Source organism: Papio anubis, chromosome 16 (genome assembly GCF_008728515.1).
Source record: "Papio anubis isolate 15944 chromosome 16, Panubis1.0, whole genome shotgun sequence".
NCBI classification, from domain to species: Eukaryota; Metazoa; Chordata; class Mammalia; order Primates; family Cercopithecidae; genus Papio; species Papio anubis.
Window position 1 is genome coordinate 84,967,863 of NC_044991.1, and position 71,446 is coordinate 85,039,308.

The 71,446-nt window shown below is 49.7% G+C and overlaps 1 long non-coding RNA gene across 3 annotated transcripts; it reads left to right on the plus strand.

Moving 5' to 3' along the window:
- The first annotated feature begins 17,394 nt into the window (after nt 1-17,394).
- LOC110740483 lies at nt 17,395-54,488 on the plus strand. 3 transcript variants are annotated; one of them, XR_004179126.1, is made up of 3 exons: nt 17,395-18,427; nt 49,187-49,261; nt 54,295-54,488. It is a non-coding gene; the product is annotated as an uncharacterized LOC110740483 (long non-coding RNA). The 3 variants fall into 3 exon arrangements; XR_002515070.2 differs by lacking the exons at nt 49,187-49,261; nt 54,295-54,488 and adding an exon at nt 18,680-20,667 and having other exon boundaries at nt 17,438-18,057; nt 18,220-18,427; XR_002515069.2 differs by lacking the exons at nt 49,187-49,261; nt 54,295-54,488 and adding an exon at nt 34,596-35,985 and having other exon boundaries at nt 17,413-18,427.
- The last annotated feature ends 16,958 nt before the right edge of the window (nt 54,489-71,446 follow it).

Here is a 71,446-nt window from a genome sequence, read left to right on the forward strand (position 1 = left end):
CATACGTACTTACACTAGGAAAGTTTTCATTGTTGAGCACAGCATGGTGGCTCACTCGTTGAATCCCATTACTTTGGGAGACTAAGGTTGGAGAATCACTTGAGCCCAGGAGTTCAAGACCAGCCTAGCAATATAGCAAAAGCCCCCATCTCTAAAAAAATCTAAAGAATTGTTTGGGCAGGGTGGCACGTGCCTGTAGTCTTAGCTACTCAGGAGGCTGAGGTGAGGATCGCATGAGCCCAGGAGTTCAGGCTGCAGTAACCCGTGATCACGCCACTGCACTCCAGCCTTGGCAACAAAGCAAGACCCTGTCTCAAAAATACTACTACTACTGGGCTGGGCGTGGTGGCTCACACCTGTAAGCCCAGTACTTTGGGAAGCCGAGGCTGGTGGATCTCCTGAGGTCAGGTGTGGTGGCATGCACCTGTAGTCCCAGCTACTCAGGAAGCTGAGGCACGAGAATTGCTTGAGCCCAGGAGGTGGAGGCTGCAATGAGCCAAGATTGCACCACTGCACTCCAGCCTGGGTCATAAGAGTGAGACCCTGCCTCAAAAAAACAAAACAAAACACTACTACTTCTGTAATAATAACTCATTGTTTATCTGAAATTCAAATTTAACGGCATCTTGTTTTCTATTCGGTAACCCTATGAGCAGGGTCTTGCAGAGCAGGGCAAGGAACTTGTTTTCAAACCAGGAACAACAGTGGGCTGCAGGGCTACGCTGGGAGCGGCAGTATCCAGGCAGCATTTTAAGGTCAGCTGCGTGCTGGGGAGAATGGGTGGGAGTGCGTGAGGGGCATTGAAGGCCTGGTGGAGGCTGCTGCCGTGCCCAGGAAAGCCCCTGGCGTCGGAGGCTTGGGGAGGCCCCAGGTGCGGCTGGGCAGAGAAATACACTGAGTGGAATCCTGCCTGTGTCTGCTGCTGGAAGGGAAGCTGTCCTTTGTTACAGGGCGATTACTCACTGGGTGCCAGAGGATGTGGTACTGATGAAGCAGCCAGGCTGGGATCCTTGCTTGATGTCACTTGATGGCTCCTTGATGTCACTAAGAGCCATCATCCTGCTCACAGCCCCTCCCCACCCTGAAATGAGAACTGCTCAGCCCAGACAGACATCTTACCCTCTGCTTGTTTTTGTGATTCAAAATGAGTCATCCATCCCAGGCAAGAGCAGACTGAGGACATTTTCCTTGGCTGGGAGTTTGGGGGGTTGGGTGGCTCTTCCTGAGGCTACAGAGTTCAGTCAGCCTCCTGTCTGCAAGATTAGTTCCTTCCGGTGCAAGAAACTTAAAGGGGCCAGATGCGGTGACTCACACTTATAATCCCAGCACTTTGGGAGGCCAAGCTGGGAGGATCACATGAGCCTAAGAGTGCAATATCAGCCTGGGCAGCACAGCAAGACCCCATCTCCTCAAAAAAATAAGCAAAATTAGCTTAGCTGAGCAAGGTGGCATGCACCTGTAGTCCCAGCTATTCAGGAAGCTGAGACAGGAAGATCGCTTGAGCTCAGGAGTTTCAGGCTGCAGTGAGCTGTGCTTGTGCCACTGCACATCAGCCTGGGAGACAGTTCTGTAAAACGAGAACAAGAATAGTGCCTGATTCCTGGGGCTGTTCCAGGATTAAATGAGATAGAGCTTATGAAAAGTCTTGGGATATAGTAGATGCTCAGTTAATATTATTTGCCTTCTTCCCTCCCTTTCATGTCGACAGAGAAGCTGGCAAGGTGAGAGTCAAGAGCAGAAGGTCAGCAAACATATTCCTGTAAAAGCCCAGATGGAAAATACTCTAGGCTTTGTGGGCCAGACAGAAGCCGCCACAGGCAACACGCAAATAATGAAGGTGGGCCGTGTTCCCATAAAACTTCATTTATTGAACCTGCCGTTTGAGTTTCAAATAATTTTCATGTAATTTTCAAATGTCACATGACATTAGATTTTCCCCCAGCCGTTTAGATATGTAAACACTAGTTTTAGCTCCTGGAGTGCACAGAAACAGGGTGTGGGCTGCACGTGGCCCTCAGGCTGCAGTTTGCACCCCCTGCCGAGAGTGAGGTTACTGTCTGGCCTGGCTGGGGCCAGGACTTGCTGATCTGTGAGTTTTCTGACTCTATGAGGGAAGCGGTGAGGTTGTCAGAGTCTTGAACTAGACAGAACCAAACTCAAAATTTTATCTTTTCCTACGTTTCCAGAACCAAAAATATTCCTTGTGAGGCAACCTGAACTGCAAAGATACTGCTATATTTTCTAGAATTCTTTACTGGAAGCTCCCCACTGTTCCTCACATTGTACCTGAATCAAATCAGTGAGTCCTGCTGGAGTCCCTGGAGCTCCTGGAGTTGGGGCTTAAAAGGATGAGAAGGGCCTGGGGCAGACCTAGTTTTTACTATTGAAAGTCCCACAACTGTGGGACCCCCTCAATCCAAGGCAAACTGGGCCGGTTGGTCACGGGATAAGTGGATTAATTTGTCCTCTCAATGGGAGGGGAATTTGAGGCCACTGGATGCGTTCCTTCCCCATCATCTCAGGGATGTAGCCCTCTGGGGACCCTGGAGGCTTTCCTTCCCCATCATCTTGGGGGGAGCACCCTCTGAGTGCTCAGGTTCCCAGTGCCCCGTCCACCGTGGATAGGGGGCCCTATCGCTTCTCGGCCTTTTGGCTAAGATCAAGTGTGGAAAGGGGGCCCTGTGTGAGGCTCATTTTCCAGCAGCCACAGTCTCCAGGGCGGTGTGGGACCTGCATCTGGCCCCGCAGGAAGCACAGCTCATTGCAGTGGGGGTCAGGGGTGACGGGATGGCCTGAAGGGCAGTTGTGGTGTGTGGGATGGCGGACCTAGAAGGTTCCTTGTCCCTTAGCCTTGACCTGTTGGCTGGGAGATGGAGAGAGGGCAGGAGGCTTGAGCTTGGCTTTCGAGAGGCCACCAGGGTGACGGACTCATCCCAGTTTCATCCCAGTTGGGATTGACTGTCCCACTTTCAACAGTGAATGTCCTGCATCCTGGGAGCTTCCTCAATCCCCAGCAAACTGGAAGAGTTGGTCACCTTAGAGGTCACCTTAACCTCTGGCAGGAGACAGTGAAGCCTGTTCCCAGTGCCCTGGCTGCTCCAGATGTCTTGGGGACCATTGGCCTTGTAGGTGCTGACTGTGAAGGCCCAGAAGGCAGGCCTACCAGGGTCCAGCCTCTCTTCTTCATAGCTGCATGACCTGGGACAGTTCCTCTACCCACTGAGCCTCAGTTTTTTAATCATTAAGGATGATATCGTCACTCAAGAACCTCTGAGCCTGTGGTGTGGAAGTTTTAGAGTACAGAGTGGGTGCTTTGTAGAAGAAGCTCTGATGAGGATGAAGTAGAAGATGGTGCAACAAGCTGGGATGCACCATGACTCAGTTCTTGCTTGCTGGAGAGGAAAAGAAAAGACATGTCAAAGGAAAAGCAAGGGATCTCAGTCCTGGGCCTGGTGATGCGTCCTGAGACGGGTGTCTGGATGGTCAGGCTGGGAGATGAGGATTCTGGTCTGAGGAGGGGCTCAGGAGCTGCTGCACTCCAAGCCCTGCTGGCCCAAGTGATTTCATGCATGACCTAGGCAATCCAGGGCCTGGGTTGGGACAGAGGGGTGATGCTTTAAGACTTGCTGCCAGCAGGTGGGTGGGCTGTGCCAGGGCAGGAAGAAGACAGCATGCCTGCTTCCTCCCCCATAGCTGATTGGGAAGAATGAGGCCCCGGGCCCCGCTCACCAAAGGCGAGACCTTCCTCAGCAAAGCCTGCCCCTGAGCCAGACAAGTGGTAGCTTCCAGACCAGCCCTGAACAGGAAGAATGATAATCGCTAATCCCAGATTTTACTCTCTTCTGTATATTTATTCCATTTAGTTCATGCTCCTAACTGGCACCTTCCAGCAATATTCAATGCTTGATGTGACTCTTTTTCTTGTTAGGTGTTCCTGCAAAAGACATATTGTTGTTTTGTGTGTGCATGTATTTTACTTTATGGGACTGACAGATGTGACATAGATCTCATTGTGTCTTCTCTTCTCTCAGTCAACATCACATCTTAAAGCACATCCATGTTGTTGTGTGTACATTGGGTCCATTGCATCTCAGCAGTCTAGAGGGTTCATCTCCCATTGATGGCTGGCCAGGGGGTCTCCAGGACCCACACCACAGGCAGGTGTGTGATGCACATTCTCAGATACATCTACCTCTGGAAGTGAGTATGGTTTATTGGGCATAGAGACCCAGAAGTCAGAGTTGCTAGAATGCCAGAAAATTTACTAGATCCTACAACTCCCTGGGCAGAGCCCAAGAACTCCTACATCTGTACACGCCCTTCCAATGCCTGGCAATAACTGCCTTTTAAATTCTTGTCAGTTATTGTTTCATTTGCATATCTCTGATTACTAATGAATTTAACAGCTCTTTATATGTTTATCAGCTTTTTAGGTTTCCTTGTCTGTAAATTTGCCTGTTCATATCTTTCATCCATTTTCCCATTGGGGTTCCTCTCTTTTTTTGTTTATGTGCCGGGGTTCTTCATGTAATCCACATATTACTCCCCTGCTGGTTTTAGATATTATAAATATCTTTTCCCAGGTTATCATTGTTCTGTTAATTTTGTCCATGGTATCTTTTGTCAGCCGATGAAGCAGAAATTCTCAATTTTGATGTAATTAAATGAATCAGGTTTTGGCTTTATGGTTTGCGCTCTTGAAATTTTGTTTCATAAACCATTCCCAATGTCTAGGTCACAAAGCTATTATCCCCATTTTCTTGCATGCTAACATTTAGTTTTTCCTCTTAAGTAAGGTCTTTGAATTATATGGAGTCCACCTTATGTGTTATACTAGGCAGGTACACGCCTATTTTTCTTTAGCTCTCAAGCCCGTTATTCCAACATCTACAAAATGACCCTTATTTCCCCCATAGATTTCTGGCCCCTGCATCACCACATCTTCAGTCCCTATCGGTACATGGGCCTTTCTCTGCCATGCAACTTTGGTCTATGTGTCTGCCCTTGTATTAGCACTGCATGGTTTTTATGACTGTGTCTTTGTAGTGGGTGTTATGAGGCAAGAGGCACTTGGGGTACCCTAGTCCTGACCCTGAGGAAGACTCCTTTTTACTCTCCTTTTGCAAAGTAGGTTTAGCTCTTCTTCATGGTTTATTATTCTTCCATCTAAATGAATGCTAGTTTCATCTAAATCAAACTTGATACGTTTGATTAAAGTTGCTTTGAATTTATAGGTTCAACATGTGAATCAGAGCAAGATACATCTATTTATTCAAGTCATCTTTTATTCAAATTAAATCTTTTTCTACATAGAGCTCTTTTGTGCTCTTGACGAAATAAACTCTTAGAAATGTTCTAGTTTTGATTACTCTTGCAAAAGTTATCTTTCTTTTAAAAATGTTTCTAAAATGTATTTTTAATTAAATAATAATTGTGTCTATTTATGGGGTACAACGTGATGTTTTGGTCTATGTATACACTGTAGAAAGACTCAGATAAGCTAATTAATATATTCATCATCTCACCAACTTATCTTTTTTGTAGCGAGAACATTTAAAAATCTATCCTTTCACCAATTTTGAAATATACAACACATAGGTGTTAACTCTGACCACCATCCAGTGCAATAGATCGCTAAAACTTACTCCCCTAGTCTAACTGAAACTTTGGGCTCTTTAATCAACATCTTTCCATTTCTCCCGGTGAATCCCAATCTTTCTACTCTGTTTCTTTGAGATCCACTTTTTCAGTTTTCACATATAAGTGAAATCATTACAGTATTCATCTTTTTGCGCCTGGCTTATTTCACTTAGCATATTCCTCCAGTTCCATCCATGTTGTTGCAAATGACAAAATTGCCTTTTTTTTTTTTTTTTGAGACCGGGTCTTGCTCCATTGCCCAGCAGGCTGGAGGGCAGTGGCACGATCTTGGCTCACTGCTACCTCTGCCTCCCAGGTTCAAGTGATCCTCCTGCCTTAGCTCCCCTAGTAGCTGGGATTACAGGCATGTGCTACCATGGCCGGTTAATTTCTGTATTTTTAGTAGAGACGGGGATTCATCATGTTGGCCAGGCTGGTCTCGAACTCCTGACCTCAGGTGATCCACCTGCGTCAGCCTCCCAAAGTGCTGGGATTACAGGCGTGAGTCACTGCGCCTGGCCAATTTCCTTCTTTTTAAAGGCTGATGAGTATTCCACTGCATACATATACCACATTTTCTTTATCCACTCATCCATTGATGGACACTTAGATTGCTTCTGTATCTTAGCTATTGCTAATAATGCTGAAATGAACATGAGAGTGTAGATTTCTCTTCAATGTATATATTGATTTCAATTCTTCTGGATATATACACAGAGGTGGGATTGCTGGATCATGTAGTAATTCTATTTTTAGCTTTTTGAGGAACCTCCATGCTACTTTACAAAATGTCTGTACAAATTTACATTCCCACCAACAGTGTACAAGTGTTCTCTTTTCTCTGCATCCTCACCAGCACTTGTTCCCATTTGTCTTTTTGATACTAGCCATTCTAACAGGTATGAGGTGATATCTCATTGTGGTTTTTAATTTGCATTTCTCTGATGATATGACATGTTGAGCATTTTTTCCTGTATCTGTTGGCCATTCTGTCTCTTCTTTGGGAACTACCTATTCAGGTCCTCTGCTCATTTTTAAATGAAGTTATTTGAGGCCAGGCACAGTGGCTTACACCTGTAATCCCAGCACTTTGGGAGGCTGAGGCAGCGGGATCACTTGAGGTCGGTAGTTCAAGACCAGCCTGGCCAACATGGTGAAACCCCGTCTTTACTAAAAATACAAAAATGATCTGGGTGTGGTGGTGCATGCCTGTAATCCCAGCTACTCGGGGGGAATGAGGCAGAAGAATTGCTTGAACCCAGGAAGCAAAGACTGCGGTGAGCCAAGATCATGCCATTGTACTCCAGCCTGGGCAATACAGTGAGACTCCATTTAAAAAAAAATCAAATTATTTGTTTTCTTGCTATTGAATTGTTTGAGTTCCTTAGATATTTAAACCCTCTTCAGATGTATGACTTGGACATTTTTCTTTCAATCTGTGCATTATCTCTTTACTCTGTTGTGTCCTTTGCATTGCAGAAATGTTTTAGTTTGTTGTAATCCCATTTGTCTATTTCTGGTTTTGTTGCCTGTGCTTTTGAAGTCCTGTTCAAGAAATTATTGCCCAGACCAATGTTATGAAGCTTTCCTCTATGTTTTCTTCTAGTAGCTTTATGGTTTCAGGTCTTATATTTAGATATTTTAGCCATTTTGAGTTGATTTTTGTCTATGTTGTGAGATAAGGGTCCAATTTCATAGAAAGATATCTTTCCTAAAATTTCATTTTCTAGTTCAATACTGGAAAGTGTAGAACACTGCTTTGAGTATAAGTCGATCTTGCTTCTGGCATTTCTGCTGCTTTCTGTTATCAGTTGGATATTGGGATGCTGTTCTGTGCCTGACACTATGCTGGCCCCTTTCAGATTGCCTCCCCACTCTGAGCCCAATAGATCGGAGTATGTTTGGGGGAGATGTCCACACCAGCAAGAACACCTCCAGATAAAGGAGAACAGAATTTGTTATTGAGTGCACTCAAACTGGAGTGTCTTTGTGCAAAAAAACCCACATAGATCTGATTGTCGTTTAGAGAAATGAGGAGGTGGGGGTGTCTGCTCAGCTAGAAAGGGCTGGAGGCAACTTGGATAAACTCTCACTTGAGTTTAACTTGCTTAATAAATGGCACCTACCCTCAAATCGCAAAGAGATCATCCTACATGTGCTCCCATGCTAACATGTAGATTTCCTTAAACATTTAGGTCCTCAGTTCACCTGGAGTCCACCTGTGTGCAGTTTAAACAGGTACACCATTGTATTCTTCTTTATATAGGGAGATGGTTTTCCCAACATCATGTACAAAACTTGGGGTTCCTGTTTGTTTTCCCCACCCTACCTCAGGTGAGGGTTTGAGACTGAGATTTTTCACCTGTGCAGGTAGCATTTCCCCAGACTGTCAGCTCCAGGGCAGGAATCACTTCTTGTTTATTTACCTTTGGAGACTGGAAGCTCCAGGGGGCAGGGCTTTTGTCTGTTCTGCGTACCACATCCCACTGCATTCCTCAGCACCTCCCAGGCAGCCCTGGCAGGTGATTGGTGCTTTATGAATGCTTGGTAAATAGATGAGTGAATGAATAGGTGAGGGAACAAAGGGATGAGTGGAGAGTCCCTGTGCCTGGCACACAGCGAGTGCCTTGTAAATGCTTATCGCTCGCCCATTTAAGCTCCAGTCTCCCCATGTGTGATTTGTAAGAAGAGCTCTGTCTCTCTCCTCCCTCCGTGGGTCACAGTGAGGACCAGCTGATGTTATGGTGGCAAAGGGTCTTTGGAACATGCAAAGTGCAAACTCATGACCATGTTCTTGAGTTCTGGTCCATTCTTGAAGCCACGTATGGCCTCTCCCCTGGGGGTGCCTGCAGAGCTCACCTGCAGATTCATTACTCATAAGTGCCATACACCAAGAGGGACAACAGCAGCCCCATCTTTCCAGTACTTTTCAGCTGATGTAAGCACAAGAAATTCAAGTGAAGAAAATGACAAAGCACTCAAGATCAGCCACAAAACCCAGGTCAGGGCTTTATTTGATCTGTAATGGGAAGGAAAAAAAAATCCCCAAACTTTTGTGGTGATAGGAAGACCAAATAGAAATAAAACCAGCACTTTGGCATAACTCAGTTGAAAATGTCGCTTGAACCCACGCTCTCATGAAGAGACCTTCACATTCCAAAGGCAAGAGACTGATTCCTGCCCACGCCAAGACCACTTCCTCTAGAAATTTTGCCTGTAGGATGGAAAAATCATCTCCTGGTTTCTGGCCTGACAGCAGTGAGAACATACAACCCTACGACTGCCCACAGTTGCCGAGAAGTGCCGGATAATGCCCCTTCCTCTTCTTTCCAGCCAGACGGCCCAGCTGAGACCTTCACAGCCCAGTCTGGGACTCAGGTCCAGGCAGGAGAAAGGTTCACAAAGAAGCAGCTGTTCATTTGGCAGAAAAGGGTCCTGGAGAAAACACTGACGTTAAATTGCAACAGGGAAATGATGCAGGGAATAGGTATGTTCTGGCAAGACAAGGGCTGCAAGGAAGGACTGTGCCTCTGAGGGTGCAGGAGCACAGCCAGCTGCACAGGGGCCCAGGAGACAACTGTTCCTGCTGCACAGGGGCCCAGGAGACGACTGCTCCTGCGACTGTCCTGGGCTCTGAGAATGCCTGTCCCCAGCAACAGAAACCAAATCAGGACACTTGCAGCTAGTCTCCACCCATCTGTTCATCCCTGTATCCACCTGTTCACCCATCTACCCATCTATCCACCCACCCATCCACCTATCATCTGTCTATCCATCCTGCCATCCATCCACCCATCCATCCATCTACCCACCCATCCATCTATCCATCAATCTATTCATCCACCCACCCGCCCACTTATCTATCTATCCATCCATCCATCCATCCATCCATCCATCCTTCCATCCACCTATTTATCCATACATCCAGCTATCGATCCATTCATCCACCTATCCATCCATCCATCCATCCATCCATCCATCCATCCATCCATCCACCCACCTATTTATCCATCCATCCAGCTATCGATCCATTCATCCATCCATCCATCCATCCATCCATCCATTTATCTACCCATCCATTTATCCATCCATCCATTTGCCCAGTCACCTGCCTATCCGTTCATCTCTCTATCCACATGCCCATCCATTCTTTCATCTATCTTTTTACCCATCCTTTCACTTATCCAACTGTCTGTTGATCCATACATTCATCAGTTTGTCTGTTTGTCCATCCATTCATCCATCCATCCACCTAACTACTGATTTATCCACTCATCTACTCATCTGTTTGGTTTGAACTTCCCTAGAAAATATGATGATGGTGAAGATGGTGATGGTGATAATGACGGCGATGGTATGGATGTCATATTATATGTGATATGTGATAGTGATGATATGGATGGAGGGAAGGTTCTAGGATGAGGCTGTACAGGTTGATTCTGACTGTCTTGTACCAATGAGGTGACTTTGGGCAGTCACTTTTTTTTCCTGGGCCTTGGTTTCCCCAACTGTGAATTGCAGCTAATCTTTGTAACTGACTCCCAGGGTTGTTTGTGAGGAAATGATGAGCTAGCTCATGTGAAGTATGGTGTATGCATTCAATAAATGTGTTTGGATAAATAAATGAGTGCCCCCCAGCCCCTGAGTGAAGTTAAAGGATCAATCAGTAATTGTGGTCACTTTTGGAGTAGGGAATGAAAGAGGAGCTTAGCAACTCACTCATCCATTTACGCATTTATTTACACATTCATTCAACAAGTGGTGAGACTGACTGTTGCTGGGCCCTGTCTTAGATATTGAGGGACACAGATGAGAAAGGGCTGTACCCTCATGGAGCTTTCTGTCTGGTAGGGCAGGCAGGTGAGGTGGTGAGCAGCTGGTGGTCATCCAGATAATAACGGCATTGGCAAATGGAAGAGAGAAGCAATGCCTGGAGCAGCCTGGGGTGTGGGAGAAAGCAAGGGGGGCTTCACAAAGGAGGTGGCATCTGAGTGTATGTGAAGGTTACCTGAGAGGTGACCAGGCTGTGTGTTGGAAGGGGTGCTCCAAGCAGAGAAAACCATGCAGTCAAGGAAACACTGGCAATGAGAGACACCTGAGTGACTTCGGGCATGTGGCATTACCCAGCTCAGTGAAGTTAATAAGCCCCTTTCTTCGGGGTTCTCAGAAGTAAATATAAAATGTTTAGAGCAGAAAAATCTTCCATCCATGATAGCTAAAGTCATTTGAAAAAATAAGCAGAAAGAAGTTCATTGGAGAACCTTCTGGGTGTGGAGAGAAAACTAACAACAGCCCTGAGGTGACATAAAACCCACAGGCTTATTTACCAGCTCAAACCAACTTGAACTTTCCCAGGTTCCAACAGAGAGGCTTGGAAGACACTCCCTGGAGCCTCCTTTCCCACCCCCAGCTGGCCTGCTGGGCGCATCCTGCCCAGTGCTCCTCACACCTTCCTTCCTGAGCTCCACCCTGGCCCAGCCTCCATGCTTTTTCCTTAGCTAAAATGCACACTCCCTTCTCCACTCCCCAAAGCTGCCTTGCCCAGGAAGTCCTCTGGATTAATCAAGACAATTTGTCTGCACACAGCAGAAACCCAATTGCTCAATTGCCACCACGTGTAGCCAGCAGGTCCCTGGGCTCACGTGAAGGACTGAAGGGCACCTGTGGTGACCAGGCCCTCAGGGACTGGAGTCAGGGCGGTGTGGCAAACTTGCTCTCACTCTCGCTGTCTTTTCTGAGGGCCATGTTCTGTCCTGTTGCCGAAGGACTTGCCCACCGTGCAGGGAACCCAGCAGCCACTGCTCCGTCAGCCCCAGTGACTCTGGGGAGGATGAGGATGGACCCCACTAAGTCCCCACGTCCAGTCGTGGACCAATCGCTGCTGCCAGGGAGCTGGGGCCTCTGGCTGAGCTGACTTGGGTCCTCACCTCAAGGACTGTCTTGGGTTGGGTTTCCTCAGGAGCGGGTTCTAGGAGGAGAAATTGAGTGGAAGGAAGATATGGGAAGGTGAACCCCGGAAGCACAGCTGGGATCGGAGGAAGTGAGGCAGGAAGGGAAAGTAGGATGGGGCATGCCCTCAGCCAGTCCCTCGGTGGCCAGCTGGGTGGGCTCCCTCCTTCCAGGGAGCACTGGAGACTGTGGGGGAACACAGCACACACAGAGTGACCCAGCGAGGGGCGAGGGAGCCAGGGTGCTCACCCCCACCCCACGTCACTGCATAAGGGCAGATGAAGGGTGCCAGCCAGAGGGCAGAGAGGGCCCTGGTGGTCAGGGGATGGCGTCTCTCAAGGAGGGGGTCCTGGCAGCTGGACAGAAAGCCAGAGGGTGCAGAAAGGGCCATGGCCAGGGGCTGAGGGTGAGTCCCCGAGAACCTGGGCTGTCCTGGGTTCTTTTCAGGAGTAGGGCAGGTGACCCCAGGTGACAGGCTCCTGGCTATTGAAAAGTACCCCCCTCAGTCCTCTGAGTTCCTCTGCAGGGCTGAGCTCCAGTTGCCCATGGGCATAGCGCCCAGGGATAAGGTACCTTGACTGGCCTCCTTTCCTTCCCTGTCATCTCCCCACCTCCCTACTGCTGCTCCCTGGTGTTGATTCTCAAACACACCACTGTACTTGCACTTGAGTTTTGTCTCAGGATCTGTTTCTGGGGCACCTCAACCAAGAGCGTGCTCCCTAAATTCCCTCTGGGGTCGGGATAGTACCCCAGTGGGCCTATCCGAGTGGGCCCCAAGATCTTGTTTTGAAGAGCTTGGGAACAATTCCTTTGTAGGAAAGAAAGGAACTAACATTTGCCCACCATGGATAGGAGAGCCAGCAGGCCCGTCACCTTTGCTCCTTATGCAATTACCCTGGGAAGTCAGTGCCAATATGAGCCCCTTTTTACAGATGAGAAAACAGAGGCTCAGAGAGAGTGAGACCTTGCTCAGCTCACACAGCTACCAGGTGACTAGGGGAGGCAGGACTTCAGCCTGGGCTCAATGACTCTCCAGCATTGGGATAATGATGTTTTCCTCATCTCCAGGACTCATCTCTAGGACTTATCACTGGGGTAAACCAATTCCCTTTGATGACACGCTGGGCTGAGCTTTGCAGCTCTTGCTTTTGGGGGCAGGAGGGAGCGAGGATGTTTGCCGCAGAAACAGAAATCTGGGGACTTGGTCCAGTCACTGGCTCAAAGCAAGTGAGCCCAGGGGGAAACTGAGGTCTGGAGAAAGTGCCACATTCTTTCCTTGCTTCCTCTTCCCCTTTCTTAAATATGGAGCCCATTCATTCATTCATTCATGGGGCACCTGCCAGCCCCCAGGCACTGTGCTGGGGTGTGGTGTGAGTCTGACATCCCACCCTGATCTCATGGGCTTATGTCATAGTGGGTAAAACAAACAGGCTAAACTAATTACAGGTTGAGGCAAGTGCTTTGCAGGAAACAAACAAGCAAATGTGTGTTTGTTGCGGGGAGGGAGCCGTCTTTAGAGAGCAGAGCATGGGAAGGAGATGAGGATCAAGCAGTTCTGAAGACATCTGGGGAAAGACTGCTCATTCAGGGGCAGCAGCACATGCAAAGGTCCTGAGGTCGTAAGCTTCCCAGCACCTACAAGGAGCCAAGAGAAGTCTGGCTGGCAGTGAGTGCACAGTCAAGGTCAGGGCATGTAGAACAGGTCATCTTGGTACCCACAATGGCCCCACAGAGCCTCTGTCTCCATCTCCCCAGTGCAGGGAGCCATTTTCTCCTTGGGAACCTGGTTCAAAAATTTCCCAAAATATTGTTCACATTCAACAAAAGGAAGCCATCAGGCTGCCAAGCAAGAAGATGGGGACAGCCTGCCAGTTATCAACCGCAGATAATTAAATCATGGCTTTGCACTGGGCCCCTGGGGACCAGGCACGCTTTCTGCTCCCCATTGAAGGTTTGCTGCCAGCAAAGTAGAGAGCGCAGGGGGTTTGCACCCTGGAGAGAGAAGGGAAAGCTGAATACTCCTCATCAGAGAAAAGCAAAAGAATCGGGAGCAAGGAGCTTGTCCACAGGCCTTGAGCGGATTTCCCGATGTGCGGGAAGGTGTTGTCAGCCACCAAGGATGGGACGTGCTCTCGGGGCTGGACTTGATGCTGAGAGGCCTTGCCCTGACCACTGCTGGCCTCCCAGAACAGTTGGCTCCGAAGGTCTGGGAGGCCCTTGGCAGTTGCCACAGCCACCATCTTCTTGAATGACATGGTGGACATGAGCTAAGGGCCTTGTGCATTGGTCTCATCTAATACCACAAAGACGCCACAGGGGAAATGTTAGGCCATTTTACAGATGAGGAAACAGGTTCAGAAAAGTCACAGAGTAAATGCTAAAGCCAAGGTGCAAGGCCTGATTTTGCAGCAGCAGACCTAGGGTCTGGCCTTCTCTGTGATTTTCTCCTGTGTTTTCAAAATAAAGACAGGAGGCTGTGCAGCGGCTCCTGCCTCTCATCCCAGCACTTTAGGAGCCTGAGGCAGGAGGATTGCTTGAGAGCAGGAGTTCGAGACCAGCCTGGGTAACATAGCGAGACCCCATCTCTACAAAAAATACAAAAAATTAGCCAGGTAGGGTGGCACGTGCCTGTAGTTCCAGTAATGGGAAGCCTGAGGAAGGAGCATCACTTGAACCCTGGAGATCAAGGCTGCAGTGAGCTATGATCATGCCACTGTGCTCCAGCCTGGGTGACAGAGTCAGACCCCGTTTCAGAGGAAAAAAAAAATGACAGGAGCCCTGGGCTCTGGGTAGGGCTTGATGCTGAGCCTAGCTGAGCCCAGTGAGTGCCAGCCCCATTATGGTTTATTACTCATCCCTGCCAACTGCCTCTGTGAGTCGCTGGGAGCAATTCTGCTGAAAAATAAGATTGGGGTGTCTCCCAAGCACAATCTGTGTGTGTGTGGGGGGAGTTCAGGAATGGCTTGATCAAACCTCCAGGGACTGCGGCCCCACTCTCCTTGGGCTCCCTTTCTGGTTCTATCCTTGGTATCCTAAAGGGACACTCCTCAGAGTCTGCTTTTTGATGTTCAGGGTCACATCACATGCAGTGACAGTGTGATGGAATACAGGCATGGCTTGGAGTCCCGCTACCTCGGAACCACACCTGGCTTCAAATCCCATCTGCTACTTCCTGGCTTTATGACTTTGGGGCAGTGACTTTACCTCTCCTAGCCTTGGTTTGCACATCTGTAAAGTGGGGCAAACATCAGTCCCAGGGATGTCATGAGAACGCTGTGCATGATCTTGTAGACTTGTCTGCTCAGGGTCTGGAAGGTGGTGAGACCCAATAAAAGGAAGCTGTCATGACTGTGCCCGACCCCGGCCCCACCACAAGCACCGGCTGCGGTTGCTGTGGCCGATCCCGACACAGACAGGCGTGGGGGACTTTCCTACTGAGGCCAAGGCCTACGCCAGGGTGGCTTCCCGGGTTTGTGAGCAGAAAATGTAACTGTGGGAACCTATTATAAAAAACTATGAGGACTTTCAAAACAGTGACAGCCAAGCATTAAGCCAAAGGCAGGACCCTTCTGAGCTCAAGGCCCTTCCGGGCTGTCCCCCACGACGCCGGCTCTACCACACCCAGCTAGGAACCGGAACGGTTACGACCGTGCATCTTCTTTGGTGACGTGCATGTTCCAATATTTTGCCCAGTTTTCGCAAACTGGTTGTCTGTCTTTTTCTCAGTGATTTGTTGGAATTCTTTCGTGTATTCTGAATGAGTCCTTTGACAGCAGTTTTTGTTGTTGTTGCTTTTGAAATACAGACTCAAAAAGGATGAGCAAAAGGAAAGGAAAGTAGGAAATTATGACAACAAGATTTTAGGACTTTTCAAGCAGAAAATGTGGCTGCTCAGTGAGGTGGAGAGAAGAAGGTGCTCCCGTGCCTCCTCGCTCTGGGGCGGGGGATGAGGCGTTGGAGGCTTAGGAAGGGGGTTCAGGTTCAAGTCTCCACACCTCTTCCTGGCCCAGAGCCTCAGCCTGGACTTCACCCACCTCAGGCTGCCTTTCCTGGCTGTGGAGTCAGCATCGCGCCTCCTCAGGAGGATGAAGGAACTCAGCTGAGGATTTGCCTGTACCCTTTTGTCCCCAGTGGGCAGCCTCAGTAGCAGAATTCCAGGGGTGTGTTTGGAGGGGACCAGCGGGGGTGGAAGGAGCGCTGACCTGGGAGTCTGTACCCAGGTTTCCTGTAGGCTGGGTGGGCTCCGTGAGCCAAGGCAAGCAGCTCCTCCGGGCCTGTTTCCTGGGAGTTCAGGGCAGGGTCGCTCCAGCCTTCCTCCTCCGCCAGGGAAGAGTGATGGGCAGATTCAGGAGGAATCCAGGGCTGCACCCACCCCCTCAAGAGATGACCCTGGAAGGCTGTTCTGTAGGCTCCTACCCCAGCCCCCCAGGTGAGAGAAGGTGGTGGGGCCTGCAGGGTTTGAAAGGACCCAGGTCTTTAAATGGGCCCACTTCCCAGAGAACCCTGGCCTCCCCCTCACCCGTGGGAGGTACAGGAGGAAAGAAAAAGCTAAAATCATGGGCCTGGAGGAGTGAATGGAGAACCAGACAAAATGAACCCATTGGCCCTGGAGGGCAGGACGGCTGTGGCTTTGGGGCTTGAGTCTGCAAACATCTGTTCCTCCCCAGACACCCAGGCTGGGGTGAAATGGGCCTGATTGGGAGGGTGTTTCACCCACCCTGTGAAATCATCAAGAGTGAGAACAGTCACCAGCCACATGCTTCCCAGCAACCATCGCCCGGATGCCCCTCAAGCCTGCTGGCATCTGAGGGGAGGGGACTCCAAGACCCAGCAGCAGGGGTGGGTGAAGGAGGGGGATGGAGGGTGGGGTAGGTGGGGTGGAGGGCAGGGGTGTGGGTGAAGAGGAGGGGATGGAGGGTGGAGGGTGTGGTGGGGAGGGATGGGGGATGGAGAGAGGAGGGGATGGAGGGTGGGGTGGGTAGGTGGAGAGGAGGGGATGGAGGGTGGAGGGTGGGGTGGGGAGGGATGGGGGATGGAGAGAGGAGGGGATGGAGGGTAGGGTGGGTAGGTGGAGAGGAGGGGATGGAGGGTGGGTGGGAAGGCTAGAGAGGGATGGGGTGGGTGGACGCAGGAGTGGAGCGGGGAGTGGAGGTGGGGAGGTGGGGTAGGGTGGAACAAGGTGTGGGTGGATGGAGAATATGTGGGGTAGGGCAGGCTAAGGGGCAGTGGCACAGCATGCACCACCCTTTCCTCCAGCTAGGTCTGCCCCTGCTCCCGCCCTTGCTCCCTGAGCAGACCCCACCCTCCTCAGGCATGTACACTAAGGCCTGTGGACCCCTTCAGCTACCTCCCGGTGCCCAGCTCTCCTGCCTCTGTCCTGCTGCCCTCCAGCCACGCTGGCCTCTTTCTGTTCCTTGAAGGCCCCAGGCTGTATCCCAGCCCTGGCCTTTGCCCCGGTGGCTCCCTCTGCCTGGAAGGCCTTCAGTGCCCTGTCGCATGGCCACTACCTAGTGCATGGCAGAGCCAGGCTGTGGCCCAGGTCTTCGGTCTGAGGAGGCCATGGGCTTCAGTATTTCACCATGTTGTTACCACCGTGTGCTCACCAACTTGGACAACTTAGTGGCTGCCCGGGGCCACCACAGCTCCAAGAGGGAGGGGCTCAGCAGAGTTCTGCCTCTCCTGGTCACAGGCTGTGGTCAGGAAGTGACTTACCAGGGTCCTACAGTTAGTTCCGGAATCTATGACTCTTGTCCCCGTCCTGGAGGTGGGGTCCGCCCTCTGTGACTTCACTCGGCTCCCTCTCCTGTTCTCACCAACTCTGACCCTGGAAGGAAGGACAGAAGGGAGGGAGGGAGGGAAGGAGGGATGACTGTCCCATCCACAGGCAATCATGATGCCCACAGGCATAGAATTCAGTGGACCCACAGAAGGAGGAAGATAGGGAGAAAGTGGAGGAAGAAGTTGGTTGGGGAGGGCAGGAGGGACCCGAGAGGCCCATTTTCTGACCTTGGGGCCACTGGTTGGCTCACACCTGGGCTTTGGAAGATTTGAGGAAGGTACCTGGGGTGACTTTAAGCAGATAGCCTGTGGGGTCTCTGTTTCCTCATCTATAAATTGGGGTCACGACTGCTCCCACCTCGCCCCCAGGGCCAGGACACTTGGGATGAGCACTCATGATCTTTAATGAGCCAGGGACTGAGACTCTCACTCGGGGAGCAGAAGCAAAGCCCCGTGGGGAGGGAGGGCTCACGAGGGTGGTATCTGGACGTTCCCACCCTGGGCTAGTGTTCCGTTGTATGACCATCCTGACAGGGTGATGGTTTCATCTTTGAACTTGTGTTTTGTAAGTAAGACCAGGGACAGTGACACATGTGTGTTAGCAGTATGTGTGTGACCCCATTCCCTGTTGCCCCATCTGCATGGAGCGTTCATGATGCCCATGTACACAGAATTCTGTGGATTCACAAGGTGAGTGAGACCCAGGCTTGTGTGAGATGAGCGGTTTGCACCTATGACTGCCCGAGAGGCCATGCTTTGCTTTGGACACAGAGACAAAGCAGGGGCACCCTGCACCGTGAGCAACAGAGGGACCCCCATCATTCCCTTTCTGACATCACTTCCCCATGTCAGCTGACCACTCACGTTGAAACAACGATGCATCATAGCCCCCCACTTTATTAGGCCATGTTGGCAAAGAGGGTGCAGGGAAGATGTGTAACTTACACCGTGAACTGGAGAGACAACTGTAAGAAGTTCAACCTACAATTGTGAGGGTATTATCCCCATGACTGGAGCAGCAGGTGTCGGCCACGTGGGGAGGGACACAGCACAGCCAAAGGTAGGCGGTGTTGGTAGAATGTGCACGTATCGAGAAGCTAAATAAATGTGAGTGATGGGAAATGTTTCTACTGTTAGTTACGGGCGAGAACACCCCTATGCACGCACAGGCCACGAAACACAAATTGTGTAATTTTGAGAATTTTGCACACGGGTTAAATGCCCTTACTTTTGTATTTAAAACTGACCTTGCATAATATAAAGATGGATGACCAAATTCATGCTAGTAATTTACATATTTTAATTTACTTAGGATGATTTTGAATAGCAAATAAAAAACACCCCGGCAAGTCAAGAGAGAGACCGCAGAGAAAAGGAAAAAGCTTTATCGCTAAGGAGGTTGAATGGCACTTTTTTCCTACCTTTTGAACAAGGGACCTGACGTTTTTATTTGCACTGACCCCCACAAATGATGCAGCTGTCCTGCTTTCATCAACGAGCCAGGCCGTGGTTCTCTAGTCTGTTTGTGCCCAGGATTCTGACATGTTTGCTGCTGGGAACTGGACACGGGGCATAGACAGTGCAGGATGTAACACGGAACCAGTGCTTGCTAAATGCCCCAGTGCCCTGCGGCGGGCTTTGCATCCATTACTTCACTTAATCCTCCCAAGGGCCCTCAGAGGTGGGTCCTGCTATTATCCCCAACTTACAAAGGAAGAAACTGAGGCTTAAGAGGTGAAATGACTTGTGACCAGCGGACATCAAGCTCCAGCTCCTTCTGTCTCTAAACCGCATGCCTTCCGCAGCCCCCATCAGGCCATCTTGCAGCTGTGCGAAGTCATCTCCAGTGGGTTCTTTGATTTGCAAGATCTGCTTCCCTTCAACCTTTGAATCTAGAAGTCCCTGCCATCCTCTTATTAACTATGTCCTTCCTTTCTCAAAGAAGTTTCCACATAAAAGTTCAGAGGGAGACAGGATGGGGAGGCGAAACTGAAAAAAGGCAGCAGATTCTTTATGTTTTATTAATTGTCAGATGTTTCTTGTTTCTTTGGTTCAACCTGGTTTGAATCCTGTTAGCCTCAGCTACGCAGACCAGAGCATAAAGAGCCACCACCCAGGTTTGCGGCGTCAGTTTAAGTGTTAATCATGTTTTCATATCTGCCTATAAACTCCTGTTTGGGAGAACCTGGGTGTTCTTAAAATAAATGGCAATATAAAATTGAAAACAGCTAGCATTCCTGAATCAATTTTCACATCTTATAACTTTGAAGCATAATTCGTTTCTTCCTCTCGAGCTCCTGTGGCGACGGGGACAGCCTCACGCCTGCCGTGTAATTTCATGAGGAGCAAATCAGTTAGTAATCTGCAGCATCTTCGTGCCTCCCTACCCTTGGAGCCCTTAAATAAATGCAAGAAATGACAAGTCCCCCCACTTTATTAGACCATGTTGGCAAAGAGGGTGCAGGGAAGATGTGTAATTTATGCTGTGAAGTGGAGTGACAACTGTAGGGAGTTCAACCCATAGTTGTGAGGGTATTATCCCCATGACTGGAGCAGCAGGTGTCGGCCACATGGGGAGGGACACGGCACTGAGCTTGCACGTGTCAGAAGTGTGACACCAAGGCGATCCGTGGTTGCCTTAGTTGCCATGTTCCTTGAATAGGCTTTTCTTTAAATATACATCTATTTAAATTGAGGTATACCATACATAGAGCACACAAGTCTTACAAAACGTGCCACTTAGTGCATTTTTGCACATACGCCTGCCTGTCTAACCCCCACTGTGATCAAGCTATAGAGTTCCCCTCTCCCCCTTCCCAGGCTGACCGTCCTGCTGGGGGAACCCATATTCTGCTTCTGTCACCGTAAATTAGCTCTTCTTGTTCTTGTACGTTGTATACATGGAACCATACAATATGTGACCTCGGGCACTGTCTTTTCTTTCTCTTACTCCTCATGATGCCTCTGCAGTTCATCCCTGTTTTGTGCACAGTGGAGTCTGCTCTTTTTCACTGCTGTGTGGTATTCCATTGCATGACTCTGCCATTATCGATTCATCCGTTGTACTGTGGATGGGTATTTGAGTTGTTTGCAGTGTCTGAGCTGTTATGAATTGTGTTGCTATCAGCATTAGAAGAGATTTAGCTTCCTTATATTAAAAACTGGATACCCTCCTCCCTGCCACCCTGTGCACACAGTCACACACACAGACACACACACACACAACACACGTGCATGAGCACTCATGTGCACTGGAGTTTTTACCCACGCATTCTCACTGCTCTTCTTCTCTGTTTTGACTGACTTAGGAGTCACAGGAGCAAATGCCCTGTCCTCAGCGCCTGGCTGGGAGGCTCTGGTCTCTTTCAGGAAGCAAAGTCATCATTTCTAAGCCACAAGCTTCTGATTCCGCAGTTCCTCTGAAGTCTGCGAGTTCCCAGGAGACGGCGTTTCCCTTCCTGTTCCTGGCCGTGCGTTGCCTTTATTCCGAGTTAACTACTAGACCTAATTAAACAGCACCATCTCCTCAGAGTGGCTGATTTTCTTCCTGTCTGAATACAAATTAAACTCCCATGCCGTTAACATTCAGGTCAGTTGATCAGAATCAACCTCTTTTAAAACTCAAAGGCCAAAGTGATTTCAAAGTCAGTCACACACCTCGCGTCTGCTGGGAAGGGCCTGGTATGGTTATCTTTAAGCAGACCCGGCTTGGGAGCGGCCTGAGGACAGAAAGTTTCTTCACAACTGAGTCAGGATGACACAGTACACGGGCTGCCCGGCGGGGTTTGCTTGGGAGGTCCAGGGTGATCAGAGACTGTGAGCCTAATTTGTTTGCTATTTCACTCCCTGCATCATGGAGATTCAAAATCCTTTTTTTTCATTTACCCAGTCTCTTCACTGAGCAAATACGGGTTCAGTGCCAGGTACTGTGCTGGCCCTGGAGCTGCTGAGCACACAGCGTGATGTTGCATCGGGCCGCGCGGATTGCACACGTGTGGGCGAGATGCGAGACAGCCAGCGTCAAGAATGTCTCAGGCTGTAACCCTGATGGTGCACAGGGAAATGCCATGTAACGCAGTCACGCCCTTCCTCTGCAGTGCACACCTGGTTCTGCGGTTCTTCAAGCGGAGAGCAGCTAAGTTCTCTGCTGGTGGGTTCCCACTGAGAGCCTGAGCTGATGGTCCAGTCTGTCCCACCCAGGTCATTCTAGGTAGATGCAGACCCGGGATCGAGAAGGGAGCTCTCCAGGGTGTCCCTACTGTGATGATACTGCCAGATGGGGAGGACATGGTGCCCGCCACCCCTCAGCAAGGCGGGAAGGCGCCAGGGCCCTGACCATCTCCTACAGTGTTTCTGCGGATGTGAAAACATTCCTCACCCTCAGAAGTGGGTGTGTGAAGTGCAACTGTTGACCAGGGCCATACTTGTGAACGCTTAGGGAACAGGGATTGTTTCCTTCCCTGGCTGTCTGGTTCCAAGTCAGGGACGCAATGGATATACAATTTGGGGTGACCACAGGCTGGGCCCTGCCGACGGCCTTGCATAGTTGGCTTGTTTAGAGTAGAGCAGGTGTCAGGGAGTCTGATTGAGAGTGGATTAATGAGGGCACAAGGGCTGAAGGTCCACCGTGCTCGGTGTGGGGGTCGGGTGGGGCTGTGTGTGTGCAGGCTGCAAAGCCGGCCCAAGACTGACTCACCTGTCATGGGAGCCCTGGAGGGGCCTTCAGGGCTGTGATCATTTGGAATCGGAAACAAGACATCTTGGCTGAGCTGTGCCAGTCAGGGTTCAAGTTCCCTGTACTCAGTTGGCCTCCTTGGCCTCGGTTTCCCCACCTATAAATGGAAGGGTATAGCAGCCATGGTCGTCTGCTTCCCAGCAGCCATGCTGCCGTTCTCTCTCCTACAGTGTCCTGACTTTGTTCAGGGATCTACTGTCATCCAGGTGGCCTGAGCCCTGGCTGTAGCCTAGTCAATCAAGGCAATCCTGTTTTTCCAGGGGTTAATGTGTGCCCAGTTGTGACCAGTGAGAACTGAAGAGGGGCGGTTCGGGGACATTTTCTTTGTTCTGAAAAGAAGATGCACCTGTAACCATGTCCCCGTCCTGTTGTGTGTAGTCCTGTCTGCATGTGATTCCTGGGGCCACGGCAGCCATCTTGGAACCATGGCGGACCCATCACAGCCAAGCCAACGTGTCAAGGTGGTGAAACAGCAGGGGGTTTGGGAAGAACCTGATTCCTTCGTAACCATGCCACGACTGACCAACTCTAAAGCTCCCTCACCTCTGGGTTTCTTGGCAGGCCAGAAATTCAGGTCCTCTTCATGTATGCCACTTTGAGCTGGGTTCCCTGCTGCTGGCAGCTGAAATCCTACAAGGTAGGGGAGGAGAGAATGAGGAGGGCGGGGATGGTCACTCAGGCAGGACGCTCTGCCCTGATGCCCTGTCATTCTTCACAGCGTTGGAGAGCTCAGTTCCAAATACAGCAATGATATCGGGGGATTTATCACCGGTGAGCAGAACAGGGGGCTAGTTAGTGGATGGAAAATTAGTGGGAGGTGACATCTCTCGTAGGAGATTTCTTGCTGAACTGACTTAACGGGATCCCTGCTGAAGGCAGGCCAGGGTGATCAGATGGAACGTGTGGGGGATGAGGAGCTGGATCCGGTGCCAAGGGAGGGGGAATGACTTCTCAGCGTTCTCCATTAAAGCTGGCCTGAGCAGGCGACGGCAGGGCCCAAACTTGAGGCCTGGCCGAAAAGAGGCCTCAGAGGATCCTGCCTGAAGTGTGGTCAAGGACAGAGTCGTCATCGGTCCTCAGCAGTCAGCACCTTTCGAGGGTGGCTTTGGCTGAAGGAAAGTGCCTCACTAAGCTCACGCCTCCTTTCAGGATGGCCCATGCCCAGTGACTGATCAGTGCACGGATGTTAAGGCCTGGACCTTTGCCCCAACTCAGAACAGGTCTAAGGGGCCACTCCAGCTCCAGAGCTGCCCGTGGAGTTGGCTGAGGCCCGTGTTGAGGCCACGCTGCATCTCCCCATCCTGCCTTTGTCCCCTCCCAAGGGCGTCCAGCTCAAGGGTGCTCCCTAATAAAGTCGTGCCTGGGGAAAGTCGTGCCAGATGAGCCTACAGACCCACGGTGCTGCTAGAACAGTGTGGTTAGCAACTCCCCAGTGTTTGTTTTGCTAAATTGCTCTGGAAAATAGAGGGGCTTTGGGAGGGGAGAGTGGGCGTGAAAGAGAGCAGGATGTGAGGGGGAGGAGAGAGACTGCGGTGACCGGATGCAGCTGTCCGCAGTGGTGTGTGAACAGGTGTCATCCTGTTCTTCAGCTCCTCGGGAACCTCCAGTAAAATCTGTTTTACTCAGAGTGTTTACTCACCGTGGCTTCTGAGGTTGGAATTTTTGTGGGGGAAATGGAGGGACAAGATCTGAGATTTGCAGCACAGGGAGTATGGGGGAAAGCTAGAAGCCACCCACGGAGACCAGGTTCCATCAGGCCTCATTACTGGACAACCATTGTGTGTGCCCTCCAAAGTGGATGGGTCTTATCACCTCTGTCTTACAGAGGAGAAGACTTGGGCCAGAGTGCCTGGATAACATGGCAGGGAGGTGCTTGGGTTTTTGAGTGAGATGGGCCTGGGTTCGAATCTTTGCCCCGTGACTCACCAGCTATGTGACCTTGGGCAAGCTCTTTAAGCCTCCACATCCATTTCCCTCCTCCATGAAAATGTGGCATTGTGGATCGGTGATGGGCAGCAGGGGTAGGGGCCAACGGCCAGGAGCCAAGTCCTGTCATCACTGTTCACAGGCTTTGTGACTCTGGGCAGGTTCCTTAAGCTTTCTGTGTCCAACTTTCTCATCTATACATTAAGAATAATGATAGCTGTTCAGATGAGAAAAGTTATTATATTGGAAAACACTAGCATAGTGCTTAGCACATATTAAGTGTCACATTCATGTTAGCGCTTAGTATTTTCATCAGTATGCTAATATTATTTGTTTGTGGTGGGGGTTAGATAAGTAGCTATACTTCTCTCTCTAACTCCGTCTAAAAGGTGTACAGGAAAAGGGTCACCAAGTTTCAGGGTCCAGGGGAAACTGCACTTCACTTTGACCTAGAAAAACGGTTTTTCTATTTTTTCAAGTACCCAACCATTGTGATTGGTTTCTGGAACACCGCTGTCATGGTTTTGGACTTGACCTTACTGTTTAGAGGAGAGCTTTTCCTATGTCTGTTGCAGGCCTGTGACCACCCAGGCTGGGTCTCTTCTCTGCTGTGTCCGCTATGAAATGGTCTGGTGTTGTCCCTGGGTGTGTGGGCCTTCGGCTACTTACTCAGGGAGGAAGGTCCTGTTCCAATCCAGCCAATAAACCAACAGACCTGAAACAGAGTTGAGGGAGTCAAGAAATAAATCAGTGTATGTATGAGTGCATGTGTGTGGGTGAGTGTGTGAGCGTGTGAGGGAGTGAGAGTGTGTATGAGTGTGTGACTGTGTGAACATGTGAGTCTATGAGAGCATTTGTGTGTATGTATTTGTGTGTGTGTATGTATGAGAGAGCACTTGTGTGTGTGAGAGCATTTGTGAGTGTACATGTGTGCGAGGACACTGGTGTATGCATGTGTGCGAGTGTGGGAGAGTATCTGTGAGCTTGTGCCAGTGTGTGGGGGACAGGCACACTAAAGCAGGGAAATGGGGAAGAAAGAAACACAAGTACAGTTATTATTATTATTATTATTTTGAGACACAATTTTGCTCTTGTTGCCCAGGCTGGAGTACAGTGGTGGCATCTCAGTTCACTGCAACCTCCACCTCCTGGGTTCAGGTGATTCTCCTGCCTCAGCCTCCCGAGTAGCTGGGATTACAGGCATGCGCCACCATGCCTGGCCAATTTTTGTATTTTTAGTAGACACGGGGTTTCACCATGTTGGCCAGGCTGGTCTCGAACTCCTGACCCCAGGTGATCCGCCCACCTTGGCATCCCAAAGTGCTGGGATTACAGGCTTGAGCCACTGCATCCGGCCAAGTGCAGATATTTTTATCACTTTATTTCAGAATGGAAACCTGATTTTAGATATGAAAATAATGTATGCCCATTGTAAAATAAAATCAGATAATTTAAAAAGTCATAAGGAAGGAAATAAAAATTAGTAGGAATCTCATTAACTGGAAACAGCCTCTAGTATAATTTTTGTTTATGTCTTTCCTGAATTATTTTATGATAGAAAAAGTTTTGCATAGGTAATATATTCACATGGCTCAAAAGCCAGGAATACACAAGGTACCCAGTAAAGCCCGTTTGCATCCCTGTGCCCCTTGACCCTGCCCCTCGCACCCCACAGATGACATCCTTCACTAGTTCTTAGTGACAAGGATCTCCCTCCCCCTCTCTCTCTCTCTCTTTCTCTCAATATATGTATTATATTTATCCTGTGTTTTATACTCAAAAGATATATCATATATATTTTTCTACATCTTGCTGTTTGCAACAATACATATTAGAGATTTTTCCACAACAACACTTAAGAGTTCCCTGTTTAAAAAAATAGCTGGGCTGGGCACAGGTCCCAGCTCTTTGGGAAGCCAAGGCAGGAATATCATTTGAGGCAGGAACTTGAGACCAGCCTGAGCAACATAGTGAAACCCCGTCTCTAAAAATAAAAATGAAAATAAAAAATTAGCTCAGTGTGGTGGTGCTCACCTGTAGTCCCAGCTACTTGGGAGGCTGAGGCGGGAGGATGGCTTGAGTCCAGGAGTTTGATGCTGCAGTAAGCTATGATGACACCACTGCATTCCAGCCTGGGCAAAGAGTGAGATCTTGTCTCTTTTACATATATATAAAATATATATATTATATTATGTATTATATATTATATACATACACACACATACATATATATATAGATGTATGGTATTCCATCTTATGGCTGTACTGTGACTTATTTAACTAATCTCCCAAGACTTTTTTATGCATGCAAAAATATACCAACACACACAGTTTTAAACAATACTAAGGTTGTCTTACACATACAATTTTATTCACTGCTTCTTTGTGTGTTAACCATCTACAGTGAACATTTCTTGTCACTCAATATTTGTTGACATCATCATTTTTAATGATTTCACATTATTCCATTGTTTGAATGAATCTTCATTTACTTTACCATTTCCCTACTATGGGCATTTAGATAATTTCTGCTTTTTGCTCTTACAAGTGGGACCAGGAACAAATGTCCTTTTTCATTTTGATGCGCTTGTCTCAATTTTTCCTTAAGATGGATTTCTGGAGACCGAATTCATCACATCACAGGGCACGCATGACTCTGGTGCTTTTGTGACATGTTGCTAATTGCCCTCTGGAAAAGTTGTGCCAGGCAACCACCCGCCAAGAGCAGATGCAGGGGCCCCTCTTTGCTGGGCATCAACCTTGTATGCAAATCTTCCCCATCTTTGCTGATTAAACGGGTGAACAACAGTTTAATTATTTTAGTGAGCATGACCTTACATTTGTCTTCTGAAATAGAAACCAAGATCCTAGGAGGCACTGAAAAAGAAACGGGTGGGTTCCAGGGGGGCCTGGCCCTGCTGTGGGACCCCTGCAGCCTGTTTCCCAGAGGACTGAATTTGGGTCAATGCTCTGGTCCGGGAGAGACGAGGGCAAACATTGAATATCCTGAAAGATGATTCTCTGTGCTTTCTGAATTTATTCTGATTGGGATCTTCTGGTTAGAGCTGGGGGTATTCAGTTCACTGTCTTCTAATAATGCCAACATTGAGCACTTATGGGGTACTTCCTGGGGACCAAGCACTAGAACTGAGATTCCCACATGGATTGTCTCATGGAATACTTCCAAGAACTTTAGGAAGATTTTTTTTTTTTTTTTTTAAATCATCATCCCAATTTGATGAATGAGGAAGGAGGATCAGAGCCTTAAGGTGATTTTCTCAAGGTGACCCTATGGTAAGGGATGGAGCTGGGTTTTTACTCCAACTTCTTAATATGAAAATTATTAAATACACAGAACAGTTGGAGGGACAGCACTATGAATGCCTGTGTGCTCACCACCTACATTTGACAGCCGTATTTGAGGAGGGGTGGGTGTGTGTGTGTGTGCACTCTTTGAATGTATGTTGCAGGCATCATGACAGTTATGCATCCTAAGGAAAAGGTCCTTTATGTCCTCATCACCATCTTCTCACCTAAGGAAACTAACAAGAACTCTCTAATATAATCTATTATTTAGTCTGCAATCAAATTTCCACATTTGTTCCATTGCTCCAAAATCCTTTGAGCTGTTTTGCTCTTGAACCAGGATCTAACAACTTTCTCACATTTCATTTAGTTTTTACATCTCTTGAGTCTTTTGCAATCTAGAATGTTCTCTCCTTACTTTTTCTCCCCAGAACACTGACTTTTTGGAGTGAATAAACTGGCTGTGTTGCAGAGGACCCTCAGTGATGCCAAGTGTGGTTGCTTGGAAAAGATGATGGCCACTACCCATTCTGTGGCGAAAGCTGCCGTTTTCTCTTGGAAATTATTCTGTAGGAGGGTATTTTGGCCCCTTGCGAAGAATTTATCCCCCCAATACTCTCTCACCTAATGGCTTTCGGATCCATTGATGGTTCTTTTCTGGATCGATTATTTCACTGGGAGTTGCAAATGGTGAATTTGCTAAGGCGCTCTTCCTCTTGCATTGATAAGCAGGCATTCTGCTCCAGAGAAGAGCGTCCTCTCAACCAGTGCCTCAGCCAGTCGCTTCTAAGATGCCTGTGTCAATGGGACCAGTGTGTGCACAAAAGTCCCTCCATGCAGATCCACAGCAGACATAATCACCCTCTTCTGCACCCTCCTCTCTCTCACAGCACACTTCAAACTTTCATCTCCAGGCTCTGAACGAGCTTCCAAAATCATGCCCTTGCACTCCTCCTTGGACCAGGAGGCAACCACTTTAAAGGTTTTTGGAAATTTTGCCCACCACCTCTCAAACAAGCAAACTGCTGGAAGTGTTTGTTCTGGGGCTGGTCTTAGGAGGTGTGTGCCTTGGCTTGGGAGCAGCTCAGGTCTGGGCAGCCTCAGGTCTTTGCGGGGCAGGTTGAGTGAGAGACAGCATCACCCTAGGAATAGGCATAGCCTGGATTTTGGGGACTGAGGGAGTGAAGTTTCAATCCCTGCCCCACTAGCTATGTGGCTTTGGGTGAGTGACAACCTCTCCGAGTCTCAGCTTCTCTGCCCTCATCGTGGGCACTGATGGTAAGGCTTATCCCAGAGGCTGCCCGTGCTGTTCCCATGAAATAATGTAGGGGAAAGGGCCTGCCACTGTGTGCCAGTCATTTTCCTATTATCTGCTTTTTTTTTTCCTTCACAACAACCGTGCCAGGATGATTCTGTGGCTCTTTGTAGTAATAGGACTCTTTGGTCGTAAGCAACAAAAGCCCATCTCAAACTAGCTTAGGCGAGAATGGGTATTTCCTCAGGTACAGTGGCTCATGTAACTGGTTAAGCCTCAGATACGGCTGATCAAGGGCCTCGAGCACTGGGACTCAGTACCTCTCACTGTCCTTGCTTCTGGACACTGTTTTTCTCTGTGTTGGCCTCAGCCTTAGTCCACCTCTCCCATCTTGGTGCCTAGACCGCCTCTAGATGCTTCCGGATTTTCTCTCACTTGCATTATTGGTTTAGGTGAAGAGAATGTCTCTGTCCCTCTGGCTCCAACAGAAATTCCACGGAAGTCTGACTGGCCTGTTTTGAGTGATGGGCACATACGTGAACCAACCTCTGTGGCTGGAGGGATCCAGTTTCTGATTGGCCATATCAGAGTCAGACACCGCCCTTAGAGTTGGAAGTGGGGTCAGCTCTATTCCTCAAAAGAAAACTGGGGTGCTGTTCCCAGAGGAGATGGGACAGATGCTAGCTAGACAAAAATAACACGTCCCTTGCACTTTGGGTCTGTGGATCGGCGGGGGGGAGTGCTTGTTGGGTGGGGGAGCCCCCACATGCCTGGCCAGCAAGAAGCAGAGGAGCAGAATCGTCAGTGGTGCTTGGGAGGAGGACCACCGACTCACACTGAACTCCCAGCCTAAACCGCGATTTATATTTAGCACGAGGAAAGCTGTCAAGCTCTTAAATATGTATGGGATTGGAAGAGCCAGGAGGGAGAGAAAGTGCAGATTCTGCATGTGCCAGCGAGGAATTAATTAGAAATAAACCATATACGAGAAGCTGTCTAAATTCTGTTCTGCTTTTGATCTGGCTGCCAACCGATGACTTTGGGAATTCTCCACCAAGCCGTGACCACCTGGGCCTCGCAGGCAGCCCCTGCAGAACACCATACACCCGTTCCGTGTCCCTGATAGGTGGGGAAGACTGGGGCCTGCCTTCCTCTGCCTGGCCCTGTTGTCACAGCTCAGCCTGGGAGTGACTCACTCCCATGGGGGGTGCAAATCTAGATGCCGTCATTGTGCCTGTCCCTTGGGAGGTGGGACTGTTTACAGAGCAGGGGGCGGGCAGGACCTGGGTGTTGGTGGAGACCATCTGCAGCCCTTTCTTTCTTTTTCTCTTTTTTTTTGAGACGAAGTTTGACTCTTGTCGCCCAGGCTGGAGTGCAGTGTCACAATCTCGGCTCACTACAATCTCTGCCTCTGGGTTCAAGCGATTCTCCTGCCTCAGCCTCCTTAGTAGCCGGGATCACAGTCATGTGCCACCACACCCAGCTAATTTTTTGTATTTTCAGTAGAGACAGGGTTTCTCCATGTTGGGCAGGCTGGTCTCGAACTCCTGACCTCAGGTGATCCACCTGCCTTGGCCTCCCAAAGTGCTGGGATTACAGACATGAGCCACTGTGCCCGGCCCATCTGCAGCCCTTTCTAGTGCCACCCAGGTGGCCTAGAGTGCAGACCCTCTGCCAGAGACCTCTGCACTCTCAGCTCTCACTCCACTTGCTGGCATTGACCATGATCAATGTCCATTATCACCAGCCAGGTGTCAGACAGGGCACAGGCTGGGCCTCTGCTGAGTCTGGTAATGCCTGGTCCTGAGCTGGATGCACAGTAGGTACTTTTCAAGTGCCAGTTAGAGTCACAGCCTCTGAGCTGGAAGTGACCTGGAGCCAGAATGATTTTTTTTTGAGACAGGATCTCACTCTGTCACCCAGGCTGGGCTCAGTTGATCCTCCCACCTTAACTTCCAGAGCTCCTAGCTAGGACTACAGGTACACACCACAACACCCAGCTAATTTTTGTATTTTTTGAAGAGATGGGAGTTTTGCCATGTTGCCCAAGCTGGTCTTGAACTCCTGGGCTCAAGCGATCTGCCCCCCTTGGCCTCCCAAAGTGCTGGGATTACAGGCGTCAGCCACCACGCCCCGCCCAGAACGATCTTTTAAAAGCATAACTCGTCATGTCGCACCTCTGCTTAAGATGCTTTGGGGACTTCTCCTGGGCCTCAGGATAAAACCCCTGGTTCTCACTGTGCTGTGCAGGCCCTGCCACCTCTGCCCTCGCCAAAGCCTCCACCACCTCTTCCCTCCTGCCCCTTTTGGACCAGTGTCATTCCCACTGGAGTGTTTCTGATCCTCAGAAGGGCTGAGCTTACTCCCCGCCCAGACTGTGCCCTGTAGTTCCCTCTTTTGGAACTCTCCAGCCCCAGATCCCCATGGATTGGGTTCTACTTGTGAACTGGACCTCATGTCATTTGTCAACCTTCAAAGTATCCCTGTGTTTTATGTTTTTAAAGCATTTATCATCATGTGACAGCATCCTCTGTAATCAGGTGATTACCTAGCTGTAGTTTGTTTCTTCTGCAAGATTTAAGTAACGAGAGGAGAGAGAGAGAGAAAGAGAGAGAGAGAGATCAGCACTGGCTGGCTGTCTTGGTCCCCAGAGCAGTGCCTGGCACAGAACAGTGCTTAATGCATGTAGTTTGAATAAGATAAGTTTATTTGATTGCATTTTTAGAATAAATTAATGAACATGTAAAGAGCATTCAGAAGTCTTCATACTGCCTTTTAAATATTTCTATTTTTTATTGCGGTAACTGTAAATTCAAATGCCATTGTAAGAAATAATGCAGAGAGATCGTTCGTACATTTACCTGTTTCCCCCAGTGGTAACATTCTGTACAGCCACGGTGCAGTATCACAGCCAAGCTGCTGACAGTGACAGAAGCCATTACCGTCCCTCTGACGTCCCCAGTGGTCCTTGCTGTCATCTGTGTATGTGGATTAATGTTCTTTTATTGCCTGTGTAGGTTTGTGTCTCCACCACCACAGTCAAGATGCTGGGCAGTGCCAACACCACCAGGAGCTCTGAGCTGTCCTTCCTATAACCACAGCCACCTCCCTCCCATATACTATTTTGAAAAGCCATACAGTTTTTGTTGCAATTAATTCCATGCAGAACTCCGTTAGGAAGTGCCAGGTGGATACTGGTGCTGGCTGGTTCTGCAACGGCCGCACGCCTCGCTCTGCGTGCCCGTCAGACACCACCCTGGGAGCCCTGGCCCAGACTTGGGATCAGGAACAGCCAGGATCTCAGAATCCACTATGGAGGTGGCTAGGAAGCTCCAAGGAGCTCAGTGTCCAGCCCTGGAGGCCCTGGTCCACTGCTTGCTTTCCTGGGTGTCAGTCAGAGGTCCTGGGACCTGAGCTAGAGGCAGGACATGAGCTGAGGCGGGGGGGCAGCCCAGCACTGATAGCCCCGGGGGTGTCTCAGGCTTTGTGCCTCAGCTACGGGATCCTGGGCTGTGGGATTAAACGCACAGTCCTGATGGCCCAGGGTGTGAGCAAAGGTCCCTGCCCAGCACTGGCAGTCACGCTGGGTCCCCACATGGTCGGATCATGCTTGTCTCACTCCCTTTAGGAGCCCAAGTCTCCTGCCCGCTGGGCAGTTCTGTGAGTAGCCAGGTTTCCTGTCAATAAACTCCTTGGCTGAGATCAGAGTCAGTATTTGTCTTACAGCTCAGAGTTCCCACCCCCGGCAGGCAGCGCCTCACCACCACCTCTGCAGAGTGACCTCCCTGCCAGTATCCAGCCAGTGCCAGTATGGTACTCCGTTCAGAGGGCCCTCCCAGGAGGCAGCAGGGCCCAGGGGTGCTTTTAAGCATGAGCTCACCATCAGGCCTCTTTCCCCTGAGCCACCAGGGCCTACTGTGCCACAGGGACTTGCTCGAAGTCTTTTGCCCATGATCTTGAATTCCAGTTAAGGAAATCGAGGCACAGGAAAGCAGCCCACATACTGCAGGGTGGGGATTAAACCCACACAGGCCACTCCTGCAGCTCAGTTCCCCCGACGCCCCATTGACTTCTGGGGTCCTCTGGGACAGAAGCTGGGCAGGTTCCTTCTCAGAACAGTCTCTGCCAGCAGCTTCATTTATGCCCTCCGCCAGGACCAGCCCATCTTTTCCCAGTTCGGGCCCCCTAATCCCTATGACCCAGCTCCGTCCACGTTCGCCACCAGTCACCATTTCATTTACACCCAATCATGGGGGCCCATCCTTGCTCTGGTTTTGAGAAAACTACTCAAGATTCTGACTTCATCCATTTTACATTTTTTCCTTGTGAAGACTGGAATTCAGGGATATTTATCTTGCTGGGCCTGCAAAAGCTTAAATAAAATAAGCTTTATCTGTTGGAAGCTGTCAGCTGATAAAAAAGAAAAGAATTAAGCATATTCCTATTTGATGAACTATGCAGATGGGGGCAGGCTTCTGTCTTTTGGCTTCATTGTTCTCTGCAGAAACAGCCACATGTCCACTCTGAGAACTGCCGCGGGACTCCAGTCTCTGACCCCCAAAGCCTGTCTGGACATTCACACGTCTTGCTAACAGATGGACTGCTCGGGTTGGGGGGGAAACGTTTGGCACTTTAGGGACAGCCATGGAGGGTGCTTCTCAGTAAAAAAGCACATCCATGTCCCTCCTTTCCTGTAAACCTTTCTCTGGGTCAGGATTTCCCAAGCGGGGAGCCTCATTCCTCCTTCCGGGGGAGCCCCCTATGGCTGGATCATCTGCACTTGCATTCTGAAGGTGCTGAGTCTGACAGGCTGGACCTTGGAGACTGATGTCTAGAGGGGACTGACACCCTGCTGGGAAGTGCAGGTTCCCCAAGATGCGCCCCACCCAAAGTCCCTCTCCACAGGGGCAGAAAGCCCCTTTCAAAACCTGTGTGGGTTATACCACTCCTGCCCACTTCCACAGTCACCACCCAGGGCCAGGCCACCAGCCTCTCCTGCCTCTCTTCCCTGGTCTCCCTGCTCTGTCCTCACCCTACTGTGCTCCAAGTAACAGGTTACAGCAGATCACTCCTCTGTTCAAAACCTGCCATGTTCCCATTTCACGCGCCCCCAAACCTGCTCCCTGCCCCACTTTTCCTCCTCCTACCCCACCCTCTGTACTGTATGCGGTACTGCAGGCCTCCTGGCAGTGCCTCGAATACGCCAGGCACATTGTGGCCTCAGGGCCTTTGCACTGGCTATTCCCTCTGCCTGGAACGCTCTTCCCCCCAGACACTGGCACAGCTCACATCATCCCTCCTTCATCTTCCATCAAATGCCACCTTCTCAATGAATCCTTCCCTGGCCACCCTATCTTGCATTCTTCCCTGGCCACTCTATCTGGCAGTGCAACTTGTTCCCACCCACCCCCCATCCTTAGTATCTTGTCCATCTTGCTCTTTCTTTCCATAGTGCTCATGGTCTTTACAAATAGTAGTTTCTTTATTTATTATGCTTTTGTTCATTGTCTGTCTCCTTTTGCACAAGGGCAAAACTCTGGCTACTTTTTTCTCTGTTGCATCCACAGAGCCTGGACTAGTCGGTGTTTGATAAAATGCTTGTTAATGAATGAACAGATACAGTGGCTCACTGTGGAATGCAGGGGATTCTGGAGAGAGCTGGGTTCGTACGCAGGGACGACTGGATGCATGTTCATCGAATAAACAAGTTCATTTTGTGAGGATTTTACTTACAGATAATCTTCATGTTGGCAAATGACCAAGGTCATTTCCAATAAGAACTGACAAACTCAACACCGATTCCTAAAGCTTTGCAGAAAATCTCAAACATTCTTTTTTGCTGAGAACACCTGACTCATACCGGCTTAAGCAAAAAGGAAATTTATTAGATCATGTGATCCCAAACCATCAGGGAGTAGTTCTGGCTTCAGGAAGGGGTGGATTCAACACTGGGTTTCTCACTCTGTTGCTTGGTCTTGTTCTTCTCCATATTTTCTTCATTCCCAGGATCCAGTGGTGGCAATGTGCCTGCCAACAGCCCCAAACCTCTATCTTCCAATTCAGAAGAAGGAAGAACTCTCTACCTGTTGACTCCAGTACAAGTCCTAGGATTCACTTGGCTTGAACCAGGAGGACGTGTTCAGGCAGGGTCACCTGTCCCACCTAGGAGTGAGGCAAGGGCAGTTCGCAAGGCATATCCAGGGTCCCTTTGCCAGAGCAAGGTGTGGTGGATGCTGGGTGGCAACAGCAACTTACGTCAACCTCTGGAATATCATCTGGAAAAGTCCCTCCAGGGAGCTGGCTAAAACCTGCTGGCGGAACGTGTCCCAGTGGCTTTTGTGGAGCAGCGTACATCAGGTCATCATTTCATGTCCAGATGCCACTGCAAACATTGCTCCATGCTACAGGCTGCCTGGGAACCCAGAGTCATCTTTCTAAAACTTGTTCCTTTCTGGCCTCAAATACCTAAAGCCTGGGCTCTGCCTTGGCTCCCAAGAGCCAACTCCAGTCAGCCTCCCAACTGCATCCCCCAATATGACGACGCGTGGCCCAGCCCTGGGTGCCTGCCCTGAGCCCACCAGCCCCACCATCACTGCCGTCACTGCCCCTTTGCCACAGGAGTCCTGGAATGACCGGTCAGTCCACCTCTCCATTTCTGCAACATGACTGATTCTTCCAGATCCTCTCCCCAGCCTCCAGGGCAGTCAGCCCCAGCAGCCAAGCCACTGCAAGGCCTCCTGGTGCTATCGGTCTGTTGCCACCCCTCCTTTACTTGCAAGGACTCACAGAGTATCTTTGGTGTGTGTGGACATCTTTCTCTCCTTCCCTCCCCTCTGCTGTGGTCCCTCCCCTTATCTGTATGCCTGTCATCTAGTGACATGATGATCATGGCAAGGACAATAATAGCAGCTGTAGCAGACACTGGCAGACGCCCATCCTGTCCCCACTGCACCCAACCTACAGGGTGCCAATGGCTTCCTTCATCTCCCACCTCAGGGTTTCTCCTGGCACAGGAGGAATATTCTGGACCCACATGTAGAAGTGGAGAGCACAACTGTTGGGGTGTCAAAGCCTCCCCGTTCCCCTCCCCAGGAGCAGCCCTCAGCCAATGGCAGCCGAGAGTTGGGTGAAGATCCCTCGGCCCTTGCTGCATCCATGCTGAGGCATGTCCCATGCACTTTCTAAGCAGGTCCCTGACCACAGGGTGACCCCTCAAGAGCACAGCTTGTGTTGATTTGCCCTCCCTAGCGCCTCACTTCCCCACTCTCGCCCTGCCTGGATCACCTCCTGAAAACTGCCTGCACCAAAATCCTTGTCTCAAGCTCTGCATGTGGGGAACCCCAAACTAAGAAAACAGCAAACCAAATAAATGCTGGCCCAGTGCTAAGTGCCATGATGGTGTTTCTTCTGGAACATTTATTTAAGCATCTTATGGACCCATGCGGAAGTTATCATCTCATTTATAGTAGAGCAGGACAGAGGCTTGGGGAGGGTGAGTGATTCCGCAGCCAAGGTCACACTGCTGACAGGAGCTGGCTCAGGACTCAGTGCAGTCCGCCTGTCCCTAGTGTCTCGGCTCCCTCGTGACCACTCTGTGATGCTGAGTTCTGAACGCATGCACAAAAGACTGGCATGTGGGCCTACTCCAAGACTAAAGGGGAAATGGACCCAGATGGGGGAGTGAGTATGGTCACAGTCGCAGGCACATCAGAGCACAGCTAGGAGGAGAGGATTCTCTGCTCAGTAGCCAGCCCACTCCTTCCCGAGCAGTCATGCCAGACCTGTGCCTTTGGGAATAACTGAGAGCTCCCTTCACTCACCGTGTTGTGCATGTGTGTGAGCATGTGTGAGTGTGCATGTGTGGGTGAGTGCCTGCCCTACTAAGGAGACACAGTGTGTACACCATGCCCCATACCACCGTGGGGTTTATGCTGTGGGGAGATAGATAAGGGTGCAGGCAGCAACATGGGGTAAGTGATGCCTGCCTGAAAGGTCAGGAAAGGTCCAGAAGTAGCTGAGCCAACTCCCACAAGGCGAGCTGTCAGGGTGAGGTGTTGCGGGCACCAGCCGGGCAGGCCCGAGCTGGCTGGGGCTGAGAGGAGGTGAGGATTTGCTTTTCTCAGCTGTGCTCTGGTTGCTTTGGGGCTCTAGCTGCATCCTTTCCCTCTCTCAGCCTCAGTGTCCCCACTAGTAAAGTTCCAGGAGGACCAGCGGTGCCTTCCGACATCTGAGTGGCCCTGGCAGTGGAGTCAGCTTCTGGAATGGGAATAGCCATTGGCTATCTTCCCACTGGCCTGGCCCAGCTGCACTGAGTGTCTGGAGTGGGCCTTGTAAACACGGGGTCAACCCCAGGATGGGCCTGAGGCTGGAACCAGGGCTGCGGGCAGATGGACCGGTGTCTGTCCTGGTCCCCCCAGACCCACTGCTATGGCTCACACCTGGCAGTAACCTTTCCAGGGCCGCCTTCATGCTTTGTCAGATCGCCCATCAGTCTTTTCAGAATCCAGCTCTAACAAGACGATGTTAAAATATGCGTTCTCAGGCATGGAGGCCCATTGTGGGAGACATCAGCTTGTTTGAATTTGGAAATGAGCTTGCAGGGGTGACATGCGAATGCCGTCTCTGTCTGCAGTGGGGGCTGGCTGGGCTTCTGTCTCATGTGGGGACACGGAATGCAAAGTTGACATTTGCTCTGCGGATGTTTCAGTCCCCTTGGCCGATGTCTGGAGAGCACAGGGCTGTGAGCTTCCTGGAGCACCCAGCTTGCCTGAGGCCAGGCCAAGAGACTTGTCTGGGGTCTGGGAAGCGACAAAAAGGACTGTTCCGTGTCCTGAGCCCCTCGTTTCTAATCCTTGGAATTACTCCAATGGGGGAGAAAATGTCCCCTTGCAAAATGCTGAGTGACCGCCACCAGGGTGGGGTTGAGTGCCTGGGTGAATTCAGTATAAGTCAGGGACCAAAGCTTGCAGGCTGAGAAACTTGATGGGGCCAGCTTGCTTAGCGTGCCCATGTCATGCCTTAACCAAGTTCATACATCCAACCAGAAGGCCACTGGATTTGCTTAATCTATGCTGGGGATGAGTGTCCAGCCCATTTCTATTCGTATGCAGAAGGTGGCTTTTAGAGGGCAGAATCACAGGGCGAGTTTGTCAGCTGCTGTGAACGCTCCACGCACTGGCCCAAGACGATACTAACAGCACTCCCCTGCAATATACCCCTGCCACTGAGTCTGAAAGGTTTACACGTTTTATCTTGTTTAATCATTTCAACCACAGGACCTTTGCATGTGACAAGGTCAAGCCCTCCTACCACAGTCCCTTTTCTTTGTAGCATTTATCACAACCGTACTTTTGCCCTGGACTGTGAGGGTGAAGTCTCATTAACCCTGTTCACTGCTGTATCTCCCAGGCCTCGCATAGGGCCCTGCACATAGTAGATGCTTGATAAAGACGTATTGAACGAGTGGATAAAGACCTTGATAAGGGAGGCTCTCTAATGATCTGATCCTTTTACAGATGAGGGAACCAAGACTCAGAGAGCTGGAGTCACAGGCTCCAGTGGTGCAGCTGCTACGTGGCAGAACCCAGATCTGTCCCCGGTGGGAGGAGGCTCTGCACACCCCTGCATGGGTCTCTGTGCTTTGATTTCATGATGGAGCACCAGAATGCAATCTCATGGCCCACATTTGTTTCACTGCGTCCCTTATCCACTGACAGTTGTAGCTGCCAGCAGCCTGTCTCACCGATGACGAAATGGGAGCACTGGGAGGTTGAACAACCCACTTGGAGGCACCAGGTGAAGGGGGAACTGCAATCAGCCTTCTCTGGCTCCAAAGATGACAGGTTCCCTACGTGGTGCTGTCTCCCCGCCTGCCCCTCCCGTCCCCATCGTGCCTTTCCTGGAGCATCTACCATGTGTGGGAAGTGCGTGCCAGCCCTCACTGAACTGTCACCACCATAGCATGAGCTTTGCGTCTTATCCCAGAAGTGCCTGCCCTGGCTTAGCTCTTGTAGAACAGCATGCAGGACAGTCTCTGTGCCACTCAGCTGTCAGGCTGTATGGACTCCAGAGCCTTCTCTCAGGTTCCGTCTTCCGTCCCATCTTCTAATGAAAGGCTTCGTTAAGTTGCACAGAGGCACTTTGTCCTGAGACAGGCTTATTGGGAAATCATATTCTTTTCTTTGTCAAGCCTGATAGGCTTATTTCACATACAAAATGAAATCTCAAAGTTGTCATTCTAGAAAGTCCAAAGAGCGGGTGGGGAATGGAATGACTTTCTCAAAGATGTCAGGAAGGTGCTTAGCCTGAGATAGAAGGTAATGTGTTGTAGTGGGGAGGTGTGGGCCAGCCAGCCAGAGCCAGACAGCTGTCACCTTAGGCAAGTGGCTTAACATCTCTGTGCCTCAGTTTCCTTATCTGTGAAATGGAATAACAGTATCTGCCTCGCGGGATTGTTATGACATAGACTAAATAAGCGAAGGCACATATAGTGCGTAAATGCAAAAGAAGCTGTGTGTGTCAGGCACTGTTACTGCGCTCACTACCACGACTGCTGGCGGCAGCAGCGGTCAGGCCGTAATGGGCACGAGGAGCATGGCCATCGCGTGATGCATCGGTTGGGAGCATTCAGCTGCTGGTAATAAACACCAAGAGTAGCTGTGGATTAATCTCGGCATGGATTCTCCTGGACTGCAGGTAGGCTGTCCATAGCTGTGGTGGCAGCTCCGTGGTGTCGGCAAGGACCCAGGTGTTTCTGCTTGTTGACTCCTCCATCTGAGCACTGGGCTTCCATCCTCCAGACTGCATCGTGGTCTAACATGACTGCTGGAATTCCATCTGATGCCTCTGTGTTCCAGGCAGGAGGAGGGAGGGCTGGGCGTGTTACCAGCCGCCTCTGACTCACTGGTCTTGTGTACTCACGCCAGGAGTGTCCCACCTCAAGCCCTGGCAGAACGTTTACCCTTGGCCCCTGCAGGGCGAGCTGGTAGGAGGGACGGGAGAAGCCATCAATGATGACAGGGAGTTGGTGGATAAGTGCCTCAGCTTCCTTGCTTCTGGGGTGGGATAACTCTGAGAGGCACGTTCTATACATTTCCCCTAAGATAGCCACATGATTGGCCTCTAGTTGCTCTGGTTGCCATAGCCGACTCATTCCTATGCTCTTTGCTGACTTTCTCCCTTTGCTCACCTCCCTCCAGCTTGGAAAAATTCCATTTGCACTTGAATACTTGACTTACAGTCAGCTTCTGGGGAACCCAGTGAAAGATGGGGGCAAGGCAAAAGGAGCAGCTGTCTGTCCACCTCTTAAGGAGCTCCTCCCGCTAGCAGTTCCAAACAGCGTGTTCCTCTCACTGTGCCCTGGCTGCAGGGCGGCTGGGAAACGCAGTCAGCTGGGGGTTCTCTCACTCAGGAACAAGGAGCCCCACTAAGCCAGCATTCTCTGCCACTGCTAAAGAAGGAATAATTATGAGAAGTTTCTATCTTCATATCAGGCCAGATCTGACAAGGAAGTGCTAACTCCCGTGGCCCCTTGAAGCTTCCTGAGAAACTTGTTCCTTCATTTCAGTCCACAGACATTTAGTGAGCCCCTACAGAGTACTTGGCCCTGGGGTGCCATCAAGAATGAGCCACAGCTCTTGATCTCATGGTGCTTATGAGGAACAGGAAGGAGGGGAGGCAGCCGAGGCTGGAGGCAGAGGAAGGGGCTAATGATGGGAGATGAGGCAGGGCTCCACAGTCCCCAGACCTCCCAGGCCGTGTGGACCACAAAGGAGTTTGAGCCTCATTGTGGAAGCAAAGGGAGAGTGTGCTAGAGAATTGTTTTATTTTATTTATCGTTTTTGAGATGGAGTTTCATTCTTGTTGCCCAGGCTGGAGTGCAGTGGCCTGATCTCGGCTCACTTCAACCTGTGCCTCCCAGGTTCAAGTGATTCTCCTGCCTCAGCCTCCTGAGTAGCTGGGATTATAGGCATCTGTCACCACGCTCAACTAATTTTTTGTATTTCTAGTAGAGATGGAATTTCATCATGTTGGCCAGTCTGGTCTCGAACTCCTGACCTCAGGTGATCCACCTGCCTTGGCCTCCCAAAGTGCTGGGATTAAAGGTGTGAGCCACTGTGCCTGGCCTATTTTTTTAACTTTTATTTTAGGTTCAGTGGTGCATGTACAGGTTCGTTATATGGGTAAACTCATGTCACAGGGGTTTGTTGTGCAGATTATTTTGTCACCCAGGTACCAAACCTAGTACCCAATAGTTATTTTTTCTGCTCCTTTCCCCCTCGCTCATCCTCCCCCCTCAAACGGGTCCCAGTGTGTGTTGTTTCCCTCTACGTGTCCATGTGTTCTCATCATTTAGCTCCCACCTGTAAGTGAGAACATGCGGTATTTGGTTTCTGTTCCTGCCCTGGTTTGCTGAGGATAATTGCCTCCAGCTCCTTCCATGTTCCTGCAAGACATGATCTCATTCTTTTTTATGGCTTTATAGTATTCCATGGTGTATATGTACCACATTTTCTTTGTCTGTCTGTCATTGATAGGCATTTAGGTTGATTCTATGTCTGCTACTGTGAACAGTGCTACGATGAACATTTGCGTGTACGTGTCTTTATGGCAGAACGACTTACATTCCTCTGGGTGTAACGGGATTGCTGGGCCTAATGGTAGTTCTATTTTCAGCTCTTTGAGGAATCGTTACACTGCCTTCCACAGTGGTTGAACTGATTTACACTCCCATCAGCAGTGTGTAAGTGTTCCCTTTTCTCCACAACCTCACCAGCAACTGTTATCTTTTGATTTTTTAATATTATGTGCGGAGATTTGAAGCAGGGGCTGCATGTTGTCTTTTGCTGCTGCGTGGAGGATAAATTCATGTCATGGGTTTGTTGTACAGATTATTTTGTCCCCAGGTACCCAATAGTACCCAATAGTTATTCTATTATTCTTCCACCCAAGCTTTGCCATAAATTTGATGTTTGTTCTTCAATTTTAGCAGGGCAGTCTGTGCAACAGAGAGCCATGAGTGGCCAGGGCAAGTCAGGGAGGAGAGTTGCAGGGGGCCCACTGTCAAGAAAAGCTGGGGAAGCAGCCCCCAGGGAACTGGGGCTCCTGCATGTGGTTTCCCTGCTGTCTGCCCTGGACCATTCTCTGCGCGTCCCCGAGGGCTCTGGGAGGATGTGTCCAATCCTATTGGTTCCATTTCTCTGGAGAAGCCTGACTCATACAGGCCCAGAAACTCCAGTCACTTCCCCTCATTTTACACATGAGTAAACTGAGGCAGCGGCTAGGTCCCACTCCTGAACATAACCCAGTGCCTGGCTTATGGAAAGTTTATGGGGGTACTCAACACAGACTTACTGGGTGAATGAATAAGTGAAGATTTCAGTGACTGTGGGGGAAGCAGCTCAGTGCAGAAGCTCTGGCCACCAAGTGATGGATGAACAAGCTTGAACATTTCCTGAAGATGCTGTGTCTGTCATTCTCAACCAGGGCTGATTTTTTTTTCCCCCTAGGGTACATTTGGCAATGTCTAAAGAACTTCTGGTTGTCACAACATGGGGGTGGTGCTACTGGCATCTGGCAGGTGGGGGCCGGAGATACTGCCAGTCATGCTCCAGTGCACAAGGCGCCCCTCAACAGAGAAGTCTCCAGCCCCACATGGTGGTGGGCTGAGGAGCCCTGTGCTACACGTAACTCCTGTACAGCACGAACCATCTGAACAAGATCATCTCATTACACAGCCGTTTATAGGAGGCCTCTGCTGTGTCCTCTCTACTCCCATCAAACACTCCCCCTTCCACAAGCACCACTGGGGCACCAACCTGCGCCCATCTCCATTGTGAGCTGTCAGTGAGGTTGAGCCTTTCCCTGCTCACATGACCAGGCCCAGCCAATCAAAGCATCATCCTCTGGCCACAGAGAGTGGTTCTGAAGGCAAGTGACCCAACCAGGACAGCATCACCCAACTGGGAAGGCAGAGTTCTCCTTCTCCTGGTTCTGAAAACTGCCAGAGGTCATGCAGGTAACAGTCATCACAGAAAAACAAGACCAAGGATGAGGCAGGCCCAGTCTCCAAGGCATGCTTTGTGCTCCAGGCTGTGTGAACCCGGCTTCCTCGCTGTAGCCACAAAGGGCCTTGGTGCACATGAAGAGAAGCAGTAGTGGTTGAACACGTGCAGTGTCCCAGGCACTCACCTGCTCCCGCACCTCCTCAGCACATGCCCTCCTCTCGTGCCCTCCTGGGAAAGACAACTGTTTCCACTTAAATCAGTTCCAGGGGTTCACTCATAACCTATGGATAGCCCAACACCACCTGCTTAGGTAATCAGGGAATTTAATGCCTCAAGTACCTCGAAAGTCCATAAAGACTCCAGACCAGGCTTGGTCCCACAGCCAGTCAATGTCCCCAAATTCCCATCTCTTCACTCTGTCTGCTGCATTGTTGTTTTCACTCTAAGGCTCCAAGATGGCTCCCAGGAAAGAGAGTGGGTCTCTGTCCCAGAATCTCAGCCCGAGTCCCGACCTTCACTTTGATTGGACTGCATTGGGTCACATGACCACATGGGATCCAATTCCTTCTGCCAGAGAGATGGACTTTAGTGATTGGCTTACCTGAGGCCACATACTCCTAACAAGAGCAGGAGGTGGAGTTGACTACTTGAGAAGTCAACTTGCAGCCCCCACTAGGAAAGGGGAGAGATGGAACCATGCAGGAAACTGTAGGGAAAAGGCTGCAGCCAAAGAGGAGGCAGCTGGAAGGGTGAAGTGACTTGCTTTGAGTGGTGTTTTTCATCATTGCATATCTGACTGCCCAGACATATTAAAGATTTCCCCTTAACAGCCAGAATCCCTTGCTGCACCCAAAGGGGTGACAAGAGAATCAGCAGGGGATCTTGTGAGGGCCATAGGAAGGACTGGGGGCATTGTGGTCAAGATGATAACAGTATGAGCTGCCACTCCCTGTGTCAGACTCATGAAGGACTTTCATATTGTCCAGATCAGTAACTTCTCAAACAGCCCTATGTTTGAGTAGGTGGGGGAGGGGGAAGGGGTGATTATTATTATCCCCGGTTTGGAGATGAGGAAATTGAGGTTCCAAGGGTCTGTGCCTCATGTTCAGGGTTCCATACTAGGAAGGGGTAGAGCTGGGGCTTGAACCCAGGCTGATGTGACTCAAAACTCCCTCAAAGGAATTGGCTCATGTGATTGTGGAGGCTGGCAAGTCCAAAACCTGCAGGGTGAGCTAGCAGGCTGGAGACCCAGGACAGCTGATGCTCCAGTTGAAATCCAAAAATGGTTTGCCAAAGAACCAGGAAAAACTGATCTTCTTTATGAAGTTTGAGGTAGTTTGTGAGAGAATTCTCTCTTGCTTGTAGGAGGCCCATCTTTTTGTCTTATTCAGGCTTTCAACTGATTGGATGAGGCCCAGACACATTATGGAGGACAATCTGTTTTACTCAAAGTCCACTCATTTAAATGTTAATATTATCCAAAACACCCTCACAGAAACACCCAGAATAATGTTAGACCAAATATCTGGGCACTGTGACCCAGCAAAATTGACACAAAATTGACTTTCACAGTCCACTTCTTGCTCCAAAAGCCAAGACTCTTGGATGCTGATTTTTACTACTTTTCTTTGCTAGCTTTATCATTCTTTGAAATTATTAATTTTAACTGTACACAATTCATGTGTATAGATTGTACCATTAATTGCAAAAGTAGTGCACAACCATGTTCAGTTTGTAAAGAGTAAAACATTACAGTCCGGTGCCCTTTGTTCATTGTACCCAATCCCCAAGCTTTTCCTTGGGGGATGACACAGGGCATCTGTCAGGGAAGGCTAGGTTATTCTGTAATCACAATAACAACATACAACCCATATCTCCAGGCTTCAGAGCTACATGTACATCTGGGTTGGGAAGGGGCTCTGCTCATTGGCACAAGGTTGGCAGGGAGCTGCCTTCTTGGAGATGATTGATTGTCATGCCAGGGCAAAAAGAACTCTGAGGAATTGCACATCAGCAATTAAATGCCCGGCAGTGGCCCTGTGATACTTTTGCTCATAACTCATTGGCCAGAAATAGTGACATGTTCCCACTGAACTTCAAGGTGCTCCAGTAGTGCAGTTGGTCAGAAATATTCGGAAACCAGATGGTGACCTCCACACACTGGGATCAGTTTGTGTGTTCCTTTTGAGGCCTCTTTGTATGCGTTTGCATACATAGGTAGAAAATCTGTAATGTATTATATTATAAAGACCATTCTGCAACTCTTTTTTTTCCCCTAAGAAGTACCTTAGAGAATTTTCCATGTCAGGATGTGTACCTTGGCTTCATCCTTTTAAAGGATGCAAATGATGTCATGATTTGGACACTTGATAGTTTATTTTGCCAGTCCTCTGTGGAGGTGTTGTCAGTTTTTGCTGCTATGAGAAATCCTAAAATAGATGTTCTAACCTGTGCTCTTTAGTGCACATTCCTCAGAAAAATGGAAAGTGCTGGGTGCTGGCTTGCATATTAAACATTTGATACTAAAAAATTATCCTCCAAAATGGCTATACTAATATATACTCCCACTGGTGGTAGATGGCAACTACCCACTTATTCCCTAACAACTAATATGAGTGAACTTCAAAAAGTTGACGGAAGAATGAAATTAGAAGATAAAAATAAAAAACATAAACTTTATAAGGTCCAGCAAGGTCAAAACACTTCTGTAAGCAGTGGTACCAGCTATTTAGTCCATCCCTAAATTACTGAGGGTCCTGGGAATTTAGCCATGTCATTGGAGTCTTTTTTTACATTATTAACGGAAGAAAAATAAGTGCTCTTTAATGATTTTTAAAGAGTAGCAAACAAATTTTTTTACCAAGTCAGAAGGAGCCAAATCAGGACTTTAAGGTGGATACCTAATGATTTCTCATCAGAACTCCCCCAAAATTGCCATTGTTTGACAAGAGGAGTGAACAGGAGTATTGTCATGGTGGAGATGGATTCTCTGGTGAAGGTTTGTGGGCATTTTTCTGCTGAAGTTTTGGCTAACTTTCTCAAAACACTTTCATAATAAGCTGATGTTATAATTCTTTGGCCTTATAGAAAGTCAACAGTAAAATATCCTGAGCATCCCCCAAAAACTGTTGCCATGACTTCCTGACTGGTCCACTTTTGCTTTGACTGGACCACTGCCACCTCTTGGTAGCCATTGCTCTGATTGTGCTTTGTCTTCAGGATTGTTCTAGTAAAACCATGTTTCATCTCCTGTTAATAATTCTTTGAAAAAAATGTTTCAGAGACTTGATCCCCCTACTTGTTTAAAATTTCCATTGAAAGCTCTGCTCTTGTCTGCAGCTGATCTGGGTGTGAGGGTTTCAGCACCCAGCGAATGAAAAGTTTGCTCACCTTTACTTTTTCAGTTAGAATTGTGTAGATTGAACCAGTTGAGATGTCCATGGTGTTGGCTAGCATTTTTGCTGTTAATCGTTGGTCCTCATCAATTAGGGCATGAACAAGCTGAATTTTTTTTCTCACAAATTGATGTGGACGGTCTGCTTCTGTGAGTTTCATGTTCAATATCATCTTGTCCCTTCTTAAAATGGGTTATTCTTTTGTAAACTGCTGCTTTCTTTGGGTCATTGTCCCCACAAACTTTTTGTAAACCATCAGTGATTTCACTATTCTTCCACCCAATTTTGCCATAAATTTGATGTTTGTTTTTCAATTTTAGCAGAATTCACATTGTTCTGTTATGGGCTCTTTTCAAACCGCTTTCTTATCCTTCTTAGTGCCTCAAAGTAGATTCTGTTCAGACATAACAAGTTAGTATAAGTTAATTTTGGTGCAAAAAATTTGGAGATCTATGCATAGTTTTTTATAATACACATTTTCTATGAACTTTTTGAAGACCTCCTTGCTTATAACACATTTACATTTATTTTTAATCTGATGAGAGATCCCCTCTTAATTTTAAAAAATTTTAATAACTGTTACTTCTAAAAAATTAAACAATGGAAATGTATAGAGAAAAAAACCCAAGTCTCCTATCTGCTTTTTTCAATTTCTGATTTCGTGCCCCTCTCTGGAGGAACCACTGTTAAAAGTTTGAAGTGTTTCTTAGAGATTTTCTCTCTGCATTTACATAACATAAATTAATAATTATATATTGATTGTTAAATGCATAAGTGTGATCGCTCTATTATATATTGTCCGGAGCTTGCTTTGCTACCCCCTGTGCTCCCTCCAATTTTTAGCATCTCTTAGCATGTTGGTTTTTATGAAATTAAGTTACTGGCTGCTTGGGTTTTCTTTTCTCTTATTGTTCTGTCTTCTGACACAAGCTTTTTATCTACAGATGAGACACGGAGAAAGGGAGGGGAAGTTGATGACAGGGTTGCCTGTTTTTCCTCTTCCCCTTCCCGGAGATGAGTTTCATGGGTGGAGTGACCAGTGTCCAGACATCTCTCTGGGTGGGGGCAGGATGAGGAGAAGGCAGGCTGGCTGCAAAGTCTCCAATGAGGGAGAGGGGAGGTTGGGGGCTGGCATGACTGAGGGCTGGGGATGTAACGCAGACAGGAATCGTTCCAAACTCCGGTGGGGAGAACATCTCCTGTGGCAAAATCCTGCAAAATGCTATTAAGGATAAATTTTTTATTGCTCTGTCCTGTAGGCAACTTGGGAAAATAGCATAGTCTCAGCATAAATGAGTTCCCCTGTTTTATTTTATTTTTAAATGACGCTTTCAGCACTAGTTCTGACTCTGGAAGAATGAAGCAGTCACTGCTGTGGCCACAGTGAGAGAGAGAGGATGGGAGCAGACGCAATCAAGTGAGGCAGGAGACCGACCCTTAAGTAGGGCAGGGGGACCCCAGGGGCTGGCCCTGCTCTCTCCACACCATTCCCCTCCCACACTTCTCTCCCCAGCCGAGGGTTATGGGAGGGAAAGGGAGCAGTTATCTGTGTGTCTCTGGCCAAAGAAAATTTAAATGAACCAAATAACAAGACATAATGCAGAAACCATGTGTGGTGCCATTTTCTCATAAAATGTCTAGACTTATTGACTTATTTACAAGTATTTCTGTGGTGCTTCTTATGTGTCTCTTACTGTTTTAAGAGCTTTTGGAGTGCTAATTTATTTATTTATTACAGCAACATTATTGCAGAAGGCTCGATCACTTTGCCTGCCACAAAGATGGTGGGGTGGTGGGAAGGGGCCTGCACCCAGCCACAGGACATCTGGTAGAAGGGCATGTGTACCAGCCCACGTGCCCTCCCAGGCTGTGCATGGCCCCACTTTTGCTCAGCTGCCTTCCCCAGCAGTGGATCGCCCTGTCCCTGAGGTCGTCAAGCGCCGGTTGCCTCTGCTGTCTTCTCAGCCCCATACCTCAGCCTCCATTCAGATGAGGGTAGGGCTTCCGCACAGCCCACATCACTCCCTCGTGTGTGATCACGGCTGCTGTGGTGCACGAGTTTACCGGGAGGGGACCCTTAGATGCTCTGGTGGCCATCCCGGGGCCATCCCAAGGGGCAGCACAGCACACCCTGAGAGTGTGGGGAGAGAAGGCAACATCCTCCAGGCAGAACATCAAGCAAAGCGAGACAGGAGACAAGAAGAAACCAGCAGACAGGTCACTCCGTCTCCTTGCTAGGCAGGCCAGTCCAGGATGCAGTGGCTCTGCACAGCGTGTCACAGGACATCCTGTCTCACTGAGCAACCAGCTGGGTTTCCTTGACCAGCTGTGGCCAGCTGGCACATGTGCCCCTGGTGTACTCTCCCTCCTTCCTTGCTTCACGTCCCCTCACCCCTCAGGCTGGCTTTCCCTTGGGCTGCACTCCTGGATGAATTATGTAGCTTCGCGTCCAGCTCTACTTTTCAGGGAATTGCTGCTGAACTATGTAGACTATGTAGACGGAGGCTTCATCAGGGCAGCCACCATTTCTGCAGCCCTGCCCTCCCCCAGTCCCACGTGGAGCACTTTGCTTGGATTCACTGTCTGCATCCTATGGGAGGTCTGGGAGGCTGGTGCTATGAGGCCCTTTGTAGAGATAAAGAAGCTGCAGTTTGCAGCTTGAGGCCACCAGGTGAGCAGCATGCCTGAGGCCATCAGGTGAGCAGCGTGCCCAGGATCACCAGGAACCAGGAACTAGGAGTAAATAGGATGTGATTCCAGGCAGTTTGGATCCAGAATATCTGCTCTCAAGTGTCATGCTAGAGTCAGAGGCTGGTGGTCACCTGACCGTGGCTATAGTCCACGTGTGACTCCAGAAGCTTCATATAAAGTATCCCAGTTAGTTCTCTGGAAAACCCTGAGGAGGGAGGGAGATCCTGTGATTCCTGTTTTACAGATGAAGAACACTTGGCTCTGAGAGGTTTGAGTATTTATGCATTCAGCATACATCTGCTAGATGCCTCTCCTGTGCGAGGCGTTGGTCCGGATGCTGGGGCTGCAAGCGTGGGCAAGAGACTCATGGCCTGTTGAGCGTGTGCATGTGCGTGTGTGTGTACATGGACATGTGTGTTCATGTGTATGTGTGTGTAGGAACAGACAAACAAATACAGAGTAATGACACATTACAATCCGTCCCACCAAGGCTTCCTTTGTTTAGGGTGGCCGGGAAAGTCCTCCCAAGGAGCTGCCAGCTCAGTGATGTCAGAAGGCTCTCCAGGACCAGCCTGCAAAGGTAGGGGTCGGGAAGAGCATCTTAGGCTGAGGGAACAGTGCCTTCAGAGACGTTGGTGTAGGAAACGTCTCAGAAGGCTGGAGGAAAAGGGGACTTGGAATTTACTCCAAGGGTGATGGGAAGGGGAAGGGGAAGGGGAAAGGGGAGGGTCAGGGGAAGGGAACAGCCAGTTGCTGTTAAGAAGATCCCCAGTGTGGGAGGGAGTGGGTCTGTAGGGATGGATTGCAGGGGGCAGGGGTGGAAGGAGGAGCCTGAGAAGGAGCTGCTGGAGCATGTGGGGGCCTCCTTCTGTGTGATCTGCACAGCCCAGTGTCTCCCCCAGATCCTGGTTGAGGAGCCTGGGGCTGGGAGGCTGCTCTGTGCCAACCAAAGCACCAGAAGCCCAGGGGTCCAGACACCTTGGTATTTGCAGGGCAAAGGAGAGAATGGGGTTGGAGAAGGAGAAGCCTGGGGGTAGGCTCTAGAAGGGTTTGGCGCTCACTGCAAGCATTCCTCAGTGCTCTTGGGGTACAATCGAGAACATCCAGATTCCTTAGCAGGCTACACGTGGCCCCCACCTTGAGATCTGTCAACACCCTCCACCTCATCCTGACTCTCTTCCTTCTGTAGTTCCACAGTTGTCATCTGGAAGAACTCACAGGTCCTCCAGAGGCCGTCTTTCATCCTGGGGTCTTAGCACCTGCTGTCCCCTATACCTGGTCCCACCCTTCTGCCACCACTTTCCAACACGACAGGTCTCCCCCCTACCCAAAGTTCTCTCCCTAGTCTTACCTCAAGCATTTGCTCTGGCAAGCCTCCAGACCCCAAGATCACGTTAGGTGCCCCTCCTTAAGGCTCCCAGCCCTCTTTATTTGCATGTTGATTTGCATATTTGCCCCATTCACCTGGGAGCTCCCTGGGGCAGGGACTGGGTCTCTTGTTCATGGCTGTAGTATCCCCGGCACCTTGGGCAGAGCTTGGCACATTGGAGGTGCTCAGTTAAAATTGGGTGAGCAAATGAATGCTGAATGAATACGAGGGAATATTCATGGGGAGGGAGGAGTAGGTTTATTCCCTGTGGCCTCCAACAGGCAGAACCAGTTTCAATGGCTGAAAAGTACCGTGAGGCTAATTTTTATTCCCTGTAGGAAAAAGCCTCTCCAATAACTGACACTTTGGGATGGCGCAGAACTTTCATCCCACTATGGAAATTTTTAAGTGGGTGCTGGGTGGGTCACTTGCCCATCTTCCCACTACACAATCAACATCTGGGAGGCAGGGATGGCATCTTTTTCTTCTTGTGCCCAGAGCCTGTGTGGCTCATGCATGCTGCAGAGTTGCTCAGTCTGTATGCCCTGAAAGGGGGGATGTGGTCGTCCCCGCCCCTGAAATCTTCTAAACCCGCACTTTCCTGCCTGGCAGCCGCTCATCACATCTGGCTACAGTTGGGTCTGAATGGAGCTGTAATGGGTCTGAAATACAGCTGGGTCGGAATGGAGCTGTACGGCCAGTGTAAAATACACAATAGATGTTGAAGACTTAATATAAAAAAAGAAATGAAAATGTTGATAATTTGCTTACATGTTGAAATAATATTTTGAATATGTTGGGTTAAATTACATATATTATTAAAATTAATTTCACCTGTTTCATAGTTCTTATTTTGTTTTTTAAGGCGATTACTAGATAATTTAAAATATGGCTAGCATTGTATTTCTATCATAGAGGGCTGGTTTAGAATAGTGCTTCCTACCTTTCTTGGGTTTACTGTACACTCTTACATCCAGTCAGTCCTGCACTGTGTAAGGACATTTCAGTTGATGACAGCTGCATGTGATGGTGGTTCTGTAGGATTATAGCAGAGCAGATAGAGAAACCTAGTATATGGCACTTGCTACTGGCATTGCAGATCAAGTAAGGGAAATGATTGATATTCGTAATGGTGCTTGGGCATTTGGTTTTCCAAATGAAAAAAAAAAAAACAAAAAAATGGTTACATGTTGTTTAATGACAGGGATCTGTTCTGAGAAATGTGTCCTTAGGTGATTCGAACCTTGTGGCAACATCGTAGAGTTACTGACACAGCCCCAGATGGCACAGCCTACTATACACCTAGGCTATTTTGTGTAGCCTGTGGTTCGTAGGCTACAAACCTGTACAGTATGTGACTGGACTGAATACTCTAAGTCATTATAACACAACGGTGAGTACTTGTGTATCTAGGCATACCTCCATATAGATAAGGTACAGAAAAAAATAGAGATATAAAAGATAAGATATGGTCCACCTGTATAGTGCACCTCCCATGAACAGAGCTTGCAGGACTGGAAGTTGCTCTGGGTGAGTCAGTGAGTGAGGCTGAGGTGAGTGAATGCAAAGGCCCAGGACATGACTGTACACTGCTCTAGACTTGATGAACGTCATACACTTAGGCTACACTAAATTTACTTTTTTTTTCTTTTTTTTTGAGACAGATTTTCACTCTTTTTGCCCAGGCTGAAGTGTAGTGGTGCAATCTTGGCTCACTGCAACCTCCGCCTCCCGGGTTCAAGTGATTCTCCTGTCTCAGCCTCCTGAATATCTAGGATTACAGGTGGGTGCCACCATGCCCAGCTAATTTTTGTATTCCTAGTAGAGATGGGGTTTTGCTGTGTTGGCTAGGCTGGTCTTGAACTCCTGACTTTAGATGATACACTCACCTTGGCCTCCCAAAGTGCTGGGATTACAAGTGTGAGCCACCAGTGCCTGGCCTAAATTTACTTCTAATATTCTTGTTTCTTCAATAATAAATTAACCTTAGTTTACTGTAACTTTTTTACGTTAAAACTTTTGAATTTTTATAAACTTTTTGACACCGTTTTAATAACACTTAGCTTGAAACACACATTATAAAGCTGTAACAAATATTTTCTTTCTTTATACCCTTGTTCCATAAGCTTTTTCCTATTTTAAAATTTACTTACTTACTGTTAACTTTTTTGTTGAAAATGAGGCACAGAAACACTAGGTTAGGCCTTACATAGGGTCAGGATTGTCAACAGCACTGTATTCCACCTCCACATCTGTCCCACTGGAAGGTTTTCTGGGGCAGTAACACCCATGGAGCTGTCATCTGCTCTGAAAACAATGCCTTCTTCTGGATACCTGCTGAAGGACCTGCCTGAGCCTCTTCTTGGGAGGTGACACTCTTTTCAGAAATAAGTCCATGATGGTTTTCTTAGTTTATCTCTTTTTTTCATCATAGATCTACTCATAAGCGGGTGATGTGTCATGAATATTCCTCTCTATTACTGAAAACTTTTTGATGCTGGGGTCTATGTTTTCAGACTTTGTAAGGAACTTTTGAAGACTGTGAAAGCTGCTGCTAAACCCTTCACTGTGAATTTTCTTGGGGATCCTCTTCTTTTTCTTTCTCTTTTTTTTGAAACAGTGTTTTATTCTGTTGTCCAGGCTGGAGTACAGTGGTGCAATCATGGCTCACTGCAACCTTGACCTCCCGGGCTCACTCCCACCTTAGCCTCCCGAGTACTCAGGGATATAGTTTCCACCATGCCCAGGTAATTTTTATTTTGTTTTATTTTGTAGAGACAAGGTCTCACTATGCTGTCCAGTTTGGTCTCGACTCCTGCGCTCAAGCAGTCCTCCTAACTTGGCCTCCCAAAGTGTTGGGATTGCAGGCATAAGCCACTGCATCTGGCTCTTCTTTTCCTTCTTTCTTTTGCCTCTTCTTCAGCTGTGCATTCTTGTTCTAGTTTCAACAACTCTTCAAAAGTCAATTTCTCAGGAATCATCTCTAGAACAGGAATTTTTCAGCTTCACTGTAATCTGATGGGACCACCACCATATATGCGGTCCATTGTTAACCAAAACATTGTTTAGCAGCACATGACCATATATATAGAAAAATATATACAGCATCTAGGTTTGGGTAAGTACATCCTATGATGTTCGCATAACAAAATCACCTAACGATGCATTTCTCAGAACATATCCCCATTGTTAAGTGACACATGACTGTGTACCGGAGTTTTTAGCCTTTTATCGGAAAGGATCAAAAGACCATAAGCAGCTTTAACTATGACAAACTCAGCATTGTCCTCAGTGTACTTCCTGGGCTGGCACAGTTGAGTCACACAGGGTGTCTGAAGGCCTCCTCAGTCCCTGGGGCTCCCCCTGGTTGGTGGCATGTGGGCGGCTACTAGGTGGGACTCTACTTCAAAGGCTTTCCTGTTTTCTGTATGTTGAATATGCCATCTGTCTTTGCAAAGAAAGTTTCTTCCTGATTCGTGTACCCAGCCCAAGGCACCTGACACATGCTGAGGCATTCAGCCAACTCAGCCCAAAGTTCTTTCATGCAGAGATCAGTGTAAGATTTTTGTATCCTCATTTGATGTATATATACATATATTTTTTTTCCTGGGAATTCATATTAAAAGTGCACATCCATTACATTAACCCAGCAATCCCACTCGTACAAATCCATCTTAAAAGGATCAAAGTGTGGCACTTAATCCAAGTTCCTCTGTTGAGGACCAGGATTCTCTTAATGCTTGCTGGTTCTGCCTCCCAGATGTTGAAGGCCAGCCTCCGTCTGATGGTTAGACCTGAGCCAAGTACAGCTGTAAAATATGTAGACTCACACCTGCATACACAGATGTCGATTGCAGGGTTGTCTGTGGTCAAAAAACAAAACGAGAAACAACGTAAGTGTGATTGATAAGGAACATGTTGGTCCGTCTGTATTGAGGAATATTTGCTGCTATGAACAGTCACAAGTTGGAGCCACACGAATAGATCTGGAGAGATGCCACTGTGGGTTTTGGTGGAAAGCAGCAAGTTTTCAGTAGTGCTTACCGTATAATTACACTTTGTGAGGTCTGCAGGTCTGTTTGTAGGAGCAGAAAACAGGCATGAATAGGGGTGTGCGAGACTGGTAGCGGGATGGGCTATATCCACTGTTTGTGCAGTTTTTGGTTATTTGACATTTATTTTTGGCTATTTGACGTATTTTGGTTATTTGACAAGTGTGCAATGCATTTATATTTTTAAAATAGGAGAATATAAGAAAACGTGGATGTTCTTCATCGGTTGGTTCGGCGGCCCCTTCTGAAAGAGGAGCGTGCCCCAGCATGCTGTGGAAAAGACAGATGACCCTGTTCTAGACCTCTGCTTCAGAAAATCAAGCTCCACTCAGGTGGCCACTGCTTCTTCCAACCCTGGAAATAAACATCTTTTGCATGCAAAAGAATGTGCATGGCCTCTCCAGGCAGGAGACTGATTCTCATCTTGCACCGAATCTAGCTCCCCTCGATCTTGTCAGGGATCCTGCCAAGACATGGAACCAGAAAAGAAAGAAAACGCAAGAACAGCCAGGTCGAGCTGCAGCGCTGGTTAGATTCATGGCCCACGTGGAGCTGCAGCGCTGGTTGGACTCATGGCCCATGTGGAGCTGCAGCGCTGGTTGGATTTATGGCAGTTTCAGTTCAGGGCGGGGGCTCCTCTCTGGTCCGCTTTTCATTTGCGTGAGTTGAGTTCCTCCTAATTTCTGTTTCATTGTTCACCTCCCAGATAATTCCAGAAATGAGAATGCCTTCCCTGGCCAGCAGCCTCCTGGCTCTGTGTGTCTGAACCAGTAAGGCATGCTTCCTCTTGCTCCCCGCTTCTGATGTTTCATCAGGCTCCACAATGTGTTTCTCAGGCTGTCTGCCCTGGAGTTTACGCCCTGAACCATGTTCAGGTGAGGAAATCCCTCGAGAAGATAAATCGCCGCAGAGATAGCAAAGACCATATCTTGGCAGGGCTCCTGGGTTGAATGTGGCCATATGTGTTCCCAAGTGCAGACCTCCAAGGTCAGTCAAGCCCAAACAAGAAAGCTCAAATTGCAGAGGCCTCTGGAGTAGATGCCTTGTTGCTGAAGAAGCCTGCTGCACACCTGGGCACTCAATGGTTGTATGCCTGGGATGTGTCTTCACTAGGAAGCCTGGGATTCACTGCTCCATGCACGAGGTAGGTTGGCCAGCTTGGTTGCGACACAAAACTCAGCTCGAACTGGCTTTAATCATGAAGGGGGTTGGAGCCTGCTGTAACTGGAAAGTGAAAAGCGTATGTGATTTCAGAGAAGGCTGGATTTAGCAGCCCTAGCCATCTGGCCAGAAAGCTCCCCACCACCTCTCCATTCCGTTTCCATTGTGTTGATTTCGTCCTCTGATCGCCTCCTCTCTTGGCCCCAAGATGTCAGCAAATGCCCCTTGTCAGCTGTCTGCTTCCAGATCTCAAATCGGTATAAAAGAGAAACTTCACTCCCCAGAGAGCTCAAATCAAGGTCCTAGAACTGAGGCCTGCTGACAAGGGCATGGGCCCACTCTGGAAGCCGTGCCTGTGTCTGGGACAGGTAGGCTGCGTGGCTGGGTTGGTCAGGGCATCCCTGAAGAATGCTTGGGCCTCACTCAACTAGGGTGGCCAGGTTTAGCAAATACAAGGGCAGGGTCCCCGGTTAAACTTCAGATTTTAGATAAATAATGAAGAGCGTTTTTAGCATGAGAGTTTTCAGTATTTCCTGAATATAAATGAAAAATAGGACCGGGCATGGTGGCTCACGCCTGTAATCCCAGCACTTTGGGAGGTCGAGGTGGGCAGATCACCTGAGGTCAGGAGTTCGAGATCAGCCTGGCCAACATGGTGAAACCCCATTTCTACTAAAAATACAAAAAATTAGCCAGGTGTGGTGGCGGGTGCCTGTAATCCCAGCTACTTGGGAGGCTGAGGCAGGAGAATTGCTTGAACCCGGGAGGCAGAGGCTGCAGTGAGCAGAGATCGCACTCCAACCTGGGTGACAGAGCGAGACTCCGTCTCAAAAAAAACAAAACAAGAAATTAAAAAAAAAAACAAGAAAAATATTAAAATATTTACATGTATGTGTACTGAGAATGAACTGCCGGGCACCCAGGCAGGACCTCTGCTCCGTCAGTTCAGCTATATGTAAAGATAGCTATCAGTCTAAATATATTTAAATTAATTGTTTATTTAAATTCAAATTTAACTGGATGTTCTATATTTGTCTGGGAAATACACACACATGGGAAATTTGAGGCCCTGACAGGCTGGGGGATGGAGAAGAGGATGGAGGGTGGGCAGCCAGGGATGTCCGCTGTGGGCCATGAAGAAGCTTCTGCCTGAGCTCAGATTTGGTTGGGCTTATAACAGCAGGAAGGCAGACAAGAGGATATTTTCCAAGCAGGGCCTCCACCAGGCTGTGACTTTATTCATTTGTTGATTGATTGCTTTTTTGGGGCTTATCATACAAAATTCAGGGACAACAGAATGTATCATTTAGAAAGCAAAAACATCCTGCCTCCTTAGTCCCCACAAATTAATCGCCATTGAAAGTTTATAACATGCTTTCCAGGAAGTTCTTCATAGGGACCATCAAGCCCTAGGTATTCTAGAAATGGTTAGTTTTACCATGAAGTATCACACTGTATCATTCTTTTTTGCAACTTCCTTTTGCCTGACAACATACCTTCCACCAACTTTTAAAAGTTGGTTTTGGGGTGTGCCAAAAACACTTCTGTTGTTTTTCAGGGGTTGTGAAGACCCAGTTAATCAAGAACGAAATGTTTTAGTTACAATCTGTTGAGAAAATAGGAATGACTGGTGTCTTCCTCTCTCCCTCGGTGTTTTCCTACTTTCTCCCTAGAAGGAATACAGGCCCGCCCCTCTGAAGCAAGCAAGAGCATGGCATTGGAACATAAAAGTGGTTCATGAAATTCACCCCACCCAGCTCTGCCTGGAGTCATATGGACTTGGGGCTGAGTCTTGGCCTTGATCTTATAAGCATTCTGAGCTTGAGCAAGTTTTTTTAACCTTGGTGGCTTTGGCCTCCTTGTCTAGATAGTGGAGATGTTAATGTCAACTCCCAGAGCTGCGATGCAATGACATGGGATTGGTGTGAAAATGACGGTGAGACCGGGAGACATGTCAGTTCCCTCTCAGTTGCCCACTGTTCAACAGAGTTGCCAAGTGCCCGCCACCCGCCAGGGACAGTGCTGGGGGCTGAGGCCCCTCTACAGCCCCTGTTTGGGCTGGGGAGTGGGCGGGGGTATGTTACTTAGATTCATAGCGACGTCCTGAGAAACCCCCACCCCAAAGGAAACTGACAGTGCTCCTGTAGGGCAGCAGAAGGGCCACTGGAGAGCCCCAGGCATGGGAACTGCCTGAAAGATGAAGGCGGAGCATCCAGGCAGGACCTCTGCTCCATCAGTTCAGCAGGAGAGAACTGAGATCCAGAGAAGAGAAGGGGTGGGTGCAGCTCTGAGGTTCAGGAGGAGGCAGTCCCTGTGGGTTCCTGGTGCAAGTGGTCCTGAGGGGCAGGGCAGGGCAGGTTCCCAGCTGCTATTTTCACAAATTCCTCTCCAGTGTGGCCCCAGCTCCCAAGTCTTCAGACCGTAGATTGACAATTTACATGAGGTTTTCCTTACTTGAAAAATTTTTTACAAATCACATTTCAAACTAGACGAGTGACATATACTCCTTGTAAAAAGTCAAGAGATACATATAAGCCAAAAGTAGAATAAATTGCTTATATATTGCTTATATAAGTTGCTTATAATTCCAATACCTAAGTACTGTTACTGTTTTGGAGCATATTCTTTTAAATCTTTGAGAGTTTCATGTAAGAAGTATTTACTGAGAGGCTGCGGGTGTCCGGCTCTGGGCTGGATGCCGGGGCCGGCGTCAGATGAGGCTGTTGAGCCTCTGCCCTCAGGGTCTCACGGCTATGGATCCAGTACCCCCATCCCGTCCCTCCTCCACCCAGGCCGACGCTCTGCACGCAGCGAGTGTGATGGTTAATGTTATGTGTCAACTTGACTGGGCCACAGGATACCCAGGTATTTGGTTAAGCATTCTGGATGTTTCTGTGAGAGTGTTTCTGGATGAGTCTAACATTTGAATAGACCGTGTGGAGCCGGCTACCTTCCCTAATGTGGGTGGGCTTCATCCAGTGACCTGAAACTTGAATGGAGCAAAAATGCCGGCCCTTTCCCAAATAAGAGCAAATTCCTCCCACTGTCACCAGCTTTCTCCTGCCTGGAGACCGAAACTGAAACAGTGGCTCTTTCTGGGTTGTGAGCCTGCCAGCCTTTGACAGGAACCACTCTCTCGGCTCTCGTGGGTCTCTGGCTCACCAACAGCAGCTCTCAGGATGGAGCCTCTACAATCATGTGAACCCACCCTTTAGGATGAATCTCTTGTGTACACATCTGTCGCCGCTGTTTCTCTGAAGAACGCTGTCTGTGTCTGATACAGATGCAGATCTCTGCCCCCTCCCCTCTTCCTTTAACAAGCACTTATTGTGCACCTGCTGTATCAGGCTGATGGCTCAGTAAGTGCTTGTTAAGGGAAGAGGGGAGGGAGCAGAGACCCACCCATCCAAAGGCACTGCAGTGCACCCCTGCTACCTGTCACTCCACTGGCTGTAGCTGCTGAGTGGCCCCGCTGCAATGAGAAGAACCACCCAGCTGACCCGCAGACTCGGGATTCCAGCCACAGCCAACTGCACACGGCTGGGGCCTGGTACAGGTGGGGCGAGGGGAGGGCCTGGCTCACACCTGCTGTCCCATAGACTCTGCTGGTGAGGAGCAGCACCGGGATTGCATTCGGCTTCTGACTAACTGAGCTCAAGGGCCTCTGTCTTTGTCAGGGTTCTTCAGAGAAACAGAGTGGGATTTGTGTATTTACTTGTCTGGCTCACCTGACGATGGAGGTGAAGTCTCACAACCAGCCATCTGCACACTGGAGACCCAGGGAAGCTGGTGGCCCAGCTGGAAGGCCTGAGAGCTGAAGAGGTGATGGTGTTGATTCCAGCCCCGGTCCGAGGGCCGGAAGACCAGGAGCACTGAGGGCAGAAAACAACGGCTTGCCCCAGTGGTCAGGCAGAGAGGGCGGATTCCTCCTTCCTCTGCCTTCTGTTCCATTCAGACCCTCGCCGGGCAGGAGGAGGCCCACCCACCCTGGGGAGGGCCATCCGTGTGACTCTGCCCACCAACTTAAATGCGACTCTCACCGGGAAACCCTGACAGACACCCTATTTCCACGTAGCGTTCCTTCTGGGGCACTGGGGGTACAGATGTAGACATGTTTGGGGGACACAGTCCAACCCGTAACAGGAAGGGACAGATGCCTTAACCGGCTGCAGGAAAGCTGGCATGAGAGTTATAGAGGGCACAAAGTCCTGGGCCGGCACACCGTAGGTGCTCACTCCAGACAAGCAAATGTGGTTCAAAATCACACTGGGCTGGAACAGGGAGGGATGCCCTGTTCTGAGTGTGGGTTTTGGTACCAGGCAACCGTGGGTTTGAATCCAAGCTGTGTGACCCTGGGCAGCTTCCCCAACCTTTCTGAGCCGGTTTCCTGTCCTGTGAATCTAACCTCACCTGTAAGGTGGCAGTGAGGGCGAGATCTGTATCCGGTGAAAGCTTATTGAAGGCACTGAATTCTTAAACCATCCTAGACCTCAGTTTCCACACCTGTCAAAGAAGGATGGGGATTTTGAGGTCCGGACAGGACGCTGCAAGAGCCCAGAAGGAGACCAATGATGAGGAGCTCTGAACCCAGAAGCCGTGGCAGTCGAGACTGCAGTGACTAAGCTGCGTGCTCTCTATAGAGGGTGGATGGCCGGCCCCCACCACCCCAGCCCAGCTGAGGAGCAGGTGGCCTTGCAGTGGGCTCCTTGGATCCATGTCACCTTTGTGGGTCACCTGGACAGCTCGGCACGGGGCCTTTGGTGTGGGAGTTCCTCAGGGCATGCATTTTCACCTCCAGTATACACTGGGGTTTTCTTGGCTGGTGAGATGGTGGGAGCCCCAGGGTTTCCCTCGGCCCCAAGGATTCTCAACCTGATTCAGGAGAGAAGGCTAGCACCCCTGGGGATGCAAGACGGTCCCACTCCTGCCCAGGGGCTAATTCCCTGTGGGAGACCTGAAGAGGCTCTGGAACAACAGTGCCACTTAATTTCAGCTTGACAATCGGCCTGTGGAGGAGATGTCAGCACAGGACTGTTGATAGCGATTCCTGCCCCTCTATGGTTACTCTGCCTGCGTGGGTTGGACTGAATTTTGCTTAATGGCCAGATGGATTCAGACAAGCAGATTTTTAGTCCAAACTATGTCAAATGGCCATTTAGACGACTTTCCCTCTTCAATCATTCATTGCATTGTTCAATGAATCTTTCTGGGGCAATGATGGTGTGCCAGGCAGTGTCTCGGCACCGTGGAGACACGAGCAAAAGAGACAGGCCAGCCCCATTCCCACACAGCTCACCCTTGATGTGAGTGAATAATTGACCACTGGCAAAGCACCTACTGTGTGCCAGGCAGTATTTTAGGCAGGCTTCCCTGGTAGACAACTGGGAACAGGACAGATCAGTCCCTGTCTTTGCAAAACTCTCAGTCTATTCAGCCATTGAAATGAATAAACTTTGACACAGTACCTACTATGTGCAGTGGTGATGGGTGATGGTAGAGGGACTGCGTGGCTCAGCCCTGCTCAGGCTGCTCCTGGCCTCACTCACAGTGCGAGGCGAGGGAAAGGCCACCACGTGGTGAAGCAGGAAGGAGGCTGAGGTGAGCCCAGGGACGCTGGCTCTGCCGCTGGGTGCTCTGTGATGAAGGGCAAGCCCCCAGCTTTGCTGGCCTCAGTTTCCACACCTGTAAGACATTTTGGGGTGCTGGTATCTGCAGCTTCCAAAAGGTGGTGAATGGGGGTGCCTTTGAGTAATGAAAGAACCAATCATTTCTGTGTGGCTTTTTTTTTTTTTTTTTTTTTGGTGAGATGGAGTCTCACTCTGTCACCCACGTCGCTCAGGCTGGAGTGCAGTGGCATGATCTTGGCTCACTGCAACCCCCGCCTCCCAGGTTCAAGTGATTCTCCTGCCTCAGCCTCCCGAGTAGCTGGGATTACAGGTGCGTGCCACCACACTCGGCTAATTTTTTGTATTTTTAGTAGAGACGGGGTTTCACCATGTTGGCCAGGCTGATCTCGAACTCCTGACCTCAAGTGGTCCACTCACTTTTGCCTCTCAAAGTGCTGAGATTACAGGCATGAGCTACTGAGCTTGGCCTGTTATCATTTGTTTTCATATGAATCAGGAAAAAAATACACCCCTGGCATTTCAAGCCCAGTCCACAGAGTTTCCTTGAAAGGGGTATATTTAAGTTAAAGAGAGAGGGGAGTGGTGATTGAACTAAGAATATGAAGTAAATAACAGTGCCAAGGACTATGGCACAATCTCCAAGCAGGGGCTCAGTGGGGTTGGATGTGGGGGTGTAGAGGATTTGGAAGGTTCAACTGGATGTGCGGGGTCTTTGGCTGCAGGTCCCCAGTGCCCCACTGTGACTCCTACTGGTGAGGAGGGCTGGGACATCCTGTTCAGAGTAGGTCTTGGGGTGAATCCACTCCATAGCGTGCATGGCTCTTGGAGCAGCTCTGTGCCCAGCAGGGGCTATTGTGACAGGCAGGGCCTTTGCAGGCAATTTGGGAGGTCCTTTGCAGGTGGCTGGGGACCGGGTGTCCCCGAGCTTCCCAAGGAGGCCTCTTCAGGTTTCTGTGCGGTGCCCTCCTGCTTGCCCCTCTACCCATCCGTGTGGTCTTCAGGGCTCCCTGCAGGTACCAGCCCTGAGCTTCTCCCTTCAGGGTTGGGGGCCTCTGAGGAAGGTGCTGGGGCCCAGCTGTTGAGGGAGGAGCTAGGGTGTCTCCCCTCTCCCACCAACCTACAGAGAGGAGGGAGCCTGTCAGGAAGGAGCCCTCGCTGGGAGAAGGGACCCTCGCTGGGAGAAGGAGCCCTCGGTGGGAGAAGGGACCCTCCAAATTGCACCCATGCCATCGTCACTCTTTCCGTGTGCCCTTCCGCAGCTTGTCAGGTCTTCAGGACAGAGTTCCACCACTTCGGCCCCACCCAATGGGGTCTATTTGCCCCTCTGAGCTTTTCTCCTACCTCCCAGTTCCATTGCCTTCCTGAGCCTGAAGTCGGGAAAGTCACTTGGGGTTGTTGGACGCTCAGTTTCCCCATCTGTAAAATGGGCTCACAGCCACTTCTCCATCTCAAAGCGCTGTCGTGAGGATTGGCGCCTGCCCGTGTGAGTGCCCAGCACAATGTTGTGATTTTCCGGCGATGGCATTAGTTTCCTAAGGCTGCCGGAACCAAAGTCTACAGCTGTGTGCTCCACAACAAACATGATACTTTACACTTCTGGAGGCTGGAAGTCTGAAATCGAGGGGTGGGCAGAGCCGTACTCCCTCTGGAGGCTCTGCTGGCTGCAGGCCGCACACCACATGTCCTGGCCTGCAATCACTTGTCCCAGCCTCAGCCTCTGTCCTCACATGGCTTCTTCCCTCTGTTTCTCCTCTTCTTCTAAGGACACCAGTCAGATTGGATTAGGGCCTGTCCTGATTCAGCATGACCTCATCTTCACTTGATTACATCTGGAATGACTCTATCTCCAAGTAACATCACCTTCTGAGGTCCAGGTGGATTAATTTTGGGGCGGACACAATTCACCCCAGGACAGTGGCAATTTTGTTTACTTGCTTCAGCGAGCCTTGTGAGGTATCATCACACCCATTTATCAGATGTGAAAACTGAGGCTGGAGGGACTGAGGGCCACAAGAGCTGCTAACTGGCAAATTCAGGACTTGTACCCAAAGCCTTTTAGAACCCAGTGAGGGCAGGGAGTGCACGGGTCCCGAAATTCGTGCTGCCTCTCCAGCTGTACAGCTTGCGAAATTGGTGGTAAACAGAAACATTAAAGAAGGAAAAAAAAAAAAAAAAAAGAAAACTCAAATGGGCTCTGTCTGTTTATAACCAAAGACTTTCTCCAGAGAGTGTGGTATAACATTTTAATATTTTAGGCAGGCAGGCAATACTTCTTGTCTAGACATTGAGAAATGTTCAGACACAGAATTATTTCCAAGCTCCAGCCAACACAGTGGCGTCCCCCGCATTCCCCTAGATGAGGGGTGTCATTTACTTTGCATTTGTGAGCAGACACCACAGAGGCCTGATTGCTGCTGGGAGGCCCGGACCGCCGCGGGTTGCAGCGTCGCCGTGGACCCCAGAGATGCCAGCGGCCGCGTTGTCTTTTCTCAGACAATTGAGCTGCTTACAAATCAATAACACCAATGTTGACGGGGATGGCGGCTTGATCACACTGAGGTGCACACAGCTGTCAGACGCTGCGACTGTGCACATGGGATCATAAACTCCCTAATTAGCTTTTGAGGAGAAGGCGTGAGGGCTGAGGGTCGGGCTGGCACTTTCTGCTTTGCTTTCTGTCTCTCTCGTCTGCCTTCTGGAAAGGTGAGCAGGCAGGCCCTCCGTTGCTCACTCCAATGGGTGATGAAGACGGGGACTGGCACTCTAGTGCCGGATGTCTTCTGTGCTGTGTGCCCTTCAGCCGGTTCCTGGCTCTCTCTGTGCCTCAGATTCCTCATTGTTACAATGAGCTCAGGCTCCCGGGGGCTTGCAGACTTGGCAAAACTGGTCTCTTGACCCCTAACAGTTCCCATGGGACCCAGGGTAGAGACCAGCAGAGGCAAGGCTGGGAGACAGCGGAGGGCGAGATCAGTCCTCCAGGATCAAAGGCTGCTCTTGGCTCTTCCCATCCAAGGAGAGTCCTGCGTGGCCAGCACCAAGGATCTCTCCCACTTGGAGGTGAGGAAACTGAGGCTCAGAGCCAAGGCTAGGACTCTAGTCTTCTTGCCCTCAGGGGTCTCTCCCAGCTGCATCTTTGTTCTCCAGCATTTCCCGAGTACCGAGCAGCAGCTGGGTCCCGGGCTGGGTGCTGCAGGGTCCTGGTCTCGCATGGTAAAACCAACAGCACTTCCGAGCCTGAGCAGGGCAGGTGGGACCCGCACCATCCCGGACTAAACCTCCCTACTCATCTCATTGTCATTAAGATGAAGAGCATTTATTGAGTAGCTGCTGTATGCCAGGCACCTCTGAACACTCAAGCTGCTATGGTGGATGGTGGAGAAAGGGGCGAGTTAGTGGAGGGGAAGGTGTCAGGAACCCTGATGTCCTTGAAACAGAGCAGTCCCCACCCTCCCAGGGTGGCTGTGGACTTTTTCCTTCTCTCTTGAGCCCTCGCATGCAGTGGTGTCTGATAGAAACGTGTACTCTCCACCCGTCTAAGCAGCAGTAGCATAAATAGCACCAGGAATGTTGGGGATCTCAGGCTTTGAGGCCCACAGTTCAGTTGCTACTTTACATGATTTAATTACTGAAATAAACTGTGTGTTACTTCCCTTCCAACAAAACCTTGCAGCATCTCAGAAATGCCTGCCGAGCAAGCCTGCAGAAAACTTTGGAGGCTGGCGGGTGCTCCCCTTGCTTGTTAAGCCCTCACTGTGTACTAGCCTGTGTGCTTAGGACTGTCTGTGCACCGTCTGCCTACAGCCTTACAACGACCCTTTCAACGAGTCATTCCTTTGTCCCATTCTACAGAGAAAAAGAATGAGAACTGGCAAAGCTGGTGTGGTCAACAGCAGGATGGCCTCTCAGAGATGTCCATGTCCTAAGCCCCAGAATCTGTGCTACATTATGTTACAGGCCCAAGGGGGACTAAGGCTGCAGATGGAATTCAGGTTGCTTATCAGTCAACCCTGAGAAGGGAGATTATCTGGGATTAGCAGATTGGCCCAATGGAAACACAGGGGCCCTCACACCTTTGTGGTTTTGGAACCACAAAATAGAAGAGGAGGCAGGAGAATCGGCGCAGAGGGATGTGATGTGAGAGAGGCCCGGCCAGGCTCTGAATGTGGACGAAGGGTCACAGGGCAAGGAGCGTCGGGGCCTCTCCCAGTGGGGAACATAAGACATGAATTCTTCTCTGGAGTGTCCAGAAGGAACACAGCCTGCTCGACATCTTGATTTCAGAGACCCACTGCAGATTTCTAGACTGGCCTCTAGGTCTGCAAGATCATAAGCGTGTTTTGTGTTCAGCCACTAAGTGTGTGGTCGTGTGGTTCCGCAGCTGTGGGAAGCCCACACAGCGGAGTTCTCGTCTATGTCCGTGATGGGGGCCTCATCCGTCTACGTCCGTGATGGGGGCCTCAGCCATGCCCAGCCTCAGCCATTGATTCAGGGATGGCCACATGGATAAGGCTGGGAAATACAAAGCAATCCTTGGGCTCCGCTGGAACCAACAGGGGCGGAACGCTGTCTTTCCATCAGGGCTGCTGAGAGGATGTAGTAGGTGTTACGCTGGAGCTGCTGGGGGGTCGATTTGCGACCGTGAGGTGCGTGTTCATCTGAATGAAAGAACCGAGTGAGAGGGAAGCGGGACAGTGACATTGTGTGAGCTCCTGGGTAGACCATGCCTGAAACCAACTGGCCTTTATGTTCCAAAAACCTCTGTGCTCTGTGCTCAGTAACTGTCCCTCTGTGCTCAGGCTGCTCTGAACTGTGCTTCTCATCACCTGCACCCGATAGACTCCGGGCCATCCCAGGATCCAAGCCTGGCTTTTGAAAGCCTGTAGGATTCGAACCTGCCCTTGCTGTTCCTTATGTACACTCTCCCTTGCAGAGTTTCAGAGGCACAGAACAGAAAGTCAGACATCAGAGAAGCTTAGACTCATAATTGTGGAAAGATTGTGGAAAGGGACACGTGGAGAAGCCTTTCAGTCTTTTTTTTTTTTTTTTTTTGAGACAGGGTCTCACTCAGGGTCTCACACTCGCTCAGGCTGAGTACAGTGGTGCAATCACAGCTCACTGCAGCCTTGACCTCCCCAGCTCAAGCGACCCTCCCACCGCAGCCTCCTGAGGAGCTGGGACCACAGATGTGTGCCACTACATCCAGCTATTTTTTGTATAGACAGGATTTTGCTACGTTGCCCAGGCTGGTCTCGAACTCCTGGGCTCAAGCAATCCTCCTGCCTCAGCCTCCCAAAGTGCTGGGGTTACAGGTGTGAGCCACCGCACCTGGCTTTGTTTAACACTTTTTACACTGAGGTGCAGAGAGGGGAGGTAACTTGCCCAAGGTCACCCAGCTGGTAAGAGACAGTTGGAATTAAAATCTGCTTCTCAGCCTGCTCCGCCCCTCTTGGCCCTCTACAGTGCCACAAGAAAGGGCTTCGGGTCTATAATTTCTGGCGGGTTTTTTGCTGACAGAACTCAGGAGAGACCTGAGCTTGCCCGGCCTTGTTTTTGCCACGCTCATAACACAGCCCACATTTTCTTGCGGTAGAGCTTTCAGAAGCTGGCATTCTGGCTGGGCCACTCTCCAGCCCAGGACTCGTCTGGAAGCCGTTTGTGGGGTCTGCCATCTGGTGAGCTGCGGCTGTGTGGTTAATATTTCACAGACTAGGCTCCTTCCTGGTCCCCCAGACTCTCCGGCCCCCTCAAAGTGCGGCAGAGAGAGGAATGTGCTACAGGCGGGTCCCCAGTCCACGCACGTCTCTCTCCTGGTTACCTGCCATGCTTCCAGGAGACAGATGGCTCCACTTAACGTGTGGCTTGGAGCCAGGAGGTCCTGGACCCCAGGCTGGTGATACCAAACACCAGAGCGTCAGATGCAGGACAGGCTCCCATCCACTCAGTCCCAGCTGGGAACACATGCTTTGTTTCTCCCTTCTTCCCAGTTCTCTCTTCTTTGTGTTTTTCAGCCTTGCCACCATTTTCAAAGACCTTTTTTCATACACACCCCCACCTGGAGTTTATTCCAGAGGACTGTTCTCCTCTTACTGCCAGTTTGTCTGAGTGACTCCCTATCTCTCATGATGAACTGGATGTTTACTGAGCACCTACTAAGTGCCAGGGAGTTGCAGACAGTATTCGCTCTGTAACAACCTGAGACAGGTATGATTCTGACCCCATTTCAGTGCCAGGGAAGGCACCCAGAGCTGTGGAGTGACCCTCTGAGGCCCACACAGCTGGGAAGAGGTAAAAGCAGGGGCCATGGTGACATGGATCTTATTATGCCCGTTTTACTGTTGAGGAAACTGAAGCCCGGCACAGCCATGTGACTCGCTCAGAGACACACAGCAGATGAGCCACCAAGATGAGGCCAGCCTCCGTTTCTGACTTCCTTCTGGTTTCCTTTCTCCTACAGGGACCCCACTGAGCCATGAGCGCTAGATTCTGTACAGTGGGCAGACGACCTTGACCATGGGACATGTTCCTTCTGGATCCTGCCCCAGGTGAAGGTGGTTGGAAGCCCTCCCTGGCCTGGAAGCCGTTAAGGTGGGTGAATGAGCAGGAGGGTGGTGGGAGGTGAGGTCAAAGAGACACCTTCTTAAATAGAGGAAGGAACCTGTTGGCGGCATGATCTGTAACCCAGACATCCAACTGCCACTGGTTAAGGCAAGTGAACCACGTGTCACATACAGTGTCCATGCCACACTTGTGACAACAGGAGGATGTGTGCGATCTTATTATCCCCAGTTAGCAGGAGGGGCCAGAGGCTCCAGAAAGTGACCAGGTAGAGGAAGCCACTGCTACCAAGGCGGTCCCCACTGGGGCTTTTGAGCTGAGGGAGGTGGGCTCGGCTAAACATGAAAACCAGGAGAGGAAACCTGCCCGCTCGTTGGCTTTCACTGGATGACAATGTGGCTCCACCTTCCCTATTTCCAGCCAAATGTTTCGGAGACTCTTGGCAGCGTCAGTCCATACCGCCTCCGGAGGCACCAGCCACAGTGTCTGCTTGTGCGTAGCTGGCGGGAGTTGCCTCTACTGAACTTTCTTCCCATGGGCTCTGAGGGGCTGCTCCTGAGAGCTGGACCTGAGAGCGGGCACTGTTCTGGCTGTGTGTACGGATCCCTGGCTTCCGGCGTGCTGGGGAAGGGAGCCACAGAGGGCGTCCGTGGAGGCTGTGTCTGTGCTTGTACTGGAGACTCTGGGTGGCCCTCTGCGTTTGGTCCAAGTGACCCTCCCACTTGTGTGCTGGGCCCAGATACCCCTGCTTGGGAGCTCATACCTGCTGGTAAGTCAGGGGGGTATGTGAAGGTGTCTGTTCACTCATTCACACAAAATTCCTCCTTGATACCCACAATGCTGGGCACCAGGACGTGGCCCCAGGCAGGGCTGGTAAAGTCTTTTCTCCTGAAGCTCATGTTCTACCAGAAGAGTCACAAATAAAAACATAAAAACATAACGCAGAGGAGTGACGAGGGATGGTGGGGTCCGGGAAGACCGCTCACAGGAAGTGGTCTTTGTGGGGATAACTGAGTGGAGAGAGAGACCCTCCATGACAGAGGGCATGGAGGGCCTCATGCACCGATTCCCTGCTGTCTGCTGGCTCTGGCCACATGCACTCACTGAGGCCCATTTCGTAGGTAGGAAACTGAGGCACAGGGAAGCTAGGCAAGTTGCCCAGAGTCCTCGTGCTAAGAAGCAGCATAGGCAGGCTTCAAAGCCAAGCCCCCGGCTCCCGGGCTTGAACACATAACCCCTGGGCTATACACAGTCCTTCCCTTCATACTCACCATTTCCTGTGGCTCCAAGTGAACATCCTGTGCATATCTAACGCCAAAGGATGGCAACCCTGGGCACTAGCTGCCTGGCTGACAGAAAGCAGACTCCCCCACCCCGCGCCACATTCCCCCACCATTTCTGGGTGTCCTCAGGGGAGCCTTGAGTCGGCTCATGGGGAAGTCAGGCAGCTACAGCTTCCCAAGCTATCTGAGCCAAAGGGCTGGATTTGTGTTGCTAATCAGACACCCATATGGGGTCCCCTGCAGCTCACGCCACACACGACCCACTATGTGGGTCTGACATCACCCAGACTGGGTTGAGCTCTGACCACGTGCTTGGGGGTCGTGGCACTGTCATCATCATGCTTTTAAAAGCACCCCCAGTGTCTGTGCTTGTCTCATCATGGATGGGCCACAGAAAGGCCTCATGCCACAGGAAGCACTCAGCTTTGTGGCTGAGTGGCCACGCAGCATCCATCCATTTGTCTCCTACAGCCCGGCCACACAGGTGCCCTCTGCCTGCCTGAGGGGCCCCTGGCATGTCTCACTGACATTGTCATACAAACAAAAGCATGCAGATGGAGGTGTGTCCCCAAATGCCTCCAAGGCCCCAGTCATTGGTTCAAACCCTGAGTGGTCTGAGCGCTGAGCTTCTGTGCTCAAACTGCTGCTGACCTTCATGTGTTCAGTACTGCAGCTCTGCTGCCATGGGTCCAGCCTGCAAATCTCCAGCAACTCTCGCAGCTTCTGGCCTGGAAGCAGCTGCCCACCCCAGTGTGCCTGTGCCCCCACACGCCTGTGCTTTCTCTCCAGGCTGGGCCTCACATCACCATGGCTCTCTCCCAGGAGAGACCCAAGGCTAGCACAGCTGTGCATGGCAGGCATGGTGGATCAGGGCACCTGCCCAGCTCAGCCAGTCTCCGTTGCCCCTTCCTCTGAGCCAGGTGGCAGCAGCACTTCTGGACAGAAGAGACAGCCAGGAAAGTGGTCTCATGGAAGCCCAGTGGAGCAGATAAATGAGAAAATAAAGCACATTCTATCCTACTTTAGGCGGGAAAAGCAGGGATTCGCCCCCTGCCTCATTTTCTTTCTCTTCCCAGAATAATCATTAAAGTTTTCCCATGCTCAGCTCCCAATATGGATTCAATCTCTTTTCAGGTTTGCTTTTGCTGTGAGAACAACTCCAGTCATCTTTTGTGTTCTCAGGCACTCAGTGTTCATCTCCTAGAACAAATTGGGATGCCCTGAACCTCCTTCCCTTGCACCATCTTCGTCCCTGTTTCAGAAACAGAAGACATTCTTTTATTATTATTTATTTTTATTTATTTATTTATTTTTTGAGGCGGAGTCTCGCTCTGTCACCCAGGCTGGAGTGCAGTGGCACAATCTCGGTTCACTACAAGTTCTGCCTCCCAGGTTGATGCCATTCTCCTGCCTCAGCCTCCTGAGTAGCTGGGACTACAGGCGCCCGCTGCCACGCCCGGCTAATTTTTTGTATTTTTAGTAGAGATGGGTTTTCACCGTGTTAGCCAGGATGGTCTCGATCTCCTGACCTTGTGATCCTCCCGCCTTGGCCTCCCAAAGTGCTGGGATTACTGTCGTGAGCCCAGCCAACAGAAGACATTCTTGAGCATGCGCTCCTGGGAGGTGCGGGACTAAGGTTAGTTTGATTTGTTCTCTGCACAAATGTGGTGGCTGCTTCATTTTAACATGCTAAATGTTATGAAGTCACTTTGAATTACTGTGGGGAAAAGATGTAGAGACCCATTTCCTTTCTCAAGCCCGACAAAGCACTTTATAATCACATTCTTTATGGAATGTCTATCAGAAACACGTTATATTAAGATGCAAAGCTATTTGTTAAAGTCGTCAAACTGCAACTGAAAAACACGAGTTTTTATTTTTGCCATTTATGTTTTTTTCTCTCATCATCACCAAGAAAATTGAAGTCTAAAATCCAGCAGACAATTAGGCCTCATGGAGTGGTGTCATGTCTGCGGGCTTCTGTGATGCTTACAGTGGCCTTTAATTAGATTCAGGGTTCTCTACATGTGGGGCTCCAGCTTAATGCAATTTGGAAACTAATCAGGTTTAATTAGGTTGTATTATTAGGGAACAGCTGAGCAAATGGAAGATTGTGCTGCATACTCAAGAAACTTACAAAAGCAATATCACAAAACACACAGTTATTACCAGCGAGAAGAGCAAAAGTCATCTGCATTACATTTGAGTGATTTGATTTGCGTCCACCTGGAGAGGTTCTGAGGCTTGTCCCTTCTTTAAGGTGCTGTGTTTAGTTGTGTCTAGGCTTGGGCAGGCCTCAGGGCCCCCCCTCTCAGAATGGAGGTAACCTGACTTCAGGCAGTCGTCTGGAGAAGTCTCCTGCACCTGGGCACCACACTTCGGGGCAGATATGTCCCTGCTGCTTTTTCTTAGGGCACATGGTTCAAGGACAGCCCTGGCAGCTGAAACCCAGGGTTTCAACCCCTCTCCAAGCTCACCTGGTGCTGAAAACCTCCATCTCACAGCATAAACCTCTGTAAGAAAGCAACCAAAAGATGTCTGCATGGAGACTGTGTGAGTCCAAGTTCAAACTGAGTTCATCTTCTGACAGCTGAGAAAGCTGGGAGACCTGCGGAGGAAAAGGCCGCGATCTCCAGCTCTCTGAGCTCCAGTGAGGCTGTTCCTGGGGCAGTAAAGATCTTCATAGAAGTATGAAGAGTATCTCAGTGACCCACCTGT